We start from the raw sequence: 65,613 nt of genomic DNA, 5'->3' as shown, positions 1-65,613 counted from the left end.
CTAAGCCCAGAGCCATCCATGAGCCAGGGGAAGTTAGGCATTTTGTTGCCTACGTTGTATGCGGAGCCCAATTCACTAGCTGTGCTGCTTGCCCATGTTGACCCCATTCACAATTGTACTGCAGCAGGACGTGGTGTCCTCCTCAGATGTTTTAGCCCAGCGGTTAGAGCATTCACCTGGAATATGGGAGACCCAGGTTTCATTCCCCCTCTCTGCTGAGGGGAGAGAAAGGACGTGAACAGGGGTCTCTCATCTCTCAGAAGAATGCTTGAACCACTGAGCTAGGGGACATTCTGATGTTGGGCTTCCTCCTACTTTCCCATTCAAGCTGTTCTGTTGTGGATAAATGATGAAAGAGGGACCAGTCTCCAGTGCTTCCACCTCCCACTGGACTACAGCCGCATTCCTGGTCACATGCTCTCTCAGTCTGGCCCACCAAGTGTTCCACTGTGGATAAGTGTGAAAGTAAAATCTGTTCAAGGGGAAATTTGTGTCCTCTCTAATATCCGCATAACTCGTCAGATGAGTTCCAGAACTGGTGTTCTCCTTCCAGGGTTGGGGTGGAGTTTGCTGGGTTGAATTGTTTTCCCCAACGTGTACCCACATCTGCCCCCATATCTCCCCTCCCCAGAATGGTTTGTTTCTCAAAGCCAAGAGAGGGCCTGTCCTGGGGGGAGGATCCATGTGAAACTGAGATTCCTGGGATAGGGACTGTGACACTTCTCAGGGCAGCCAGGGCTGTGCAGCAACCTAGTTGCCACCAGCCTCCTGTATGAAGGAGCCTTGCCTGTGCCAGCTGGGTGTTAGCTCCCCAATGCAACCAGCCCATCAGCGCCTCAAGCATTCTTCTCTGGGATAGCCCAGCCCTGTGTTTTGCCTGGCAGGTTGACAATCAATGCGCCCCAGGCTTCAAGTCCCTTCAAAGTGGGATCCAGCCCTGATCACTGGAGATCCACAGAAATCCCAGACCTTCTGTTGCTAAAGGACAGGGCGTCCCCCTTTACCAGTTTGGCGTTAGCTCACCGCTCTTGTATCACACACAACGCTTCAGCCGAATTCTAGAGCAAAAGGAGATTTATTTAAGACAGAATAGTCACATAAAAATGGTGTGAGAGCTGGAAACAAACGGCTAGCTGTGAAACAAAATCATAACTCGCGTTCTGGAGCCTACGCTTAACTAACAAGTTATCCTCCAGTCTCGAAAAGTGTCTCTCACCGAAGTTCTCTCCAGCATTTTCAGCTAAGCCTGGCTGAGACTCCTTTTTCATGACACCAACTCGCTGTCAGTTTACTTCCTAGGCACCTGAGGTCGGGGTGTCTTTTTGCTCCTCAAATACACCAGAATGCACCTTTGATGTTTACCTCTAGCTAGGGTTCCCCCTCCAATGTTGACTTCATCCTGTTAGTTTCTTTCTGAAGTCTCTGCCAGCTCCTCATTAGCTGGCTGGAGGAGTTTGTCTCAAGATGCACTACCTTTGAGAGGCCTGCTTCATCTACAAGGCCTACAGATTGTAATTTTCAGTGCTCCTTGCATACTTCCCATACCTACATCTCACAAAGGTTATGATGACCTGTGTGACCCGGGGCTTCATTCGAGACCTTACATGACATTCTTTTGGTGAACCCAGGGGGTCTCTGTGCCCCGGTGTCTCCCAGTACCCTCTGTCAGTTGTTAGAGAGCTTATTCCTTCACTCTCCCACTTCCCTGGTTCTTCTCGCATGAACAGAGAGCAACAATACCCGAAGTCCGAAGGTGCAAACAATTCGATGTTTATTGGGGTGAACTTCCAGCAAGCTAAATACAAGTTCCTTTTTCCTTATTTTCGAATCCCAACTTACTTCCTGTTTGCCCCTAATTTATATAGTAATATTCTTAGCTATACCTTAACCAATCATTCTACTAAAATTTAACTAACCAATCCTGACATGGATTAGCTAACCAATTATATCCCACCACCTTAATTAGTTTACACCCAGCAAAATTAATTATACAGCAGACAGAAGCAATCACAGAACCAGACAGAGACCATGCCAATAAACAATAGCAAAGTGGGAACTATAATGACAAAACAATACAGAAGTGAGGATTTCACAACTACATCTGTAAAGACATAAGAGTTTCCCAGCTGTGTCTATTGATAAGTGAGTTCTTACCAGACAGAAAACTATCAACCTCAATTTCCTTTTACAGCTTCTAGGCACTTCCCTTTCTCTGGAGGTGATAGGCACTATAAGGACAGGATTAAATTCCTAACAGCCCAATAGCACCTTATTTCAATGTGACTAGTTTGGAATGTGAGGATGTGACCATTCACTTCCCAGCTTATGGCTGCCTCTGTCGCTTAGCCAAAGGCCTTAGCCTAAGAACAGGGCCTCAGACTGTCACAGTAAGAGAAGGCCCTTACACTGGCAGACAGTGATTTTGATTCTTTCTTTTATACCTCTAACTAGCCAAGTGATAGGAATACACCTAAATTCTTAGAGTATAGGCCTTTACAGACAGGCCTGAATATCTATATCCTAACATCAGTTGGCATCATGAGGTTCTTGGGGCAGAGGTACCCCTGTGGGAATCTAGTGGCCTGCACCAGGGGCAAGCTCCAAAAGCTAGTCCATATGAAGTTATTCAACTTTATCTCTGGTTTGATGGAGCAACGAATGGGACTGCTGCGAGCCCTGCATGGAATGACAGTGTGCCCAGAGGGAGACAGACACTTGTTCTCAACACCATACCTGTGGGGAGCCCATGGGATGGCATGCAACTGGTCCATTCTACTGACAGCTCTTAATACGTATTTGTTCCTGCAGCACTAATAACTGATTAAGGCTTCATTGCCCTATACTAGGGCAAGGCAGCTCTCATGCTCCGGCATCTTAGAAATAAGCTAACTGAGAGGTTACATCATGTTCCCCCTGGGTAAGCTAGAAATAAAACCCAGGTCTCTCCAGATGACCCCAGTCACAGCCGTGCATGAATGAATGAATGCATGGAGTGAATGTGGTCGGTTACCTTCCCTGTGCTAAGCACGAGACCACAGTCTCCTCCCACAGCTGGGTCGAGAACCCAGGAATCCTGATTCTCTGCCAAGCAGCTGTGAAGCTCACTGACAGAAAGGTTAGGTCAAGGGGCAGAGGACTGTGTCCAAACCAGGTGAGTCCTAGGGGTGTAATTTTGACTCCACATGATGGAATTGCTCTTTTCCCAGTTTAGTGAAGGTTGTAGCAAAATTTCTATTTAAAAATCAGATTTTGCATCCCCTCTTCAAGGCACCCGAGAAAGCCAGAAAACTGGCAGGTCAGGGCCTGACAGCTCTACCAGCTGCAGTACCTCCAGGCATTGAATCCACGCCCCTCATGCAGCACCAACTCCTCTTAGTTTGGGAGCTGGCCACTAATTTTGGCTTAGCAGCACTGAACCTTAGAGTCTCCTCTGTGAAATGAGGACAGGAATGATTCCTGCTGTTTGTCTAGATACAGCCAACAATATTTGGGAGGGAGAGAAACAAGCTGAGTGCAGAGAAAGGAGGGGGATTTGAAGGATGTCAGGGTCTTGGAGCTTCCCAACTAGAGGACCCATATTTTAGAGGAAGGGCTGGAGTTGTGTCAGAGGCAGGGGGAAATGTAGCTACGGCTTGAGGGCTGGATCTCAGCTAGTCAGAGGGGACAAGAACAGAGGGACTTTGGGAATATGGGCTGAAAAGCATTGAGAGAAATGGTCTGATGGTTGAGACACCAGCATGGCATGCAAGAGACCAAGGTTAAATTCCACATTGTGCCAAAGCCTTCCTGGGCAACCTCACTTAATAACCCTGTCTTTTCCCCCCTTGTATGAAAGGTGGTCAGCATTCCCCTACCTCCCAGGGCATTGGGGGAGTCATTGGACACTGTAGATGAGGTGCTCTGACCTTAGACAGTCCCTGTCAGGACCTTACTCGCTCAGAGTCCCTTCCACTTGCAGGTGCACAGCAAGCCTCCAAGGGCCACTGCTCAGAGAGCTGCATGTGTTGGAGGAAAGAGGCTGCTCCTGCCCCACTGCAGCATCACAGGGGAGAGGGTGAATAACCACTCTGGCAGAGAGCTTGCTCTGGGAAGCTTGTTCTGCCCCACACAGCTAAAGGGCAGATGTTGAAGAAGTGACATCCTGTCCTATAGCAGGGTTGGCTGTGTTGTCTCTACCACTGTAGAGAACTAGATAGAGCCCTTTACACTTGGGTTTGAGTAGAGGCTGCATGATCATTGTTGTACAGGCCTCACTACACTGCAGGTAAGTTTTTTTTAAGACACTTTCTGCCTAGGCCTGGTGGCAAGAGAACAGGGCTAGCCTGCAGAACTAACTAGCCTGAGCCTAAAGAGTTCACCCCAGCCATGATTTCAGTCCATGGTGAGAACAATTTGTCTAAAGTGCCCCGATCCTTCTCTCTAAGGTGAGTAGTTACCCTAGAGCAGCAGTTCTTAAACTGCAGGTTAGGATCCTAAAGTGGGTCACCACCCCATTTTAATGGGTTTGCCAAGGCTGTGGTAGACTGGCTCAAACTAAAGTTGCCGACTGAGCCCCAGTGCCCAGGGCCAAAGCACAAGGGCTTCAGCCCTGTTTGGCAGGTCAGTCTTTTGCCCTAGGCAGTGGGGCTCAGGTTACAGCCCCTGCTCCCCAGGGTAAGCCCTGGGGGTTTGACCCCCTGGACCAGGGCAGTAGTTGGAGAACGGGGATTGCAGTGCAATGAAGTTTAAGACCCCTGCCCTAGAGCATCACCTAAAGCCAGTCATGGAGTCAGTAGGAACTCCCTCATGGCATCTGTTTCACTCAGAGGGCCCAGTGGCTGGGGGATTTGTGTTCTCTCTACTGAGAGAGCCCTGTAATGGTTACAGGTGCCAGATGGACAGTTCAGATGGAGGGAAATCCCCCTGCCATTTGCCCCTGGGAACCTGAAGGCAGCAATCTCTGCTTTCTTCACCCTCACATGATCTCTCCCCATGCAGCCCCGTGGGTGTGTCCATAATGTGGTTGGTGCATCAACCACACCATTGCCTTCCCCACAGAAGGGAAGGCATCTCCCTTACCCATTAATACGTCACAGACCAGAATCAAGTCATTGGGGTTTATTTACATTGGACAGAAGGTAAAAGGCATGTGACTTCTCAGACACTGGAATGGCTGCATCTTCTGTATACGAGTATCCCCAGAGTAATAAAGGCCAGTGCCATGGCAGCTGCCACTGAGATCAGACCAGCTGTAGAAGAGAATCCTACAAGAGGAAGAACACAGGGTTTAAACTGCAGCTAGTTGCTTCTCCAGCAACCTCTCCTCTCCAAAAATCTACCAGGGACTCGCTGGGTACATGAGTGAAGGCCACAGTTAATAAAATGGGGGATTTTTTATTTGAGCTGTATTGTAGGGCTGTGTTTTTTGAAGTGTTTTATAGCCATACATATTGGAGTTTGTCTACTAGAAGTGGCTGGAGCAGGAGATCAGCACCTCTTTATAAATCCCACTGGATAATCAGTTGTGTGACCTGATACCTGCAACCTGTGTCCCAGCAGATAAGCCCAGGCTACAGTGGCTGACAGTCCTATGTGACTGGCTCTGGTTGGACCCTCTCAACAAGGAGCCCTTCTCGAGTCTTGTTGACTCATTATTAACACTCCCTCCTTGGACTAAGGGATTCTTACAACTGACTTTGTAAGACTCATTTCTTCCATCTTTTAGAGCATCTTTTCCCAGCAAACCTAATGTAGATTAGTAGTGACAATAGAGGCACCATGAGACTTGTTCATTAGAACTAGTTACCCTCTGATGCTGCCTTCTCTGCTTCCATTTGAGCAACTGAGAGATCCCTTGATCCTTGATCAGTATCCAAGATGATCATGGGTCCTACCACAACATCAGCCTCAGCTTCCCTCACCAAGGGCTCACCTGTATCGGGAGAGAAGCACTACTAGAAAACCAATCCATCCCATTTTGGGTGGAAGATCCCCCAGGAACAGTCTGTTGGAGTTAGCCAGACATCTTCCCAGGTGAAGTGGGCACAGAACCTACCATGCCTGGAGGCCACATCTCTCTGGAAGCGCCTCCCTGACCATCTGTCCAGAGGGCTGCCTCTCCCAGACTGTCCTCCAAGGACTGCGCAGTTCCCAGTCTCACAGCACCTGCAGATGTCTCGGATGCCTTCCACTGGAGACCAGCTGGAACAGAACAGGAACAGTCATCTACAGTGAAGAGTTCTGTTCTAGGCTGCCTGTCACTCCCCTGATGGGGTTCTAGGCTACTCACATGTTGCCTGCTTTGTTGAAGGAACAAGCCTTGTTCAAAGGATCTGGGGCTTGCTCAGCTGCAGTGACTTTCAGATGACAGGTGATGTAGATCTGGAAGGGAAGTGGGAAGAGGGGTTAGGACCATCCCAGGGGACCCTAACAGCTGCTTAGCCTGGGGAAATCAACTTGGAGCAGAAATGTGGGCACTCACTAAGTTCCTGGCATCTCCTGCAAACCTGAACACATCCACCATGAACTGCAGCGTGTCCTGCCTGGGCCTGGGGGATAGGAAGGCCGAGGTGGTGTCATCTGATCTCCCATCCACCAGGCACCTACACACAAGAATCAAGGGTCAGTAAGAGTCCCTGATCACTCTTGTTTTAGTCTAGAAAGGGCTCCCAGCTCTTACCCATTGAAGTCAATGACAGCATAGCGGGGAGAGGAGTCCCTGTCTGGGCTCAGGGTGGCCACACAGCTGTCCACAAAGAGCCTCAGAGCCACATGGTTCCCAGTGTGGACATCAGCTTGGATATGCATGACCTCCCCCAGCTGGAATCCATTGGAGGGTCTCTCAGCACTCCAGTCATCTGCAAGGCAAGTTCACAGTGAGCAGGACAGACAGGGCAGGGCTCAGTTCCCCTGAAGGCTCCCCACACCTACCATTCATCAGGTGCAGGGAGAAATCCAGCCTCTCCTCAGCAGACAGGGTGGAGCTGAAGGGAACCCATGTTGGCTTGATGGCTTTACTGCTCACATTGTCCTTCCTGGGAGGAGGAGCAAACCTCAGTCACTGAGCCAGATTCCAGAAGGAGGGACTGAAGGGGAGGGAGGGAGGAAGGGGATCTGAGCATCTCAGACTCTCACCTGGGGTAGTGACACTCAATGGGAATCACAGCTGGATTGGTTCTCAGGATCACTGGGTTGCTGGCAGGGGTGGGGTTATAGTTCAGGCTTGTGCTGTAAACCAGGGAGTCTGGGGTCATCTGGGAAGGAGCAGACATGAAAGGGTTAACACTAGTACACAGAGCATTTGTAAAGTCATTCAGATGAGCCCAAGAACAAGCCTCAGTCAGATGGAAAACTTGAGCTCAAGTTTTCCAACCAGTGCCCAGTCAACTGGCAACTGCCTTTGGAAGGACTGGACACTAGAAGCAGGGGATTTCAGAGCTCAGTCTGCTAGAGCAGCCATCGGAGGACAAGCACCACAGTTGTACCATTTTACACAACTCTGCTCACTGGTTTCCTCTGTGCAGGTTGTGAAGGAATCTCAGACAGTAAAACCCCCAGGGTTAACCTATTAAACACCAATCAGTTTATTCAGTTGCAGACTCCTGTCTGTGGAGTCTCCAGACAGTCTTTGGACAGGTGTGTCTAGAAGTAAAATCTGTCTGAGCCACCAGAGCACCCTCTTCAGATTCCACTTGTGAGCCTGCTCCAGGAGCTGAGCAAGGCAGAATTCTTTGCCTGGTGCATGAGATTGGAAGCTAAGAAGAAGCACCCAGGAAAAACCAGGGAGCTTATCAATAAGATGCACAAAAATCCCACCCACTGTTCTCTCCTGCTGCCCCATTTTTACCCCATCAGACAAGACGGGTAGTGATGCTAAGGATCAGTAGGGGCTCCTGGCTTGCATAAATCCTTACCTGCAAGGTGCTGCCACATTCATGGAGCCCAGCTGCAAAGATCACGGTGTTCTCTGCAGCATTAAGGGATGTGTACCTGCAGGCAGCTGGGCCAAGGCTCAGGTCAGCAGCTTTGATCAGTCTCCCCGTCCCAAACAGATCTCTGTGCACAGTGATCACCATCTGAGCCTCCTCACACTGCACCGTGACAGGCTGCAGCAGGGACACAGCCCTGAGCTGGGAAGCATCAACCCGAGCCCAGGGGGAGGGCTGGGCAAGAGAAGGCACATGGGCTTGTCGTTGAGGGGGGTCAGCTCTGGGGGTGGGTCTCCAGATGGCTGAGTCACTCCTAGAAAAATCCCAGGGATTGTAACAGGTCACCCTACTGACCACCCAGCACAGAAGAGCAAAGCCCAGGCTGTTTCTGTGACTCATCCTGCCTGCTTGCAGCAACCCCAGTATGGAGGGAAACTGCTGCTCTGGGGCTTTATACTGTGAGCCAGAGCCAGGTGACAGCTGTCCCAGGTAATTAACACCCTCCCCTAATCTGCAGGTAACCGGGGCCCAATCATACCCGGTGCCCACGCCCTGAACCAGGGAAATAGGAGGGCCAATGGGAATCAGCTCCACCTGTTGGTCAGTACATCAGCTGCAGTTTGGGAAATTCCTGCCCTGTTTCGTTCAATGGAAGGCTAAGGGTGGGCTACACCACAAAGGGACCCAGGCCCCTCAATCCCCAATTTAGGTCTGTAAATCCTGGGTTTGGCTCCACTGTGATCCTCAAATCACACAGCGGCAAAGAATCCTGAGGCACCTTATAGACTAACAGAGGTATTGGAGCATAAGCTTTCATGGGTGAATACCCACTTCATCGGATGCTACCCCTTTGATACAAACCATACAGTGAACTCTGTAGGTGCCCAAATTCACTCAGCAGCACCAAAGTTTTTACAGTATAAAGTTCCCTGGTGCCCGTGTCTCAGCCTCTGGGCACGTGCCCAGCTGCCTCCCTCTGGGAGTCTGGGCACCTGTCTCCCACCTAAGCCCAGAGCCATCCATGAGCCAGGGGAAGTTAGGCATTTTGTTGCCTACGTTGTATGCGGAGCCCAATTCACTAGCTGTGCTGCTTGCCCATGTTGACCCCATTCACAATTGTACTGCAGCAGGACGTGGTGTCCTCCTCAGATGTTTTAGCCCAGCGGTTAGAGCATTCACCTGGAATATGGGAGACCCAGGTTTCATTCCCCCTCTCTGCTGAGGGGAGAGAAAGGACGTGAACAGGGGTCTCTCATCTCTCAGAAGAATGCTTGAACCACTGAGCTAGGGGACATTCTGATGTTGGGCTTCCTCCTACTTTCCCATTCAAGCTGTTCTGTTGTGGATAAATGATGAAAGAGGGACCAGTCTCCAGTGCTTCCACCTCCCACTGGACTACAGCCGCATTCCTGGTCACATGCTCTCTCAGTCTGGCCCACCAAGTGTTCCACTGTGGATAAGTGTGAAAGTAAAATCTGTTCAAGGGGAAATTTGTGTCCTCTCTAATATCCGCATAACTCGTCAGATGAGTTCCAGAACTGGTGTTCTCCTTCCAGGGTTGGGGTGGAGTTTGCTGGGTTGAATTGTTTTCCCCAACGTGTACCCACATCTGCCCCCATATCTCCCCTCCCCAGAATGGTTTGTTTCTCAAAGCCAAGAGAGGGCCTGTCCTGGGGGGAGGATCCATGTGAAACTGAGATTCCTGGGATAGGGACTGTGACACTTCTCAGGGCAGCCAGGGCTGTGCAGCAACCTAGTTGCCACCAGCCTCCTGTATGAAGGAGCCTTGCCTGTGCCAGCTGGGTGTTAGCTCCCCAATGCAACCAGCCCATCAGCGCCTCAAGCATTCTTCTCTGGGATAGCCCAGCCCTGTGTTTTGCCTGGCAGGTTGACAATCAATGCGCCCCAGGCTTCAAGTCCCTTCAAAGTGGGATCCAGCCCTGATCACTGGAGATCCACAGAAATCCCAGACCTTCTGTTGCTAAAGGACAGGGCGTCCCCCTTTACCAGTTTGGCGTTAGCTCACCGCTCTTGTATCACACACAACGCTTCAGCCGAATTCTAGAGCAAAAGGAGATTTATTTAAGACAGAATAGTCACATAAAAATGGTGTGAGAGCTGGAAACAAACGGCTAGCTGTGAAACAAAATCATAACTCGCGTTCTGGAGCCTACGCTTAACTAACAAGTTATCCTCCAGTCTCGAAAAGTGTCTCTCACCGAAGTTCTCTCCAGCATTTTCAGCTAAGCCTGGCTGAGACTCCTTTTTCATGACACCAACTCGCTGTCAGTTTACTTCCTAGGCACCTGAGGTCGGGGTGTCTTTTTGCTCCTCAAATACACCAGAATGCACCTTTGATGTTTACCTCTAGCTAGGGTTCCCCCTCCAATGTTGACTTCATCCTGTTAGTTTCTTTCTGAAGTCTCTGCCAGCTCCTCATTAGCTGGCTGGAGGAGTTTGTCTCAAGATGCACTACCTTTGAGAGGCCTGCTTCATCTACAAGGCCTACAGATTGTAATTTTCAGTGCTCCTTGCATACTTCCCATACCTACATCTCACAAAGGTTATGATGACCTGTGTGACCCGGGGCTTCATTCGAGACCTTACATGACATTCTTTTGGTGAACCCAGGGGGTCTCTGTGCCCCGGTGTCTCCCAGTACCCTCTGTCAGTTGTTAGAGAGCTTATTCCTTCACTCTCCCACTTCCCTGGTTCTTCTCGCATGAACAGAGAGCAACAATACCCGAAGTCCGAAGGTGCAAACAATTCGATGTTTATTGGGGTGAACTTCCAGCAAGCTAAATACAAGTTCCTTTTTCCTTATTTTCGAATCCCAACTTACTTCCTGTTTGCCCCTAATTTATATAGTAATATTCTTAGCTATACCTTAACCAATCATTCTACTAAAATTTAACTAACCAATCCTGACATGGATTAGCTAACCAATTATATCCCACCACCTTAATTAGTTTACACCCAGCAAAATTAATTATACAGCAGACAGAAGCAATCACAGAACCAGACAGAGACCATGCCAATAAACAATAGCAAAGTGGGAACTATAATGACAAAACAATACAGAAGTGAGGATTTCACAACTACATCTGTAAAGACATAAGAGTTTCCCAGCTGTGTCTATTGATAAGTGAGTTCTTACCAGACAGAAAACTATCAACCTCAATTTCCTTTTACAGCTTCTAGGCACTTCCCTTTCTCTGGAGGTGATAGGCACTATAAGGACAGGATTAAATTCCTAACAGCCCAATAGCACCTTATTTCAATGTGACTAGTTTGGAATGTGAGGATGTGACCATTCACTTCCCAGCTTATGGCTGCCTCTGTCGCTTAGCCAAAGGCCTTAGCCTAAGAACAGGGCCTCAGACTGTCACAGTAAGAGAAGGCCCTTACACTGGCAGACAGTGATTTTGATTCTTTCTTTTATACCTCTAACTAGCCAAGTGATAGGAATACACCTAAATTCTTAGAGTATAGGCCTTTACAGACAGGCCTGAATATCTATATCCTAACATCAGTTGGCATCATGAGGTTCTTGGGGCAGAGGTACCCCTGTGGGAATCTAGTGGCCTGCACCAGGGGCAAGCTCCAAAAGCTAGTCCATATGAAGTTATTCAACTTTATCTCTGGTTTGATGGAGCAACGAATGGGACTGCTGCGAGCCCTGCATGGAATGACAGTGTGCCCAGAGGGAGACAGACACTTGTTCTCAACACCATACCTGTGGGGAGCCCATGGGATGGCATGCAACTGGTCCATTCTACTGACAGCTCTTAATACGTATTTGTTCCTGCAGCACTAATAACTGATTAAGGCTTCATTGCCCTATACTAGGGCAAGGCAGCTCTCATGCTCCGGCATCTTAGAAATAAGCTAACTGAGAGGTTACATCATGTTCCCCCTGGGTAAGCTAGAAATAAAACCCAGGTCTCTCCAGATGACCCCAGTCACAGCCGTGCATGAATGAATGAATGCATGGAGTGAATGTGGTCGGTTACCTTCCCTGTGCTAAGCACGAGACCACAGTCTCCTCCCACAGCTGGGTCGAGAACCCAGGAATCCTGATTCTCTGCCAAGCAGCTGTGAAGCTCACTGACAGAAAGGTTAGGTCAAGGGGCAGAGGACTGTGTCCAAACCAGGTGAGTCCTAGGGGTGTAATTTTGACTCCACATGATGGAATTGCTCTTTTCCCAGTTTAGTGAAGGTTGTAGCAAAATTTCTATTTAAAAATCAGATTTTGCATCCCCTCTTCAAGGCACCCGAGAAAGCCAGAAAACTGGCAGGTCAGGGCCTGACAGCTCTACCAGCTGCAGTACCTCCAGGCATTGAATCCACGCCCCTCATGCAGCACCAACTCCTCTTAGTTTGGGAGCTGGCCACTAATTTTGGCTTAGCAGCACTGAACCTTAGAGTCTCCTCTGTGAAATGAGGACAGGAATGATTCCTGCTGTTTGTCTAGATACAGCCAACAATATTTGGGAGGGAGAGAAACAAGCTGAGTGCAGAGAAAGGAGGGGGATTTGAAGGATGTCAGGGTCTTGGAGCTTCCCAACTAGAGGACCCATATTTTAGAGGAAGGGCTGGAGTTGTGTCAGAGGCAGGGGGAAATGTAGCTACGGCTTGAGGGCTGGATCTCAGCTAGTCAGAGGGGACAAGAACAGAGGGACTTTGGGAATATGGGCTGAAAAGCATTGAGAGAAATGGTCTGATGGTTGAGACACCAGCATGGCATGCAAGAGACCAAGGTTAAATTCCACATTGTGCCAAAGCCTTCCTGGGCAACCTCACTTAATAACCCTGTCTTTTCCCCCCTTGTATGAAAGGTGGTCAGCATTCCCCTACCTCCCAGGGCATTGGGGGAGTCATTGGACACTGTAGATGAGGTGCTCTGACCTTAGACAGTCCCTGTCAGGACCTTACTCGCTCAGAGTCCCTTCCACTTGCAGGTGCACAGCAAGCCTCCAAGGGCCACTGCTCAGAGAGCTGCATGTGTTGGAGGAAAGAGGCTGCTCCTGCCCCACTGCAGCATCACAGGGGAGAGGGTGAATAACCACTCTGGCAGAGAGCTTGCTCTGGGAAGCTTGTTCTGCCCCACACAGCTAAAGGGCAGATGTTGAAGAAGTGACATCCTGTCCTATAGCAGGGTTGGCTGTGTTGTCTCTACCACTGTAGAGAACTAGATAGAGCCCTTTACACTTGGGTTTGAGTAGAGGCTGCATGATCATTGTTGTACAGGCCTCACTACACTGCAGGTAAGTTTTTTTTAAGACACTTTCTGCCTAGGCCTGGTGGCAAGAGAACAGGGCTAGCCTGCAGAACTAACTAGCCTGAGCCTAAAGAGTTCACCCCAGCCATGATTTCAGTCCATGGTGAGAACAATTTGTCTAAAGTGCCCCGATCCTTCTCTCTAAGGTGAGTAGTTACCCTAGAGCAGCAGTTCTTAAACTGCAGGTTAGGATCCTAAAGTGGGTCACCACCCCATTTTAATGGGTTTGCCAAGGCTGTGGTAGACTGGCTCAAACTAAAGTTGCCGACTGAGCCCCAGTGCCCAGGGCCAAAGCACAAGGGCTTCAGCCCTGTTTGGCAGGTCAGTCTTTTGCCCTAGGCAGTGGGGCTCAGGTTACAGCCCCTGCTCCCCAGGGTAAGCCCTGGGGGTTTGACCCCCTGGACCAGGGCAGTAGTTGGAGAACGGGGATTGCAGTGCAATGAAGTTTAAGACCCCTGCCCTAGAGCATCACCTAAAGCCAGTCATGGAGTCAGTAGGAACTCCCTCATGGCATCTGTTTCACTCAGAGGGCCCAGTGGCTGGGGGATTTGTGTTCTCTCTACTGAGAGAGCCCTGTAATGGTTACAGGTGCCAGATGGACAGTTCAGATGGAGGGAAATCCCCCTGCCATTTGCCCCTGGGAACCTGAAGGCAGCAATCTCTGCTTTCTTCACCCTCACATGATCTCTCCCCATGCAGCCCCGTGGGTGTGTCCATAATGTGGTTGGTGCATCAACCACACCATTGCCTTCCCCACAGAAGGGAAGGCATCTCCCTTACCCATTAATACGTCACAGACCAGAATCAAGTCATTGGGGTTTATTTACATTGGACAGAAGGTAAAAGGCATGTGACTTCTCAGACACTGGAATGGCTGCATCTTCTGTATACGAGTATCCCCAGAGTAATAAAGGCCAGTGCCATGGCAGCTGCCACTGAGATCAGACCAGCTGTAGAAGAGAATCCTACAAGAGGAAGAACACAGGGTTTAAACTGCAGCTAGTTGCTTCTCCAGCAACCTCTCCTCTCCAAAAATCTACCAGGGACTCGCTGGGTACATGAGTGAAGGCCACAGTTAATAAAATGGGGGATTTTTTATTTGAGCTGTATTGTAGGGCTGTGTTTTTTGAAGTGTTTTATAGCCATACATATTGGAGTTTGTCTACTAGAAGTGGCTGGAGCAGGAGATCAGCACCTCTTTATAAATCCCACTGGATAATCAGTTGTGTGACCTGATACCTGCAACCTGTGTCCCAGCAGATAAGCCCAGGCTACAGTGGCTGACAGTCCTATGTGACTGGCTCTGGTTGGACCCTCTCAACAAGGAGCCCTTCTCGAGTCTTGTTGACTCATTATTAACACTCCCTCCTTGGACTAAGGGATTCTTACAACTGACTTTGTAAGACTCATTTCTTCCATCTTTTAGAGCATCTTTTCCCAGCAAACCTAATGTAGATTAGTAGTGACAATAGAGGCACCATGAGACTTGTTCATTAGAACTAGTTACCCTCTGATGCTGCCTTCTCTGCTTCCATTTGAGCAACTGAGAGATCCCTTGATCCTTGATCAGTATCCAAGATGATCATGGGTCCTACCACAACATCAGCCTCAGCTTCCCTCACCAAGGGCTCACCTGTATCGGGAGAGAAGCACTACTAGAAAACCAATCCATCCCATTTTGGGTGGAAGATCCCCCAGGAACAGTCTGTTGGAGTTAGCCAGACATCTTCCCAGGTGAAGTGGGCACAGAACCTACCATGCCTGGAGGCCACATCTCTCTGGAAGCGCCTCCCTGACCATCTGTCCAGAGGGCTGCCTCTCCCAGACTGTCCTCCAAGGACTGCGCAGTTCCCAGTCTCACAGCACCTGCAGATGTCTCGGATGCCTTCCACTGGAGACCAGCTGGAACAGAACAGGAACAGTCATCTACAGTGAAGAGTTCTGTTCTAGGCTGCCTGTCACTCCCCTGATGGGGTTCTAGGCTACTCACATGTTGCCTGCTTTGTTGAAGGAACAAGCCTTGTTCAAAGGATCTGGGGCTTGCTCAGCTGCAGTGACTTTCAGATGACAGGTGATGTAGATCTGGAAGGGAAGTGGGAAGAGGGGTTAGGACCATCCCAGGGGACCCTAACAGCTGCTTAGCCTGGGGAAATCAACTTGGAGCAGAAATGTGGGCACTCACTAAGTTCCTGGCATCTCCTGCAAACCTGAACACATCCACCATGAACTGCAGCGTGTCCTGCCTGGGCCTGGGGGATAGGAAGGCCGAGGTGGTGTCATCTGATCTCCCATCCACCAGGCACCTACACACAAGAATCAAGGGTCAGTAAGAGTCCCTGATCACTCTTGTTTTAGTCTAGAAAGGGCTCCCAGCTCTTACCCATTGAAGTCAATGACAGCATAGCGGGGAGAGGAGTCCCTGTCTGGGCTCAGGGTGGCCACACAGCTGTCCACAAAGAGCCTCAGAGCCACATGGTTCCCAGTGTGGACATCAGCTTGGATATGCATGACCTCCCCCAGCTGGAATCCATTGGAGGGTCTCTCAGCACTCCAGTCATCTGCAAGGCAAGTTCACAGTGAGCAGGACAGACAGGGCAGGGCTCAGTTCCCCTGAAGGCTCCCCACACCTACCATTCATCAGGTGCAGGGAGAAATCCAGCCTCTCCTCAGCAGACAGGGTGGAGCTGAAGGGAACCCATGTTGGCTTGATGGCTTTACTGCTCACATTGTCCTTCCTGGGAGGAGGAGCAAACCTCAGTCACTGAGCCAGATTCCAGAAGGAGGGACTGAAGGGGAGGGAGGGAGGAAGGGGATCTGAGCATCTCAGACTCTCACCTGGGGTAGTGACACTCAATGGGAATCACAGCTGGATTGGTTCTCAGGATCACTGGGTTGCTGGCAGGGGTGGGGTTATAGTTCAGGCTTGTGCTGTAAACCAGGGAGTCTGGGGTCATCTGGGAAGGAGCAGACATGAAAGGGTTAACACTAGTACACAGAGCATTTGTAAAGTCATTCAGATGAGCCCAAGAACAAGCCTCAGTCAGATGGAAAACTTGAGCTCAAGTTTTCCAACCAGTGCCCAGTCAACTGGCAACTGCCTTTGGAAGGACTGGACACTAGAAGCAGGGGATTTCAGAGCTCAGTCTGCTAGAGCAGCCATCGGAGGACAAGCACCACAGTTGTACCATTTTACACAACTCTGCTCACTGGTTTCCTCTGTGCAGGTTGTGAAGGAATCTCAGACAGTAAAACCCCCAGGGTTAACCTATTAAACACCAATCAGTTTATTCAGTTGCAGACTCCTGTCTGTGGAGTCTCCAGACAGTCTTTGGACAGGTGTGTCTAGAAGTAAAATCTGTCTGAGCCACCAGAGCACCCTCTTCAGATTCCACTTGTGAGCCTGCTCCAGGAGCTGAGCAAGGCAGAATTCTTTGCCTGGTGCATGAGATTGGAAGCTAAGAAGAAGCACCCAGGAAAAACCAGGGAGCTTATCAATAAGATGCACAAAAATCCCACCCACTGTTCTCTCCTGCTGCCCCATTTTTACCCCATCAGACAAGACGGGTAGTGATGCTAAGGATCAGTAGGGGCTCCTGGCTTGCATAAATCCTTACCTGCAAGGTGCTGCCACATTCATGGAGCCCAGCTGCAAAGATCACGGTGTTCTCTGCAGCATTAAGGGATGTGTACCTGCAGGCAGCTGGGCCAAGGCTCAGGTCAGCAGCTTTGATCAGTCTCCCCGTCCCAAACAGATCTCTGTGCACAGTGATCACCATCTGAGCCTCCTCACACTGCACCGTGACAGGCTGCAGCAGGGACACAGCCCTGAGCTGGGAAGCATCAACCCGAGCCCAGGGGGAGGGCTGGGCAAGAGAAGGCACATGGGCTTGTCGTTGAGGGGGGTCAGCTCTGGGGGTGGGTCTCCAGATGGCTGAGTCACTCCTAGAAAAATCCCAGGGATTGTAACAGGTCACCCTACTGACCACCCAGCACAGAAGAGCAAAGCCCAGGCTGTTTCTCAAAAAGAAAAGGAGTACTTGTGGCACCTTAGAGACTAACGAATTTATTTGAGCATGAGCTTTCGTGAGCTACAGCTCACTTCATCAGATGTTTACCGTGGAAACTGCAGCAGACTTTATATACACACAGAGAATATGAAACAATACCTCCTCCCACCCCACTGTCCTGCTGGTAATAGCTTATCTAAAGTGATCAACAGGTGGGCCATTTCCAGCACAAATCCAGGTTTTCTCACCCTCCACCCCCCACACAAATTCACTCTCCTGCTGGTGCTAGCCCATCCAAAGTGACAACTCTTTGCATAATCAAGTCGGGCTATTTCCTGCATAGATCAAGGTTTTCTCACATCCCCCCCACCCCCATACACACACAAACTCACTCTCCTGCTGGTAATAGCTCATCTAAACTGACCACTCTCCAAGTTTAAATCCAAGTTAAACCAGAACATCTGGGGGGGGGGGGGTAGGAAAAACAAGAAGAAACAGGCTACCTTGCATAATGACTTAGCCACTCCCAGTCTCTATTTAAGCCTAAATTAATAGTATCCAATTTGCAAATGAATTCCAATTCAGCAGTTTCTCGCTGGAGTCTGGATTTGAAGTTTTTTTGTTTTAAGATAGCGACCTTCATGTCTGTGATTGCGTGACCAGAGAGATTGAAGTGTTCTCCGACTGGTTTATGAATGTTATAATTCTTGACATCTGATTTGTGTCCATTTATTCTTTTACGTAGAGACTGTCCAGTTTGACCGATGTACATGGCAGAGGGGCATTGCTGGCACATGATGGCATATATCACATTGGTGGATGTGCAGGTGAACGAGCCTCTGATAGTGTGGCTGATGTTATTAGGCCCTGTGATGGTGTCCCCTGAATAGATATGTGGGCACAATTGGCAACGGGCTTTGTTGCAAGGATAAGTTCCTGGGTTAGTGGTTCTGTTGTGTGGTATGTGGTTGTTGGTGAGTATTTGCTTCAGATTGCGGGGCTGTCTGTAGGCAAGGACTGGCCTGTCTCCCAAGACTTGTGAGAGTGTTGGGTCATCCTTTAGGATAGGTTGTAGATCCTTAATAATGCGTTGGAGGGGTTTTAGTTGGGGGCTGAAGGTGACCGCTAGTGGCGTTCTGTTATTTTCTTTGTTAGGCCTGTCCTGTAGTAGGTAACTTCTGGGAACTCTTCTGGCTCTATCAATCTGTTTCTTTACTTCTGCAGGTGGGTATTGTAGTTGTAAGAAAGCTTGACAGAGATCTTGTAGGTGTTTGTCTCTGTCTGAGGGGTTGGAGCAAATGCGGTTGTATCGCAGAGCTTGGCTGTAGACGATGGATCGTGTGGTGTGGTCAGGGTGAAAGCTGGAGGCATGCAGGTAGGAATAGCGGTCAGTAGGTTTCCGGTATAGGGTGGTGTTTATGTGGCCATTGTTTATTAGCACTGTAGTGTCCAGGAAGTGGATCTCTTGTGTGGACTGGACCAGGCTGAGGTTGGTGGTGGGATGGAAATTGTTGAAATCGTGGTGGAATTCCTCAAGAGCTTCTTTTCCATGGGTCCAGATGATGAAGATGTCATCAATATAGCGCAAGTAGAGTAGGGGCTTTAGGGGACGAGAGCTGAGGAAGCGTTGTTCTAAATCAGCCATAAAAATGTTGGCATACTGTGGGGCCATGCGGGTACCCATAGCAGTGCCGCTGATCTGAAGGTATACATTGTCCCCAAATGTGAAATAGTTATGGGTAAGGACAAAGTCACAAAGTTCAGCCACCAGGTTAGCCGTGACATTATCGGGGATAGTGTTCTTGACGGCTTGTAGTCCATCTTTGTGTGGAATGTTGGTGTAGAGGGCTTCTACATCCATAGTAGCCAGGATGGTGTTTTCAGGAAGATCACCGATGGATTGAAGTTTCCTCAGGAAGTCAGTGGTGTCTCGAAGGTAGCTGGGAGTGCTGGTAGCGTAGGGCCTGAGGAGGGAGTCTACATAGCCAGACAATCCTGCTGTCAGGGTGCCAATGCCTGAGATGATGGGGCGCCCAGGATTTCCAGGTTTATGGATCTTGGGTAGTAGATAGAATATCCCAGGTCGGGGTTCCAGGGGTGTGTCTGTGCGGATTTGATCTTGTGCTTTTTCAGGAAGTTTCTTGAGCAAATGCTGTAGTTGCTTTTGGTAACTCTCAGTGGGATCATAGGGTAATGGCTTGTAGAAACTCGTGTTGGAGAGCTGCCGAGCAGCCTCTTGTTCATATTCCGACCTATTCATGATGACAACAGCACCTCCTTTGTCAGCCTTTTTGATTATGATGTCAGAGTTGTTTCTGAGGCTGTGGATGGCATTGCGTTCCGCATGGCTGAGGTTATGGGGCAAGTGATGCTGCTTTTCCACAATTTCAGCTCGTGCACGTCGGCGGAAGCACTCTATGTAGAAGTCCAGTCTGCTGTTTCGACCTTCAGGAGGAGTCCATCTAGAATCCCTCTTTCTGTAGTGTTGGCAGGGAGACCTCTGTGGATTAGTATGTTGTTCAGAGGTATTTTGGAAATATTCCTTGAGACGGAGACGTCGAAAATAGGATTCTAGGTCACCACAGAACTGTATCATGTTCGTGGGGGTGGAGGGGCAGAAGGAGAGGCCCCGAGATAGAACAGCTGCTTCTGCTGGGCTGAGAGCATAGTTGGATAGGCTGTTTCTGTGACTCATCCTGCCTGCTTGCAGCAACCCCAGTATGGAGGGAAACTGCTGCTCTGGGGCTTTATACTGTGAGCCAGAGCCAGGTGACAGCTGTCCCAGGTAATTAACACCCTCCCCTAATCTGCAGGTAACCGGGGCCCAATCATACCCGGTGCCCACGCCCTGAACCAGGGAAATAGGAGGGCCAATGGGAATCAGCTCCACCTGTTGGTCAGTACATCAGCTGCAGTTTGGGAAATTCCTGCCCTGTTTCGTTCAATGGAAGGCTAAGGGTGGGCTACACCACAAAGGGACCCAGGCCCCTCAATCCCCAATTTAGGTCTGTAAATCCTGGGTTTGGCTCCACTGTGATCCTCAAATCACACAGCGGCAAAGAATCCTGAGGCACCTTATAGACTAACAGAGGTATTGGAGCATAAGCTTTCATGGGTGAATACCCACTTCATCGGATGCTACCCCTTTGATACAAACCATACAGTGAACTCTGTAGGTGCCCAAATTCACTCAGCAGCACCAAAGTTTTTACAGTATAAAGTTCCCTGGTGCCCGTGTCTCAGCCTCTGGGCACGTGCCCAGCTGCCTCCCTCTGGGAGTCTGGGCACCTGTCTCCCACCTAAGCCCAGAGCCATCCATGAGCCAGGGGAAGTTAGGCATTTTGTTGCCTACGTTGTATGCGGAGCCCAATTCACTAGCTGTGCTGCTTGCCCATGTTGACCCCATTCACAATTGTACTGCAGCAGGACGTGGTGTCCTCCTCAGATGTTTTAGCCCAGCGGTTAGAGCATTCACCTGGAATATGGGAGACCCAGGTTTCATTCCCCCTCTCTGCTGAGGGGAGAGAAAGGACGTGAACAGGGGTCTCTCATCTCTCAGAAGAATGCTTGAACCACTGAGCTAGGGGACATTCTGATGTTGGGCTTCCTCCTACTTTCCCATTCAAGCTGTTCTGTTGTGGATAAATGATGAAAGAGGGACCAGTCTCCAGTGCTTCCACCTCCCACTGGACTACAGCCGCATTCCTGGTCACATGCTCTCTCAGTCTGGCCCACCAAGTGTTCCACTGTGGATAAGTGTGAAAGTAAAATCTGTTCAAGGGGAAATTTGTGTCCTCTCTAATATCCGCATAACTCGTCAGATGAGTTCCAGAACTGGTGTTCTCCTTCCAGGGTTGGGGTGGAGTTTGCTGGGTTGAATTGTTTTCCCCAACGTGTACCCACATCTGCCCCCATATCTCCCCTCCCCAGAATGGTTTGTTTCTCAAAGCCAAGAGAGGGCCTGTCCTGGGGGGAGGATCCATGTGAAACTGAGATTCCTGGGATAGGGACTGTGACACTTCTCAGGGCAGCCAGGGCTGTGCAGCAACCTAGTTGCCACCAGCCTCCTGTATGAAGGAGCCTTGCCTGTGCCAGCTGGGTGTTAGCTCCCCAATGCAACCAGCCCATCAGCGCCTCAAGCATTCTTCTCTGGGATAGCCCAGCCCTGTGTTTTGCCTGGCAGGTTGACAATCAATGCGCCCCAGGCTTCAAGTCCCTTCAAAGTGGGATCCAGCCCTGATCACTGGAGATCCACAGAAATCCCAGACCTTCTGTTGCTAAAGGACAGGGCGTCCCCCTTTACCAGTTTGGCGTTAGCTCACCGCTCTTGTATCACACACAACGCTTCAGCCGAATTCTAGAGCAAAAGGAGATTTATTTAAGACAGAATAGTCACATAAAAATGGTGTGAGAGCTGGAAACAAACGGCTAGCTGTGAAACAAAATCATAACTCGCGTTCTGGAGCCTACGCTTAACTAACAAGTTATCCTCCAGTCTCGAAAAGTGTCTCTCACCGAAGTTCTCTCCAGCATTTTCAGCTAAGCCTGGCTGAGACTCCTTTTTCATGACACCAACTCGCTGTCAGTTTACTTCCTAGGCACCTGAGGTCGGGGTGTCTTTTTGCTCCTCAAATACACCAGAATGCACCTTTGATGTTTACCTCTAGCTAGGGTTCCCCCTCCAATGTTGACTTCATCCTGTTAGTTTCTTTCTGAAGTCTCTGCCAGCTCCTCATTAGCTGGCTGGAGGAGTTTGTCTCAAGATGCACTACCTTTGAGAGGCCTGCTTCATCTACAAGGCCTACAGATTGTAATTTTCAGTGCTCCTTGCATACTTCCCATACCTACATCTCACAAAGGTTATGATGACCTGTGTGACCCGGGGCTTCATTCGAGACCTTACATGACATTCTTTTGGTGAACCCAGGGGGTCTCTGTGCCCCGGTGTCTCCCAGTACCCTCTGTCAGTTGTTAGAGAGCTTATTCCTTCACTCTCCCACTTCCCTGGTTCTTCTCGCATGAACAGAGAGCAACAATACCCGAAGTCCGAAGGTGCAAACAATTCGATGTTTATTGGGGTGAACTTCCAGCAAGCTAAATACAAGTTCCTTTTTCCTTATTTTCGAATCCCAACTTACTTCCTGTTTGCCCCTAATTTATATAGTAATATTCTTAGCTATACCTTAACCAATCATTCTACTAAAATTTAACTAACCAATCCTGACATGGATTAGCTAACCAATTATATCCCACCACCTTAATTAGTTTACACCCAGCAAAATTAATTATACAGCAGACAGAAGCAATCACAGAACCAGACAGAGACCATGCCAATAAACAATAGCAAAGTGGGAACTATAATGACAAAACAATACAGAAGTGAGGATTTCACAACTACATCTGTAAAGACATAAGAGTTTCCCAGCTGTGTCTATTGATAAGTGAGTTCTTACCAGACAGAAAACTATCAACCTCAATTTCCTTTTACAGCTTCTAGGCACTTCCCTTTCTCTGGAGGTGATAGGCACTATAAGGACAGGATTAAATTCCTAACAGCCCAATAGCACCTTATTTCAATGTGACTAGTTTGGAATGTGAGGATGTGACCATTCACTTCCCAGCTTATGGCTGCCTCTGTCGCTTAGCCAAAGGCCTTAGCCTAAGAACAGGGCCTCAGACTGTCACAGTAAGAGAAGGCCCTTACACTGGCAGACAGTGATTTTGATTCTTTCTTTTATACCTCTAACTAGCCAAGTGATAGGAATACACCTAAATTCTTAGAGTATAGGCCTTTACAGACAGGCCTGAATATCTATATCCTAACATCAGTTGGCATCATGAGGTTCTTGGGGCAGAGGTACCCCTGTGGGAATCTAGTGGCCTGCACCAGGGGCAAGCTCCAAAAGCTAGTCCATATGAAGTTATTCAACTTTATCTCTGGTTTGATGGAGCAACGAATGGGACTGCTGCGAGCCCTGCATGGAATGACAGTGTGCCCAGAGGGAGACAGACACTTGTTCTCAACACCATACCTGTGGGGAGCCCATGGGATGGCATGCAACTGGTCCATTCTACTGACAGCTCTTAATACGTATTTGTTCCTGCAGCACTAATAACTGATTAAGGCTTCATTGCCCTATACTAGGGCAAGGCAGCTCTCATGCTCCGGCATCTTAGAAATAAGCTAACTGAGAGGTTACATCATGTTCCCCCTGGGTAAGCTAGAAATAAAACCCAGGTCTCTCCAGATGACCCCAGTCACAGCCGTGCATGAATGAATGAATGCATGGAGTGAATGTGGTCGGTTACCTTCCCTGTGCTAAGCACGAGACCACAGTCTCCTCCCACAGCTGGGTCGAGAACCCAGGAATCCTGATTCTCTGCCAAGCAGCTGTGAAGCTCACTGACAGAAAGGTTAGGTCAAGGGGCAGAGGACTGTGTCCAAACCAGGTGAGTCCTAGGGGTGTAATTTTGACTCCACATGATGGAATTGCTCTTTTCCCAGTTTAGTGAAGGTTGTAGCAAAATTTCTATTTAAAAATCAGATTTTGCATCCCCTCTTCAAGGCACCCGAGAAAGCCAGAAAACTGGCAGGTCAGGGCCTGACAGCTCTACCAGCTGCAGTACCTCCAGGCATTGAATCCACGCCCCTCATGCAGCACCAACTCCTCTTAGTTTGGGAGCTGGCCACTAATTTTGGCTTAGCAGCACTGAACCTTAGAGTCTCCTCTGTGAAATGAGGACAGGAATGATTCCTGCTGTTTGTCTAGATACAGCCAACAATATTTGGGAGGGAGAGAAACAAGCTGAGTGCAGAGAAAGGAGGGGGATTTGAAGGATGTCAGGGTCTTGGAGCTTCCCAACTAGAGGACCCATATTTTAGAGGAAGGGCTGGAGTTGTGTCAGAGGCAGGGGGAAATGTAGCTACGGCTTGAGGGCTGGATCTCAGCTAGTCAGAGGGGACAAGAACAGAGGGACTTTGGGAATATGGGCTGAAAAGCATTGAGAGAAATGGTCTGATGGTTGAGACACCAGCATGGCATGCAAGAGACCAAGGTTAAATTCCACATTGTGCCAAAGCCTTCCTGGGCAACCTCACTTAATAACCCTGTCTTTTCCCCCCTTGTATGAAAGGTGGTCAGCATTCCCCTACCTCCCAGGGCATTGGGGGAGTCATTGGACACTGTAGATGAGGTGCTCTGACCTTAGACAGTCCCTGTCAGGACCTTACTCGCTCAGAGTCCCTTCCACTTGCAGGTGCACAGCAAGCCTCCAAGGGCCACTGCTCAGAGAGCTGCATGTGTTGGAGGAAAGAGGCTGCTCCTGCCCCACTGCAGCATCACAGGGGAGAGGGTGAATAACCACTCTGGCAGAGAGCTTGCTCTGGGAAGCTTGTTCTGCCCCACACAGCTAAAGGGCAGATGTTGAAGAAGTGACATCCTGTCCTATAGCAGGGTTGGCTGTGTTGTCTCTACCACTGTAGAGAACTAGATAGAGCCCTTTACACTTGGGTTTGAGTAGAGGCTGCATGATCATTGTTGTACAGGCCTCACTACACTGCAGGTAAGTTTTTTTTAAGACACTTTCTGCCTAGGCCTGGTGGCAAGAGAACAGGGCTAGCCTGCAGAACTAACTAGCCTGAGCCTAAAGAGTTCACCCCAGCCATGATTTCAGTCCATGGTGAGAACAATTTGTCTAAAGTGCCCCGATCCTTCTCTCTAAGGTGAGTAGTTACCCTAGAGCAGCAGTTCTTAAACTGCAGGTTAGGATCCTAAAGTGGGTCACCACCCCATTTTAATGGGTTTGCCAAGGCTGTGGTAGACTGGCTCAAACTAAAGTTGCCGACTGAGCCCCAGTGCCCAGGGCCAAAGCACAAGGGCTTCAGCCCTGTTTGGCAGGTCAGTCTTTTGCCCTAGGCAGTGGGGCTCAGGTTACAGCCCCTGCTCCCCAGGGTAAGCCCTGGGGGTTTGACCCCCTGGACCAGGGCAGTAGTTGGAGAACGGGGATTGCAGTGCAATGAAGTTTAAGACCCCTGCCCTAGAGCATCACCTAAAGCCAGTCATGGAGTCAGTAGGAACTCCCTCATGGCATCTGTTTCACTCAGAGGGCCCAGTGGCTGGGGGATTTGTGTTCTCTCTACTGAGAGAGCCCTGTAATGGTTACAGGTGCCAGATGGACAGTTCAGATGGAGGGAAATCCCCCTGCCATTTGCCCCTGGGAACCTGAAGGCAGCAATCTCTGCTTTCTTCACCCTCACATGATCTCTCCCCATGCAGCCCCGTGGGTGTGTCCATAATGTGGTTGGTGCATCAACCACACCATTGCCTTCCCCACAGAAGGGAAGGCATCTCCCTTACCCATTAATACGTCACAGACCAGAATCAAGTCATTGGGGTTTATTTACATTGGACAGAAGGTAAAAGGCATGTGACTTCTCAGACACTGGAATGGCTGCATCTTCTGTATACGAGTATCCCCAGAGTAATAAAGGCCAGTGCCATGGCAGCTGCCACTGAGATCAGACCAGCTGTAGAAGAGAATCCTACAAGAGGAAGAACACAGGGTTTAAACTGCAGCTAGTTGCTTCTCCAGCAACCTCTCCTCTCCAAAAATCTACCAGGGACTCGCTGGGTACATGAGTGAAGGCCACAGTTAATAAAATGGGGGATTTTTTATTTGAGCTGTATTGTAGGGCTGTGTTTTTTGAAGTGTTTTATAGCCATACATATTGGAGTTTGTCTACTAGAAGTGGCTGGAGCAGGAGATCAGCACCTCTTTATAAATCCCACTGGATAATCAGTTGTGTGACCTGATACCTGCAACCTGTGTCCCAGCAGATAAGCCCAGGCTACAGTGGCTGACAGTCCTATGTGACTGGCTCTGGTTGGACCCTCTCAACAAGGAGCCCTTCTCGAGTCTTGTTGACTCATTATTAACACTCCCTCCTTGGACTAAGGGATTCTTACAACTGACTTTGTAAGACTCATTTCTTCCATCTTTTAGAGCATCTTTTCCCAGCAAACCTAATGTAGATTAGTAGTGACAATAGAGGCACCATGAGACTTGTTCATTAGAACTAGTTACCCTCTGATGCTGCCTTCTCTGCTTCCATTTGAGCAACTGAGAGATCCCTTGATCCTTGATCAGTATCCAAGATGATCATGGGTCCTACCACAACATCAGCCTCAGCTTCCCTCACCAAGGGCTCACCTGTATCGGGAGAGAAGCACTACTAGAAAACCAATCCATCCCATTTTGGGTGGAAGATCCCCCAGGAACAGTCTGTTGGAGTTAGCCAGACATCTTCCCAGGTGAAGTGGGCACAGAACCTACCATGCCTGGAGGCCACATCTCTCTGGAAGCGCCTCCCTGACCATCTGTCCAGAGGGCTGCCTCTCCCAGACTGTCCTCCAAGGACTGCGCAGTTCCCAGTCTCACAGCACCTGCAGATGTCTCGGATGCCTTCCACTGGAGACCAGCTGGAACAGAACAGGAACAGTCATCTACAGTGAAGAGTTCTGTTCTAGGCTGCCTGTCACTCCCCTGATGGGGTTCTAGGCTACTCACATGTTGCCTGCTTTGTTGAAGGAACAAGCCTTGTTCAAAGGATCTGGGGCTTGCTCAGCTGCAGTGACTTTCAGATGACAGGTGATGTAGATCTGGAAGGGAAGTGGGAAGAGGGGTTAGGACCATCCCAGGGGACCCTAACAGCTGCTTAGCCTGGGGAAATCAACTTGGAGCAGAAATGTGGGCACTCACTAAGTTCCTGGCATCTCCTGCAAACCTGAACACATCCACCATGAACTGCAGCGTGTCCTGCCTGGGCCTGGGGGATAGGAAGGCCGAGGTGGTGTCATCTGATCTCCCATCCACCAGGCACCTACACACAAGAATCAAGGGTCAGTAAGAGTCCCTGATCACTCTTGTTTTAGTCTAGAAAGGGCTCCCAGCTCTTACCCATTGAAGTCAATGACAGCATAGCGGGGAGAGGAGTCCCTGTCTGGGCTCAGGGTGGCCACACAGCTGTCCACAAAGAGCCTCAGAGCCACATGGTTCCCAGTGTGGACATCAGCTTGGATATGCATGACCTCCCCCAGCTGGAATCCATTGGAGGGTCTCTCAGCACTCCAGTCATCTGCAAGGCAAGTTCACAGTGAGCAGGACAGACAGGGCAGGGCTCAGTTCCCCTGAAGGCTCCCCACACCTACCATTCATCAGGTGCAGGGAGAAATCCAGCCTCTCCTCAGCAGACAGGGTGGAGCTGAAGGGAACCCATGTTGGCTTGATGGCTTTACTGCTCACATTGTCCTTCCTGGGAGGAGGAGCAAACCTCAGTCACTGAGCCAGATTCCAGAAGGAGGGACTGAAGGGGAGGGAGGGAGGAAGGGGATCTGAGCATCTCAGACTCTCACCTGGGGTAGTGACACTCAATGGGAATCACAGCTGGATTGGTTCTCAGGATCACTGGGTTGCTGGCAGGGGTGGGGTTATAGTTCAGGCTTGTGCTGTAAACCAGGGAGTCTGGGGTCATCTGGGAAGGAGCAGACATGAAAGGGTTAACACTAGTACACAGAGCATTTGTAAAGTCATTCAGATGAGCCCAAGAACAAGCCTCAGTCAGATGGAAAACTTGAGCTCAAGTTTTCCAACCAGTGCCCAGTCAACTGGCAACTGCCTTTGGAAGGACTGGACACTAGAAGCAGGGGATTTCAGAGCTCAGTCTGCTAGAGCAGCCATCGGAGGACAAGCACCACAGTTGTACCATTTTACACAACTCTGCTCACTGGTTTCCTCTGTGCAGGTTGTGAAGGAATCTCAGACAGTAAAACCCCCAGGGTTAACCTATTAAACACCAATCAGTTTATTCAGTTGCAGACTCCTGTCTGTGGAGTCTCCAGACAGTCTTTGGACAGGTGTGTCTAGAAGTAAAATCTGTCTGAGCCACCAGAGCACCCTCTTCAGATTCCACTTGTGAGCCTGCTCCAGGAGCTGAGCAAGGCAGAATTCTTTGCCTGGTGCATGAGATTGGAAGCTAAGAAGAAGCACCCAGGAAAAACCAGGGAGCTTATCAATAAGATGCACAAAAATCCCACCCACTGTTCTCTCCTGCTGCCCCATTTTTACCCCATCAGACAAGACGGGTAGTGATGCTAAGGATCAGTAGGGGCTCCTGGCTTGCATAAATCCTTACCTGCAAGGTGCTGCCACATTCATGGAGCCCAGCTGCAAAGATCACGGTGTTCTCTGCAGCATTAAGGGATGTGTACCTGCAGGCAGCTGGGCCAAGGCTCAGGTCAGCAGCTTTGATCAGTCTCCCCGTCCCAAACAGATCTCTGTGCACAGTGATCACCATCTGAGCCTCCTCACACTGCACCGTGACAGGCTGCAGCAGGGACACAGCCCTGAGCTGGGAAGCATCAACCCGAGCCCAGGGGGAGGGCTGGGCAAGAGAAGGCACATGGGCTTGTCGTTGAGGGGGGTCAGCTCTGGGGGTGGGTCTCCAGATGGCTGAGTCACTCCTAGAAAAATCCCAGGGATTGTAACAGGTCACCCTACTGACCACCCAGCACAGAAGAGCAAAGCCCAGGCTGTTTCTGTGACTCATCCTGCCTGCTTGCAGCAACCCCAGTATGGAGGGAAACTGCTGCTCTGGGGCTTTATACTGTGAGCCAGAGCCAGGTGACAGCTGTCCCAGGTAATTAACACCCTCCCCTAATCTGCAGGTAACCGGGGCCCAATCATACCCGGTGCCCACGCCCTGAACCAGGGAAATAGGAGGGCCAATGGGAATCAGCTCCACCTGTTGGTCAGTACATCAGCTGCAGTTTGGGAAATTCCTGCCCTGTTTCGTTCAATGGAAGGCTAAGGGTGGGCTACACCACAAAGGGACCCAGGCCCCTCAATCCCCAATTTAGGTCTGTAAATCCTGGGTTTGGCTCCACTGTGATCCTCAAATCACACAGCGGCAAAGAATCCTGAGGCACCTTATAGACTAACAGAGGTATTGGAGCATAAGCTTTCATGGGTGAATACCCACTTCATCGGATGCTACCCCTTTGATACAAACCATACAGTGAACTCTGTAGGTGCCCAAATTCACTCAGCAGCACCAAAGTTTTTACAGTATAAAGTTCCCTGGTGCCCGTGTCTCAGCCTCTGGGCACGTGCCCAGCTGCCTCCCTCTGGGAGTCTGGGCACCTGTCTCCCACCTAAGCCCAGAGCCATCCATGAGCCAGGGGAAGTTAGGCATTTTGTTGCCTACGTTGTATGCGGAGCCCAATTCACTAGCTGTGCTGCTTGCCCATGTTGACCCCATTCACAATTGTACTGCAGCAGGACGTGGTGTCCTCCTCAGATGTTTTAGCCCAGCGGTTAGAGCATTCACCTGGAATATGGGAGACCCAGGTTTCATTCCCCCTCTCTGCTGAGGGGAGAGAAAGGACGTGAACAGGGGTCTCTCATCTCTCAGAAGAATGCTTGAACCACTGAGCTAGGGGACATTCTGATGTTGGGCTTCCTCCTACTTTCCCATTCAAGCTGTTCTGTTGTGGATAAATGATGAAAGAGGGACCAGTCTCCAGTGCTTCCACCTCCCACTGGACTACAGCCGCATTCCTGGTCACATGCTCTCTCAGTCTGGCCCACCAAGTGTTCCACTGTGGATAAGTGTGAAAGTAAAATCTGTTCAAGGGGAAATTTGTGTCCTCTCTAATATCCGCATAACTCGTCAGATGAGTTCCAGAACTGGTGTTCTCCTTCCAGGGTTGGGGTGGAGTTTGCTGGGTTGAATTGTTTTCCCCAACGTGTACCCACATCTGCCCCCATATCTCCCCTCCCCAGAATGGTTTGTTTCTCAAAGCCAAGAGAGGGCCTGTCCTGGGGGGAGGATCCATGTGAAACTGAGATTCCTGGGATAGGGACTGTGACACTTCTCAGGGCAGCCAGGGCTGTGCAGCAACCTAGTTGCCACCAGCCTCCTGTATGAAGGAGCCTTGCCTGTGCCAGCTGGGTGTTAGCTCCCCAATGCAACCAGCCCATCAGCGCCTCAAGCATTCTTCTCTGGGATAGCCCAGCCCTGTGTTTTGCCTGGCAGGTTGACAATCAATGCGCCCCAGGCTTCAAGTCCCTTCAAAGTGGGATCCAGCCCTGATCACTGGAGATCCACAGAAATCCCAGACCTTCTGTTGCTAAAGGACAGGGCGTCCCCCTTTACCAGTTTGGCGTTAGCTCACCGCTCTTGTATCACACACAACGCTTCAGCCGAATTCTAGAGCAAAAGGAGATTTATTTAAGACAGAATAGTCACATAAAAATGGTGTGAGAGCTGGAAACAAACGGCTAGCTGTGAAACAAAATCATAACTCGCGTTCTGGAGCCTACGCTTAACTAACAAGTTATCCTCCAGTCTCGAAAAGTGTCTCTCACCGAAGTTCTCTCCAGCATTTTCAGCTAAGCCTGGCTGAGACTCCTTTTTCATGACACCAACTCGCTGTCAGTTTACTTCCTAGGCACCTGAGGTCGGGGTGTCTTTTTGCTCCTCAAATACACCAGAATGCACCTTTGATGTTTACCTCTAGCTAGGGTTCCCCCTCCAATGTTGACTTCATCCTGTTAGTTTCTTTCTGAAGTCTCTGCCAGCTCCTCATTAGCTGGCTGGAGGAGTTTGTCTCAAGATGCACTACCTTTGAGAGGCCTGCTTCATCTACAAGGCCTACAGATTGTAATTTTCAGTGCTCCTTGCATACTTCCCATACCTACATCTCACAAAGGTTATGATGACCTGTGTGACCCGGGGCTTCATTCGAGACCTTACATGACATTCTTTTGGTGAACCCAGGGGGTCTCTGTGCCCCGGTGTCTCCCAGTACCCTCTGTCAGTTGTTAGAGAGCTTATTCCTTCACTCTCCCACTTCCCTGGTTCTTCTCGCATGAACAGAGAGCAACAATACCCGAAGTCCGAAGGTGCAAACAATTCGATGTTTATTGGGGTGAACTTCCAGCAAGCTAAATACAAGTTCCTTTTTCCTTATTTTCGAATCCCAACTTACTTCCTGTTTGCCCCTAATTTATATAGTAATATTCTTAGCTATACCTTAACCAATCATTCTACTAAAATTTAACTAACCAATCCTGACATGGATTAGCTAACCAATTATATCCCACCACCTTAATTAGTTTACACCCAGCAAAATTAATTATACAGCAGACAGAAGCAATCACAGAACCAGACAGAGACCATGCCAATAAACAATAGCAAAGTGGGAACTATAATGACAAAACAATACAGAAGTGAGGATTTCACAACTACATCTGTAAAGACATAAGAGTTTCCCAGCTGTGTCTATTGATAAGTGAGTTCTTACCAGACAGAAAACTATCAACCTCAATTTCCTTTTACAGCTTCTAGGCACTTCCCTTTCTCTGGAGGTGATAGGCACTATAAGGACAGGATTAAATTCCTAACAGCCCAATAGCACCTTATTTCAATGTGACTAGTTTGGAATGTGAGGATGTGACCATTCACTTCCCAGCTTATGGCTGCCTCTGTCGCTTAGCCAAAGGCCTTAGCCTAAGAACAGGGCCTCAGACTGTCACAGTAAGAGAAGGCCCTTACACTGGCAGACAGTGATTTTGATTCTTTCTTTTATACCTCTAACTAGCCAAGTGATAGGAATACACCTAAATTCTTAGAGTATAGGCCTTTACAGACAGGCCTGAATATCTATATCCTAACATCAGTTGGCATCATGAGGTTCTTGGGGCAGAGGTACCCCTGTGGGAATCTAGTGGCCTGCACCAGGGGCAAGCTCCAAAAGCTAGTCCATATGAAGTTATTCAACTTTATCTCTGGTTTGATGGAGCAACGAATGGGACTGCTGCGAGCCCTGCATGGAATGACAGTGTGCCCAGAGGGAGACAGACACTTGTTCTCAACACCATACCTGTGGGGAGCCCATGGGATGGCATGCAACTGGTCCATTCTACTGACAGCTCTTAATACGTATTTGTTCCTGCAGCACTAATAACTGATTAAGGCTTCATTGCCCTATACTAGGGCAAGGCAGCTCTCATGCTCCGGCATCTTAGAAATAAGCTAACTGAGAGGTTACATCATGTTCCCCCTGGGTAAGCTAGAAATAAAACCCAGGTCTCTCCAGATGACCCCAGTCACAGCCGTGCATGAATGAATGAATGCATGGAGTGAATGTGGTCGGTTACCTTCCCTGTGCTAAGCACGAGACCACAGTCTCCTCCCACAGCTGGGTCGAGAACCCAGGAATCCTGATTCTCTGCCAAGCAGCTGTGAAGCTCACTGACAGAAAGGTTAGGTCAAGGGGCAGAGGACTGTGTCCAAACCAGGTGAGTCCTAGGGGTGTAATTTTGACTCCACATGATGGAATTGCTCTTTTCCCAGTTTAGTGAAGGTTGTAGCAAAATTTCTATTTAAAAATCAGATTTTGCATCCCCTCTTCAAGGCACCCGAGAAAGCCAGAAAACTGGCAGGTCAGGGCCTGACAGCTCTACCAGCTGCAGTACCTCCAGGCATTGAATCCACGCCCCTCATGCAGCACCAACTCCTCTTAGTTTGGGAGCTGGCCACTAATTTTGGCTTAGCAGCACTGAACCTTAGAGTCTCCTCTGTGAAATGAGGACAGGAATGATTCCTGCTGTTTGTCTAGATACAGCCAACAATATTTGGGAGGGAGAGAAACAAGCTGAGTGCAGAGAAAGGAGGGGGATTTGAAGGATGTCAGGGTCTTGGAGCTTCCCAACTAGAGGACCCATATTTTAGAGGAAGGGCTGGAGTTGTGTCAGAGGCAGGGGGAAATGTAGCTACGGCTTGAGGGCTGGATCTCAGCTAGTCAGAGGGGACAAGAACAGAGGGACTTTGGGAATATGGGCTGAAAAGCATTGAGAGAAATGGTCTGATGGTTGAGACACCAGCATGGCATGCAAGAGACCAAGGTTAAATTCCACATTGTGCCAAAGCCTTCCTGGGCAACCTCACTTAATAACCCTGTCTTTTCCCCCCTTGTATGAAAGGTGGTCAGCATTCCCCTACCTCCCAGGGCATTGGGGGAGTCATTGGACACTGTAGATGAGGTGCTCTGACCTTAGACAGTCCCTGTCAGGACCTTACTCGCTCAGAGTCCCTTCCACTTGCAGGTGCACAGCAAGCCTCCAAGGGCCACTGCTCAGAGAGCTGCATGTGTTGGAGGAAAGAGGCTGCTCCTGCCCCACTGCAGCATCACAGGGGAGAGGGTGAATAACCACTCTGGCAGAGAGCTTGCTCTGGGAAGCTTGTTCTGCCCCACACAGCTAAAGGGCAGATGTTGAAGAAGTGACATCCTGTCCTATAGCAGGGTTGGCTGTGTTGTCTCTACCACTGTAGAGAACTAGATAGAGCCCTTTACACTTGGGTTTGAGTAGAGGCTGCATGATCATTGTTGTACAGGCCTCACTACACTGCAGGTAAGTTTTTTTTAAGACACTTTCTGCCTAGGCCTGGTGGCAAGAGAACAGGGCTAGCCTGCAGAACTAACTAGCCTGAGCCTAAAGAGTTCACCCCAGCCATGATTTCAGTCCATGGTGAGAACAATTTGTCTAAAGTGCCCCGATCCTTCTCTCTAAGGTGAGTAGTTACCCTAGAGCAGCAGTTCTTAAACTGCAGGTTAGGATCCTAAAGTGGGTCACCACCCCATTTTAATGGGTTTGCCAAGGCTGTGGTAGACTGGCTCAAACTAAAGTTGCCGACTGAGCCCCAGTGCCCAGGGCCAAAGCACAAGGGCTTCAGCCCTGTTTGGCAGGTCAGTCTTTTGCCCTAGGCAGTGGGGCTCAGGTTACAGCCCCTGCTCCCCAGGGTAAGCCCTGGGGGTTTGACCCCCTGGACCAGGGCAGTAGTTGGAGAACGGGGATTGCAGTGCAATGAAGTTTAAGACCCCTGCCCTAGAGCATCACCTAAAGCCAGTCATGGAGTCAGTAGGAACTCCCTCATGGCATCTGTTTCACTCAGAGGGCCCAGTGGCTGGGGGATTTGTGTTCTCTCTACTGAGAGAGCCCTGTAATGGTTACAGGTGCCAGATGGACAGTTCAGATGGAGGGAAATCCCCCTGCCATTTGCCCCTGGGAACCTGAAGGCAGCAATCTCTGCTTTCTTCACCCTCACATGATCTCTCCCCATGCAGCCCCGTGGGTGTGTCCATAATGTGGTTGGTGCATCAACCACACCATTGCCTTCCCCACAGAAGGGAAGGCATCTCCCTTACCCATTAATACGTCACAGACCAGAATCAAGTCATTGGGGTTTATTTACATTGGACAGAAGGTAAAAGGCATGTGACTTCTCAGACACTGGAATGGCTGCATCTTCTGTATACGAGTATCCCCAGAGTAATAAAGGCCAGTGCCATGGCAGCTGCCACTGAGATCAGACCAGCTGTAGAAGAGAATCCTACAAGAGGAAGAACACAGGGTTTAAACTGCAGCTAGTTGCTTCTCCAGCAACCTCTCCTCTCCAAAAATCTACCAGGGACTCGCTGGGTACATGAGTGAAGGCCACAGTTAATAAAATGGGGGATTTTTTATTTGAGCTGTATTGTAGGGCTGTGTTTTTTGAAGTGTTTTATAGCCATACATATTGGAGTTTGTCTACTAGAAGTGGCTGGAGCAGGAGATCAGCACCTCTTTATAAATCCCACTGGATAATCAGTTGTGTGACCTGATACCTGCAACCTGTGTCCCAGCAGATAAGCCCAGGCTACAGTGGCTGACAGTCCTATGTGACTGGCTCTGGTTGGACCCTCTCAACAAGGAGCCCTTCTCGAGTCTTGTTGACTCATTATTAACACTCCCTCCTTGGACTAAGGGATTCTTACAACTGACTTTGTAAGACTCATTTCTTCCATCTTTTAGAGCATCTTTTCCCAGCAAACCTAATGTAGATTAGTAGTGACAATAGAGGCACCATGAGACTTGTTCATTAGAACTAGTTACCCTCTGATGCTGCCTTCTCTGCTTCCATTTGAGCAACTGAGAGATCCCTTGATCCTTGATCAGTATCCAAGATGATCATGGGTCCTACCACAACATCAGCCTCAGCTTCCCTCACCAAGGGCTCACCTGTATCGGGAGAGAAGCACTACTAGAAAACCAATCCATCCCATTTTGGGTGGAAGATCCCCCAGGAACAGTCTGTTGGAGTTAGCCAGACATCTTCCCAGGTGAAGTGGGCACAGAACCTACCATGCCTGGAGGCCACATCTCTCTGGAAGCGCCTCCCTGACCATCTGTCCAGAGGGCTGCCTCTCCCAGACTGTCCTCCAAGGACTGCGCAGTTCCCAGTCTCACAGCACCTGCAGATGTCTCGGATGCCTTCCACTGGAGACCAGCTGGAACAGAACAGGAACAGTCATCTACAGTGAAGAGTTCTGTTCTAGGCTGCCTGTCACTCCCCTGATGGGGTTCTAGGCTACTCACATGTTGCCTGCTTTGTTGAAGGAACAAGCCTTGTTCAAAGGATCTGGGGCTTGCTCAGCTGCAGTGACTTTCAGATGACAGGTGATGTAGATCTGGAAGGGAAGTGGGAAGAGGGGTTAGGACCATCCCAGGGGACCCTAACAGCTGCTTAGCCTGGGGAAATCAACTTGGAGCAGAAATGTGGGCACTCACTAAGTTCCTGGCATCTCCTGCAAACCTGAACACATCCACCATGAACTGCAGCGTGTCCTGCCTGGGCCTGGGGGATAGGAAGGCCGAGGTGGTGTCATCTGATCTCCCATCCACCAGGCACCTACACACAAGAATCAAGGGTCAGTAAGAGTCCCTGATCACTCTTGTTTTAGTCTAGAAAGGGCTCCCAGCTCTTACCCATTGAAGTCAATGACAGCATAGCAGGGAGAGGAGTCCCTGTCTGGGCTCAGGGTGGCCACACAGCTGTCCACAAAGAGCCTCAGAGCCACATGGTTCCCAGTGTGGACATCAGCTTGGATATGCATGACCTCCCCCAGCTGGAATCCATTGGAGGGTCTCTCAGCACTCCAGTCATCTGCAAGGCAAGTTCACAGTGAGCAGGACAGACAGGGCAGGGCTGGGCTCCCCTGAAGGCTCCTCCCACCTACCATTCATCAGGTGCAGGGAGAAATCCAGCCTCTCCTCAGCAGACAGGGTGGAGCTGAAGGGAACCCATGTTGGCTTGATGGCTTTACTGCTCACATTGTCCTTCCTGGGAGGAGGAGCAAACCTCAGTCACTGAGCCAGATTCCAGAAGGAGGGAGGGGATCTGAGCATCTCAGACTCTCACCTGGGGTAGTGACACTCAATGGGAATCACAGCTGGATTGGTTCTCAGGATCACTGGGTTGCTGGCAGGGGTGGGGTTATAGTTCAGGCTTGTGCTGTAAACCAGAGAGTCTGGGGTCATCTGGAAGGAGGGGATATTGGACAGATTAAGGGCAAGTAGTTCAGCTGAGAATTTAAGACAGTTCTCCAGGAAGCGGGCATGTCTTCCAACAAGTAGTTCCTGTGCTCATTCTGCTGAGCAGCCATCGAAATACTGGAGCTATGGTAGTGCCCCCCTTCGCATGACTATTCACAAGTTTCCTCTGTGCCTATTCTGAGTGATGTGCCATACAGTAACTGCCCCCCCTCCCCCCCATGTAAAACACACTCACTCCACTTCTCAAGTTACTGAGCTAGCAGAGTACAGAAACACATTCAGCTGCCTCCTTCCCATCTACAGGGTTTGGAGAGCTCACAGAATTCAGTGAGCCAAAGTGGGCTTTACTGGCAGTAAAAGTCCCTGGCTTGGACTGAGCACAAGGGTCCACTGGTGAAATCTGACAGAGCCATCATGGCTCACTCCCCATGCATGCTCTTAAACCTCCTTTTGGAGCATAAAGACATGAAATAGTTCTCAACTGTAAGGAGACTGAAGACTAAGGGGGAAAAAAAGACACCCTCCCCGCCAAGAAATAGCTACTGGCTCAGTAACTGAGCCCAGACCCTGTGCTGCACTGTTATCCCTTTTTAATCCCACAAATAGGAAGCTCCTGGTTTCTATAAAGCTGCCTTACCTGCAAGGTGCTGCCACATTCATGGAGCCCAGCTGCAAAGATCACTGTGTTCTCTGCAGCATTAAGGGATGTGTACCTGCAGGTGGCCTGGCCAAGGCTCAGGTCAGCAGCTTTGATCAGTCTCCCCGTCCCAAACAGATCCCTGTGCACAGTGATCACCATCTGAGCCTCCTCACACTGCACCGTGACAGGCTGCAGCAGGGACACAGCCCTGAGCTGGGAAGCATCAACCCGAGCCCAGGGGGAGGGCTGGGCAAGAGAAGGCACATGGGCTTGGCCTTGAGGGGGCTCAGCTCTGGGGGTGGGTCTCCAGATGGCTGAGTCAATCCTAGAAAAATCCCAGGGATTGTAACAGGTCACCCCACTGACCACCCAGCACAGAAGAGCAAAGCCCAGGCTACCTCTGTACCCCATCCTGCCTACTAGTAGCAAACCCAGTATGGAGAGAATCTGCTGCTGTGGGCCTTTTATACCCTGCACCTAAAGCCAGTTCACAGCTGCTCCAGGTAATGAACACCCTCCCCTAGACTGCAAGCAGCTGGGGCCCAATCACATCCACTACCCATCCCTGGAGCAGGGAAATGGGAGGACCAATGGGAATCAGCTCCACCTGTTGGTCAGTTCATCAGTTGTATTCTGGGAGATTCCTGTGAGGTTTCATTCAATTAAATCTGACACATTTTGTCGTGGATGTGAAACATCAGCTGTGCAGAGTCTGCAATGCTGATACTCAATTCCAAAGGGGATTTTTATTATGGAGCAGTGATCGCTGCATCATGGTTACGTTTGAAACCCACTCTCTGTTTAAATTCCTGGTCTCTGAATTTTGCCTCTTATCTGAACTTGGCATCGATAGTCAGATCAGCTCCCAAACTGGCATTCTAGTTCAGCGGCTGAGGTGCATTTTGGGATGCCAACTTGAGTTCATTTGACCAAAGGGTTTGCCAGCCACAGCTCTCCCAAGTGGCCTGCTTTTAAATTTTGAGTATGCTGTTTGAACAATCTGATCATGATATTTTTGCACAGCTAAGAAATGATCAGGGAGGGATCCCCGTGAAACGGAGATCGTTGGGCTACCCCTGCTGAAGGCTAATGTCCAGTCCAAAGAACAAGTCCCAAAACTTAGCCTATCCAAAATCATTCTGTTTTATTTCTGGTCCTGGGGAAGAGCCCAGGGGTTTTCTGTGAGCCATGCATGCTGTGCCTGTATGCACAGATAAACACAGGATTCCTCTTTCAACCAGGGGACAGGGCACTGGGATAGGAACCATGACCCAGCTCCTCATAGGTAGTTATGCTCAATGGAAGTTAGGAACCTAAATACCTTGGAAGAACTGGGCCCAGGAGACTGTAAGTTCAAGATTTGTTGCTTCCAGCGATGGCTGTTCATATTTATGTGTATTTATACTTGACTAGCTTCCTCCGCATGCACTAGGGGAGACAGGTCTCATTCTCCCCTGTTTTATAGGTAACGTCACCAAGAGGCTGCACAATGGTCCTCTTGGGAAAGGTCACATTTATATCTAGGTCATTAATATGGCAGACCTGAGTGTCATCCACTGAGCCAGGCTGTCTATTGAAGCGAACATCCGAAGCATGTGGTTGGTTGTCCTGTCTGTAGCCACGGTTCTAACCACTAGAGAACACTTTCATTCCTGACACAAGCAGCCTGAATCTGCTGCTGTCTAACCAACCGTTGAACAGTCCACTTATACGGTGGATTAGCTGAATGGGCAGAGGGCCACGGGCTGGTTGTAAAGGGCCTGCGTTAAATTGGATGCCGATCATGGTTGGGCATTTTATGGTTCCACCTGATAGAAATTCTCTGTAGCCAGTTTAGTGAAGGACGCAGCTAAATTTCTCTTTAAAACCAAATTTTGCATTTTTTTTTCAAAATCACTTACTGGGAATTTAGATAGGTGGCCACTAATTCTGGCCCTTTGTCACCATGCCTCAGTTCCCCTGTGTGAGATGGGGATGATTACACGACCCCTCCCTAACTGCAGGTTTGGATAGATAAATGCAGTCATAGTGGAGGGATGTTAGGGGCAGGGAGCTGTCTAGAGTGGAACAAAGGGCTGGGTTGAAAGCTTAAGGAATGGTGGGAAGGTTAAAGTTGTCCTAGAGGCAGCTGAGCAGTCAGTATCTCTGCAGCACCAGGCGTGGGAAGGTTGGGAGAACAGAGGGACGGTCAGCGGCTAGAGCCAGCTCTGCTCTTTTGAGGGCAGTATGTGTGCAGAACCCTGCTGATGACCTTGAGGTGTGTTTTTGTGGTTGAAGCACTGGCTTTGGACTCCCCAGCTCAGGGTTCAACGTCTAGTTCTGCTGCCATATTCTTGGGTGACCATGACCATGTCACAGCCTCTCTATGCCTCAGTTTCCACAGGTGTAAAATAGGGATAAAATTCCTCCCTGCATCTTGTGTCATCACAGGTGCCGACTCCATGGGTGCTCTGGGGCTGGAGCACCCATGGGAAAAAAAATGGTGGGTGCTGAGCACCCACTGGCAACCCAGTGCCTCCTGCCTTCCAGGGGGCCTTGCCCATCAGCACCTCCCGCTCCCTGTGCCTCCCACCCACCACGAACAGTTCTTGCCTCTGTGCTCCCAGCCAGGAGGGCAGGTACCTGGGGCTTCTTGCTTCCAGCAGAGAGATCCACAGCTGGAGTCTAGCTGGCTGCTGTACTCCTGGCAGGGACTCTGGGGGGCAGTAGGGCTCCCAGTGGGGAGCCCAGGTAGCAGCCCAAGCCAGAATAGCAGCCAGACTGGGGAATTGGCTTTCTTGTTAATTACATGGCTCCCCTGGAGCCACAAAATTGACAAGAACAGCTGATGTATGGAACAGTATCTACCCAGACACTCCATCATCCTAACTACATGGAGAGAAGTGCTACACCACTCCCTGCGATGGTTTTATGATGTTGCCATTGCAGGGAAGTTACTTTTCAGCACAAGTGTTCACTGTAGACAAGGTCATAGTTTTCCCCACAGCAGCACAGCCCTATGAAGATGTTTAGGAGGCTCATGGGATTATTTCCTATTCCACATCTTGTCAGATAGGAACATGCATTTTAGCTGCTGGCATCCTCCACCCTAGCATTACTGGTGCCCTCAGTGGTCCTGCTCTCTATGCACCCCTCCCCCCCCAGGCCTGCTCTGTCCCCTGCATTTGCAGTTTTCCTTCCAAGGGAGTTTTTACTGTACCATGTTTCAGAGTAGCAGCTGTGTTAGTCTGTATTTGCAAAAGGAAAATGGGTACTAGTGGCACCTTAGAGACTAGCTAATTTGAGCATAAGCTTTCGTGAGCTACAGTTCACTTCCTCGGATGCATTCGATGCTTAAATAAACTGGTTAGTCTCTAAAGGTGCCACTAGTACGTCTTTTCTTTTTACTGTACCAGGACTTTTCTAGAGCAAGGCAGGTTGGATGGAGGATGCTGGCTACAGAGGTCATCAGAGCACAGCTGCAGCGTCCCTTCCCCACACTGTATGGGGTGTCATGCAGCAGAGTTTTCTGACCAAGATAGTGCAGGAAGTTGTTTAAGTGATGTTGGCTGGGCCACTGTATAAATAAGCCAAGCCCTACTGAAGCACCGCAGGGCCAGGACTATGACTTATGCCTGGCCACTGAAGTTATACCAGGGATGAGTTTGGTCCACTGGTAGCTTGTTCTCATAAGCAATAATGCTACCCTAGACTTGACCAGGTGTAAATTCCAGCTGGAGGAAGCTTATCTGCACTTGGCTGTTGAGCTTGCCAACTTTAAAATAAAATGGTTGAGTGGGGTATTGTGAGGGGCTAGTTGCCCTGACAGTGATACCCTGGTACATAGTGAGGCAGGGAGCCCCTCCCACTCCACAGCCACACTAGTTATAGCGTGGGTGTCTCCCCTCGAGGTGGAATTTATACCTTTCTATCTAGGATAGGCCTGCTGTTAGATCGGTTCTCAGCATTCTGGCTGCCTCTAGCTGTTGTCACCAGTGACTTCCAGCCGTGACTCCCCCTGCAAATGAAGGCAGACTGCTTTTGTTTGGAGAAGGACTACAGGTAGCAGGTGTTAGATCCCAAGCAGCTCAGGACAGCACTGCCAACATTTCACATTAACAGCTCAACTCTGTTGCCAGGAGAGAGGCTAACTCTGCACTCATCCCCCCACTGTGTGAATAGTAATCATTGCAGTGTCAGTTCATGAGAGGACCAGCTGGTTGAGGTACCCCCACAGCACAGAAAGCATCACTCCCACCCATTAAGAAGTCAGCACTGACCAGACTCAAGTCCATTTATGGGTTTATTTTACATGACACAGAAGGGCCAAGTCACATGGCAGCACCAGCCATTGCACGGCTGCGGTTTTTGTATATGAAGCAGATGGTCAGAGTCATGGAGGCCAAACCAATAGCAGCAGCCACCAAGCTCAGCCCAAGCACCAGCCCAGGAGTCTCTTCTGCACCTGTAGGAAAGATCTGTGGTTAGAATGGGAACCAGGCACTTTTCCAGCTTTAGTGAAATTGCTGGGTGTTTGCATCCTACATAAGCAAGCCAGTTATTCCCTCTTTTGTAGGCAGGCATCTGATTTTTCCCTTCTTAAGTGTAGTGCTTAGCACTTCATGGACTTTCATCTTGAAATCTCCAGTCAGTTTTGAATTCTTATCCTGTACTCGAGAGCACAAGCTGAGACGGGTTGCAAGGTGTCAGCCACCCTTTAAGTACACTCACCCCTCTTATCTAGAGATTAACAAAAATATTGACTAGTACCAGACCCAGGGACTGTCTGCTTAAATACACCCTCTCAGAGTCACAGCAGACCACTGAATTACTGAGTAATCTCTTTCAACCAGTTGCATCTACATGCATTTCCTTAGTTTGCTTATGAGACTCATTGGACTGATCCAAGGCTGACTAAAAAAGTCTATACACACACCTGACATCTGCTTCCCCCCACCTCCTGCACCACTAGGCCAGTAATTTCCTTTTTTGACAGTTATTGATCAAGAACAAATGTCAAACCAATTCATGCTGCCTACTCCCTATAACCCTATTGTCTTCTAGACGCCTACCTGTAAGATACGGCACAATCAGTTTGTAATAAAGTTAGGCTGACTAGTCCGATTTCCCAGGCCTTTGGTTCCCCTTCTTAAAGCTTGGTGCAAACGTAGTGCCTATCTAGTCCTCTGGGACCTCATCTCAGAGTGCATGGAGGACGAGTGATCACTAACGGTTCAGAGATGGTTTCAGCTAGTTCCGTAGGATAGATATCAGGCCCTGCCAACTAGAATACAGCTCAATACTTTCTATCCTGTTCTTTACCTACTTTGGCTTGTGTTCCTTCCACCTTGTTAATAGTGGTGTTGAGTATCTGGTCACTGTTAACCTTTTTAATGGTGACTGAAGCAAAATAGGCACTAGACACCTCAGCCTTCTTGATGTCATCCCTTATTAGATCCCCTTCCCACTAAGGAAAGGGCAGCCCCTTTCCTTAGTCTCTTGCTCCTAGTGTATTTTCAGAATGGCTTTTTGCCTTTTATGTCCCTTGGCAGGTGTAACTCATTTTGAGCCTTAGTCCGATTTTGTCCCTACATGCTTGTGCTAGTCTTTTGTACTCCTTAGCATTTTTAGGACATTAAAGAGCTCTTGATGGAGCCATAGTGACCTTACTCTACCTTTCCTTTAAATTGGGATAGTTTGCAGGTGTGCTTGTAATATTTCTCCTTGAGAAATTGCTTGCTCTTCTGAATTCCTTTTCCCCTTAAATTTTCTTCCCTTGGGACCTTTCCCTACCTGTCTGTTAATCGGCTATTTTTGAAGTCAATTATCTTGATTCTACTGCTCTTGCCTTAGGCTTGTAAGAGATCATTGCAGGATCTCTTCCACCCCAATTGCCTTCCACCTTCTGATTTGTTACCAATGCCTCCCTGTTGGTCAGGATCAAGTCTCAGATGGCTCTCCCCAGTTACTGCCTCTACTCTCCAAAACAGAAGAGTTGTCCACACTACATTCTAAGAACTTGTTGGAAGAATTAGTCTTTGCTGTATTGGACAACCCAGATGTCTTAGAAAAGGAAGTCCCCCATTACCACCAGGTCTCCTGTTTTGATATTTCTATTATGTCCTAGAAATTCTTCATCCACTTCTTCCTGATTTGGAATCTACAATGGACCTGCACTCCCCCCCCCCCCCCCCGATATATTCTTTAGGCAGAGACATTAAACTGATCTAAGATCCAGGAGAGGACACAGAACACATTTACATCAAGAATAGACAAGGTATCCTTTTTTTAAATCCTGTCCTTCCTGAAGGAGCTATATCCATCTATAGCTACATTCCAGTCATGAGATTTCTCCCACCAAGCTGTGACATAAGTTTAGCTTATGTACTTCTACCACCAGTTTATTCCCCATACTCCTTGGACGTTGATCCACAAATCCAAGACATGATCAGATTCCCACCTTGTTAGTCCTATGACCCTACTGTAATTTTCCATGTTCCCTCCTAAATCTAGCCCTCTGTTAAGGTCACTCTATTGGTTATGTGGTATGTGTTTTGTCATAACTTCCTGGAGCAGGAGTCAGGCACTTCCTGTTAAACAAGCCACCCAGATTATAAATTAGTCTCAGCCACTTTAGTGCTTCAGCCCAGCTGGGGGTGGAGTCAGGAGTGGAGGATGGAGAACTTCCCTGGATTCTAGTTTGCTTCTTTTGGGTCCTCCCCACTGGTCTGACAGCCCATAGGTTTGTCCTGGCAAAGCCATTTACTCAGTGTTCCCTTGGGTTGCAGGGCTGAGCCTGGTGGTTGGAGGGAGTTTTCACTTTTCATAAAAGGCCCAATGCCCTGAAGGTGCATGGATTACTACTATACAAGTTAAGTACCTGGTGATGCTGCCTTCCCTACTTCCATTTGTTCTTCCACAAGATTCCTGGATCCCCAATAGGCATCAGTGATGAATAGGGGTCCTACCACAACATCAGCCTCCCTCAGTGAGGAGTCACCTGTATTGAGGCAAGAGATGTTACGACATCGGTGTTGCTTCTTTTGTTATCCACATTGTGATAAAGGCAAGCTGAAGGTCCCTGGGTTGTCTAGCAGAACCCCCTTTTTTATTGAGGGGGGCCTAAACACCACACAGCCACCTATTAACTCTGATTATATAGATCCTACCATGCCTGGAGGCCACGTCTCTCTGGAAGCGCCTCCCTGACCATCTGTCCAGAGGGTTCACTCTCCTGGACTGTCCAGCCAGCCCACAGTTCCCAGTCTCACAGCACCTGCAGATGTCTCGGGTGCCTTCCACTGGAGACCAGCTGGAACAGAACAGGAACAGTCATCTACAGTGAAGAGTTCTGTTCTAGGCTGCCTGTCACTCCCCTGATGGGGTTCTAGGCTACTCACATGTTGCCTGCTTTGTTGAAGGAACAAGCCTTGTTCAAGGGATCTGGGGCTTGCTCAGCTGCAGTGACTTTCAGATGACAGGTGATGTAGATCTGGAAGGGAAGTGGGAAGAGGGGTTAGGACCATCCCAGGGGACACTAACAGCTGCTTAGCCTGGGGAAATCAACTTGGAGCAGAAATGTGGGCTCTCACCAAGTTCCTGGCATCTCCTGCAAACCTGAACACATCCACCGTGAACTGCAGTGTGTCCTGCCTGGGCCTGGGGGATATGAAGGCCGAGGTGGTGTCATCTGATCTCCCGTCCACCAGGCACCTACACACAAGAAACAAGGGTCAGTAAGAGTCCCTGATCACTCTTGTTTTAGTCTAGAAAGGGCTCCCAGCTCTTACCCATTAAAGTCAATGACAGCATAGCGGGGAGAGGAGTCTCTGTCTGGGCTCAGGGTGGCCACACAGCTGTCCACAAAGAGCCTCAGAGCCACATGGTTCCCAGTGTGGACATCAGCTTGGATATGCATGACCTCCCCCAGCTGGAATCCATTGGAGGGTCTCTCAGCACTCCAGTCATCTGCAAGGCAAGTTGACAGTGAGCAGGACAGACAGGCAGGCAGGGCTGGGCTGGGCTCCCCTGGAGGCTCCTCCCACCTACCATTCATCAGGTGCAGGGAGAAATCCAGCCTCTCCTCAGCAGACAGGGTAGAGCTGAAGGGAACCCACGTTGGCTTGATGGCTTTACTGCTCACGTTGTCCTTCCTGGGAGAGGAGCAAACCTCAGTCACTGAGCCAGATCCCAGATCAGGGACTGAAGGAGAGGGAGGGGATCTGAGCATGTCAGACTCTCACCTGGGGTAGTGACACTCAATGGGAATCACAGCTGGATTGGTTCTCAGGATCACTGGGTTGCTGGCAGGGGTGGGGTTATAGTTCAGGCTTGTGCTGTAAACCAGGGAGTCCGGGGTCATCTGGGAAGAACCAGACATGGAAGGGTTAACAGCACACAAGTGACATACAAAACTAGTAGGTTACAGCAAGACCTAGAGAAACATTTCTTATTAACGGAAAAGTCTTTCAACACGTGCACAACCATAGTTGTAAGGTAATAGGAACTCTGGTTTTAGGGCTCCTTCCAGAGAAGGCCAGCCAGGTAAATACTGGTGTGTACTGTAGGCTCTAGTGCTGTATAGCTCTAGTCATTGCTAGAAATAGATGCTGCACTTTCCTACAGGTAGTCATCTTATCCCCTACAGTGCAGATGAAGTCACTCTGGAAGTCAGTGAGAATCTAGCTCCCATTGGGCACTCCTTTATGCTGTTGGCCATCCTTCCCTGGGCAGGATGAATTAATCCAGCTGCCCTGGCCTATTGTTATAGGGACTCTCCCATGGCAAGAGAGATTGTGAAAGTGAGACAGGGGAAGTCCAACAGCTGGTTGCGACTATCTCTTAGCATTGCAAGCAGGGAAGCAGATCAGCATGGTGGTATCTCAAGATATGATCCAAAGAACTCTGTTTCCTTGCTGATAATACACTGGCCTACAGCCTCCCACAGCACTGGGCATCAAAGGCGCAGCAGAAAATTAAGTGGGACCCATGTGCTCTTGTCCACACCATGTACTTCTCTAAAGTTAGGGCTAAAACTACAAAAAAGCTGTGTTCTTAACTCAGGTGAGCTAACTGGGGTTCAAATAGCAGAGAAGACCTGGCACATCTTGTTTTAACCCAGGTTGCAGCTGAGATGCTACCCCAGGCTCCTCTACAAGTATTAGCCGAGCTGCTAACATAAGTTAGAAAGCCAAGCTGCTGTAACTTCACTGCTGTTTGACCCCCCAAGATAGCCAATGCCAAGTAAGAACAGCTTCTTTGAGTTTAGATACACACTAGATCAAACCCTCTAGAAGGGCACTATTGTGAGGCAAGTGTTAGACAAGGAAACCCCAAGCTAATCAAGTGACATGTGCCAGGTTCCTGCTCTCCAACTCAGATATGATATTGGGGGATCATTCACTCACTTACTCCCATTCCTTATGGGACTCCAAGGAGGGAGAGGTCACAACCCATCAGTGCATTTACTTGCATTTTCTTGTGTCTTATAGGACCAGGCCTATTCTGGCCTAAGCAAGATTTACAGCCTGTGTCCAGAGGGACATTCACACAGTGCTACCAAGCATCCCTCCCCACCCTATCTTTGGGCACTGCTTTAAAAGCACAGCTCAGGATTGTTTTGTGGGACAGGTGACATTAGGGATTCTGATGCAGCATCCACAAGGGAGGACCAGAGTTAATTCCACCCTTTGGTGCCTTTAACCCAACATTGCTTTTACACCTCATTTAGCCCCCCCAATAAAGCACAAATGGGACAAAGTGTATGAGGCTCATCTTACTCACAGGTGGTCTAGCTTGTATGAAGTTGCCTTACCTGCAAGGTGCTGCCACATTCATGGAGCCCAGCTTCAAAAGTCACCATGTTCTCTGCAGCATTAAGGGACGTGTACTGGCAGGCAGCCGGGCCAAGACTCAGGTCAGCAGCTTTGATCAGTCTCCCCATCCCAAACAGATCCCTGTGCACAGTGATCACCATCTGAGCCTCTTCACACTGCACCATGACAGGCTGCAGTGGGGACACAGCCCTGAGCTGGGAAGCATCAGGCCGAGCCCAGGGATAGGGCTGGGCAAGAGAAGGCACATGGGGCTGTCTCTGAGGGGGCTCAGCCCTGAGGTTGGGTCTCCAGATGGCTGAGTCACCCCTAGAGAAATCCCAGGGATTGTAACAGGTCACTCTACTGACTACCCAGCATAGAAGAGCAATGCCCAGACCACCCCTATACCCCATCCTTCCTGCCTGAAGCAAACCCAGTACAGAAAGAAACTGCTGCTCTGGGACCCTTTATACCCTGCACCTAAAGCTAGCTCACAGCTGCCCCAGATAATTAACACCCTCCCCCAGACTGCAGGCAGCTGGAGCCCAATCACACCCACTGCTCACACCCTGGAGCAGGGAAATGGGAGGAACAATGGGAATCAGTCCCACCTGTTGGTCAGTTCATCAGTTGTATTTTGGGAGATTCCTACCATGTTTTATTCAATTAAAGTTTAAAAGATTTTGATATGATGGAAGTGCCAGTTGTACAGTCTGCTTTGGGAATGATGGATTCCAGGGGGCTTTCCATCATGGGGCAGTGGTAGCTGCACCGGAGTTAAACTTGTAACATGGACTTGTTAAAGCCGAAGTTTGCATCCTCTCTGAAATCCACATACCCAGGCAGATCAGTTTCTGGGTCAATGGCTGGGGTGGAGATTGTGATGCAAAGTTGAGTTTATTTGACCAAAGGCATCTTCTCCAGATACAGCTCTGCCAAAGGGCATGTTTTTAAATGTGAACATTCTTATCATGAGAGTCATAGATTCCAAGGCCAGAAGAGAGAATCTCATCTGACGTTCTGACCAGCACAGGCCAGAGAACTTCCCCCAAACAATTCCTGGAGCTGATCTCTCAGAAAAACATCCAACCTGGATTTTAAAATTGCCAGTGATGGAGAATCCACCCCCCTCCCACCTTAGTAAGTTGATCCGATTGTTAATTACTCTCACTGTGAAAGATTTACATCTTATTTCCAGTCTGAATTTGTCTAGCTTCAACCTCCAGCCATTGGATGGTGTTAGACCTTTGTCTGCTAGATTGAAGAGCCAATTCATAAATATTTGTTCCCCAGGTAGATATTTATACACTGTAATCAAGTCATCCCTTAACCTTCTCTTTGTTAAGACAATAAATTGAGCTCTTTCAGACTTTCCCTATAAGACATATTTTCTAATCTGTTACTCCTTCTCGTGGCTCTTCTCTGAACCCGCTCCAATTTATCAATATCCTCCTTGAACTGGATGCAGGATTCCAGCAGCAGTCATACCAGTGCCAAATAGAGAGGCAAAGTCAAATCTGTGCTCCAATTCGAGATTTCCCTGTTTATACATCTCAGGGTCATATCTGGCTGCAGCATCACACTGGGAGCTCACCCCCAAATCTTTTTCAGAGTCACTGCTGCCCAGAATAGAGTCCCCCATTCTGTAATTATGGCTTACTCTCTTTGTTTCTAGATGTATATATTTACATTTAGACATATTCAAATGCATCTTGTTTGCTTGCGCCCAGTTTACCAAGAGATCCATATTGCTCTGTATCAGTGGCCTGTCCTCTTCATTATTTACCACTTCCCCAATTTCTGCAAAAGTTATCAGTGATGATTTGATATTTTCCTCCAGCTCATCGATGAAAATGTTAAATAGCATCTGGGACCCCACTGGAAACATGTCTGCTCAATGACAATTCCCCGTTTACGGTTTTATTTTGAGACCCCCACTCAATTAGCCAGTTTTTAATACAATGAACGTGTGATGTGCTCATTTTAAATCGTTCTAGTTTTTTAATCAATATGTCATGTGGGACCAAGTCAAACGCCTCACAGAAGTCCAAGTCTACTATGTCAGTACTGTTACCTTTCTCAACCAAACTCGCAATCTCATAAAAAAAAATCAAGTTAGTTTGACAGGATCTATTTTCCATAAGGCCATGTTGATTGGCATGATTTACATTACTCTCCTTTAGTTCTTTATTAATTGAGTCCCATATCAGCTGCTCCATTAGCTTTCTCAGAATCGCTGACAGGCCTATAATTAGCCAGGTCATCCCATTTACCCTTCATAAAAATTGGCACATTAGTTTACTTCTAGTCTTCTGAACCTTCCAGTACTCCAACACTTACTGAAAATCAAGATTAACGGTACAGCGAACTCCCCAGCCAGCGCTCTTATGTGCATAGAGATAGGTACTGCTTGGGGGGGGGTCCACCTGAAGCCAAGATCATTGGGATACCCCTGCTAAGGGCTAGTGTCCATTCCCAAAGTGCAAGTCCCTAAACTTGTCCCATCCATTCAACTTTATTGCTGGCCCTGGGGAGCAGTCCAGGGCTTGCTGGGAGCTCTGCGTGCCAGGCCAGCGTCCACAGATGAAGATAGACAGAAGGACCTGTAGTTTGGGGAAATTGCACTTGGCTGGGACCCAGAAAGACATAAATTCAAGAGTCCTCTTCTGCTGCTGCCTGTTAATATTGATGTGTATCACTCAGCTCTGATAATTGACCAGAGCTTCCTGTCCTACATTGTGAGGGACACATCTCTCATTCTACCCCATTTTACAGATCAGGTAACTTTGAGGCTGCACAAGGCTCCTTCTGGGAGAGCTCAGAATAAAATCCAGGCCATTAATATGACAGACCTCAGGGTCATCCATTGATCCATACTGGCATTTGAAATGCTCATACCAAATGCCTCTGGTCGGTTCTCCTGTCTGCAGCCATGGCTCTAACCTCTAGAGCACACTGGCAGACCAGATACAGGAGCAGAATCCAGGAAGCCTGCATCTGCTGCTGTCTAACAGCACTAGTTACAGAGCAAGTAACCTCCAGGGTAAGGGACCACCCGGTGGTTTTGAAGGGTCAAATCCTTCTGCTGAGCTACATTGTGAGTTCTGTGGTTCCAAATGAAGGAATTTCTCTTTGGGGGTCTTGGTGAAGGTTGCAGCAAAATTTCTCTTTAGTGCAACATTTGGTTTTTTCTTCAAAATCAGTCACACTAGAATTTTGTTAGGTGGCCATTCATTTTGGCTCTTTAGTTTCCCTGTGTGGAATGGGGATGATTGTATTCCCTTCAGCCACTGCAGTTTTGGGTAGATAAATTCAGGGGTGTTTGCAAAGAAGAGTGGAGAGATGTCAGGGGCTCAGAGCTTTCTCGGTCAGGACAGTCATGTGGGGAACATTAGTCTGTGTTAAAGGGTTGGAGTTGTGGCAGTAGCGTGGTTAACAGGGGAACCCCATCTGCTGTGTGGGGTGGAGGAGGGCTGGGAGAACAGAGGGACCAAGGGGCTGTTGGGAATGTAGCCAGGGGACCCCAGGGATGAAGGAGGGTCAGATACTTGTTCAGATCAGGCACTGGCTTCACATTCACCAGAGCAGGGTACAGCTCTGGTTCTGCCACTGTCTTCTTCTGTGACCGTGCCCAAGTCATTCTGTATCAGTTTCCACACATGTGAAATAGAGAGAATAGTTCCTCACTCCCACAACACTGTCAGGGTATCTTCACTAATATTAGCAAAGTGTTCATATAGTATGGTGATGGGGCTGTGTAAGCACCTTGCTGGAGGCATCAGTGGCTGCCCTCGGGCGCCACCTCCAGTGTTAGACTCATGGAGAGCCCGGACAACCCTTCTACCCCTTGAGAGGCTAGGTAAGGGGCACTAGTCTTAAACAGAAACAACGAGGAATCTTTATGGCACCTTAGTGACTAACGAATTTATCTGGGCCTAAGCTTTCGTGGGCTAGAACCCACTTCATCAGATGCAAGTGGGTTATAGCCCACGAAAGCTTATACCCAAATAAATTTGTTAGTCTCTAAGGTGCCATAAGGATTCCTCATTGTTTTTGCTGTTACAGACTAACATGGCTACCCCTCTGAAACCTGTCTTAAATAGCAAACACCTTGGTAGCTACCCTCAGGTCCAGGCCTAAGCAGTCAAAGGGTAGAGGTATGCGTTTGAATTTAAGGACTCCAAGTGCTAGCAAATCCTCCAGTGCTCCTGCTAAGCGGTACCGAGGGTTCATCATCCCCTCTTGTAAATATTGGCATCTTCTGTTCAGTTTCAATGTGGTTACTTCAGCTCCCAGATCTCTTACGTCTTCATCTGTTAAGAAGGCCCCTGTGTCTGCAGTCTCCTCCCCATGTAGGAGCTGCTGAGCCAACTCACTCACTGCTGATCTCTCTTACTCTCCCCACTCTCTGGAAGAACTCTGGGCCCTGGAGAACACACACACACAATTGATGCTAGAGCAGCATACCTCATTTTCCTTTCTTTTTGCGAAGACCAGGCCAAAAATGGCCCTGACCCATTGTTCCTAGTTTCAGAGCTGTACATCACAGCGAGTGACATTTCCCTCTCCTCCCCCATGCACTAGCTCTGCCAGGGCCGGCTCAGGTCGCTGAAGAACCTGTTAATGGAAACGGGTTGGCACTGTAACAAGAGTTTTCTAAAAAAAGCAAAAATCAGCCCCTGTAGAGGGCAAGTTTTAGTCAGCACAGAGTTCTTCTCTGGATGTGTGAGCAGTGCCTAGTTAAGCAGCTTGCTGACCTGGGACAGACCTCTTTCACCAATGGCATTTAAATCTAATCAGGCTTCAGCGCCGAAGGTGGTTTAAGCAGGTTACGCTAGACCAACACGCGGACAAGCCAAGGCGTTTCAGTGAGCACAGGGCCACATTCATCACGAATGCCTGCCTACAGCAGTCATACTAGGGATAGGCCTGGGCCATTATTAACCTGATGGCATTGCTGCCACAACTCAGAGTGCTGTGAATAGATACAGAGTGTTGTCAGTACTCAGCCCTGGGCCCTGTTTGAAAGGGGAGTAGTGGCTAGGAGCGGGAGGGTTTCCCCCAGTAGTCTGGGGAAAGGGCTCTAGGATCTTGCAGTTGACAGGGAGCAGCTCAGAGAGAGAGGAGGGAGTCTCCTTTAATATTTGTCCATTACATGGCATGACCAGCAGTTCAGCTGTTCATATAGAGGAGGATAATGCCACATACAGCCTCTGTGCTCCCTGGCGGGGGGGGGAAGAAATCTCATTGAAATACCCCAGAGGGACAAAGTCAGGCAAGCCCTGAGTTAAAACTGGCAAGAAATATTCGTGACAAGAAGGGGTTCTACAACTTTATCAGACAAAAGGAAGCCCAGGGCCTGCTGCTCATTGGAGGTGGTGAGCTGGTAATAGAAGATAAGAAGGTAGAACTGCTCAATGCTGCCTTTCTTCAGACCCAAAAATAACGTGACTAGATAACTAGCGAAGTTCCACTTTATTGTCTAGGGTAAGTAAAGAATACATGGGAGATTGAATTCATTCAAATTAGTCAAACAGGGTCTGAGGTCACTCAGCCCAGAGCCACAGGTGATATTTGTCCACTCAGGGAGGACAGGAGAGGTCCTGGCCACCTGAAGAGCTAACAGTGTTCCTCTTTAAAAAAGGAGGAGCTGGGGGAACCATACAGACCAGTCAGCCTGACCTTGATACCTGGGACGCTACTAGGCCAATGTATAAAACATTCCATTTGCATGTAGCTAGAGGATGAAGGGGTAAGACTAGCAGCCAGCATGGATTTACCAAGAACAAAATCACAAACCAACTGGATTTCCTTCTTTGACAAGGTAACTGGTTGGACGGAGGAGGGAAATGCAGTGGATAAAAATATACCTGGACTTAAGCAAATGTCAGGTGGGACTGTGGCTAAAGCAAGCTGGAGAAACGCAGGCTCAGTAGAACTACCATTAGATACATAATGGTCAAACAACTGCAAAACCATGACTATTTACGGAATGACATTGAAGTGTCAGGTCTTGCAGGGGGTTCCTTAGGACTCTGTTCTGGGGCTAGTGTTATTTAACATTAGGGAGCTGAACCTAGGAGTAGAGGTATGGCTCACGTTTGCAGATGAGACAAAGCTGGGTTGTCAACAGTGCTGAATCTGTAATGAAAGATGCCTTGTAATGAAAAGCTCAAGCTTTTTTTTTGAACTTCCATAACCAAATGCAGCAATCCCAGAGATATTGGGGCTCTGAACTGCCAAGCCTAGAAGTGCCAGGGCTCAGCCCTCAAACAAATTAAGCACTGGTTGTAAACACTCTGGAGGATAGAACTAAAATTTAGAGGGATCTTGATAAATTGGAGATGTAGGCAAGAGACAAAACAAAATTCACTAACGTTTAAGATGCTATACTTAGGGAAGACAAACCAAATGCACAAATACAGAGTGGGGGAATAACTGGCTTGTCAGCAGCACTGCTGAGAAGAACTGGGGAGTGTGGTGGATCACAACCACATCAGGAGTCAACCAGGCAATACTGTCCTCTCCCCTCCAAGAAAAACCCCATGCAATTTTAGGTTGCATAAACAGATAATATGCAAGTACCACTACTTACAGCTGGCTAGGCCTAAGCTGGAATACTATGTCCAATTTTGGACAGAGCTGCATAGAAAGGATGTGGAGAAACTGAAAAGGATCCAGAGGCAAGAAAAAAAAAGTCAAAGGGATAGAATATAAGCCATTGAGCAAAGGCTGAAGGAACTGGGTATGTTTTGTTTGGAAAAGAGGAGATTAAGGGGGGGGAAATATGACAGTAGTCTTCAAATACTTGAAAGGCTGCCATAAAAAAGGCTGGATAAAAATTCTCTTGTGCCAGAGGGCAGGAGAAGAGGCAATGGGTTCAAATTACAGCAAAGTAGAATTAAATCTCAAAAAAATTCTTAACAGAACGACAATGGAACAGACTGGGGAAGTCATGGAAACTTTCAGAGGTTTTCAAAAGAGGCTGGATAGCTATCCACAGGCTCCAACTCTGGGTGATCCAGCCCTGGAGCACCCATTGGAGGGAGAGAGGGGAGAAGAGTGAGCACCCACCAGCAGGCCCCTGATCAACTCTTGCCTCTCCCTCCAGCACCTCCTGCCTACCAATGGGCACCGCTGGTCAGCTCCTCCCCTTCTAGTGCCTCCCACCTGCTGTGGTCAGCTGTTCAGCAGCATGCAGGAGGTGCTGGGGAGCAGTGAGGGTGGGGCATGGAGGAGTGGAGCAGGGGTCAAGCACCCACCAGCAATTCAGAAAGCCAGCACCTCTGTAGCCATCTGTCTTGGCTGGAAAAGCACTGGTCTAAACCATCCTTCTCATTTGCAGACCCTTAAATTTTTAATGGAGGTGTGGATCCCTTTGGGGATCTGTCTGCAGACCCCCAGGGGTTCATGGACTATAGTTTTCAAACTCCTGCACCTTAGGAGCACCTAAGTGCATGGAGCAGCTTGTCTCTTTTCCCCCTTACCCACAGAACAGAAGACCCCTCCCGCACCCATTAGGAAATCAGCACTGACCAGATGAGACATTTTGTAGTTTTATTTTATGTTAGACAGAAGGTGCCAGTCACACAGTTCCAGCAGTGGTACAGCTGTGGTTTTTGTATATGAAGCAAATGGCAAGAACCATGGAGGCTAAAGCTATGGCAGCTGCCACCAAGGTCAGTCCCAGCTCCAGCCCAGGATTCTCCTCTGCACCTACAGGAAGAGGTCAGTGGTTAGAACTGGAATTGGAGCTTGTTGGTGCAGACACCCCACCACAGATTAGGAAGTGGTAAGTTCTTGTTTGTGCTGTTCAGCTATTGCTCAGCTTTGTGGACCTGATCCTTCATATTGATTTTGTTGACTAGTGTTTTAGTCAAGACCAGCTGGAGTCAACTGGAATCTGGATTCTAGAGTTGCGGGTTTTAGGACACCTTTTGGTGCAACTAATCAGCTGAGCTGCAGGGGGGCATTGCTACTAGTCTAGAGATTTCTCTGCAGTGTCTAAGAGGGCATGCCCCTGGATTTAGTTTGCTCTTTTGCTTTCCAGCTGCTGCCCACAGGCTGGATAGCACTAGATTTGTCCTTGAAAGGTCCATTATTCAAGGTTCTCTTGAGGTGGAAAGCATCCCCCAAAAGATTCATAACATATGCTCCCAGGGTACACGGCTGGTTCTTATAACCTAGATGATACCTGGTGCTGCCACCTTCCTGGTTTCCATTTGATCTTCTACAACATCCCTGGATTCTTGGTAGGCATCAAGGATGAATAGGGGTCCAACCACAACATCAGCCTCTCCTACCCTCACTGAGGAGTCACCTGTATTGACAAGAGGAATTACCAGAGAATTCATCGACATTACTGCTCTTTTCCTCCTAAAAAGAGGATGACAACCAAACAGTGGGTTTGGCTAAGAGAAACATTTGGGCTCAGCTCCCTATTAGCTATGTAGGATATACAGCCTACCATGTCTGGAGGCCACATCTCTCTGGAAGCGCCTCCTTGGCCATCTGTCCAGAGGGCTGCCTCTCCCAGACTGTCCAAGCAATGCACAGTTCCCAGTCTCACAGCACCTGCAGATGTCTCTGGTGCCTTCCACTGGAGCCCAGCTGGAACAGAAGGAGAAGGGGCAGGGTCACTTACAGTAAGACTTGTCCTCTCCAGGCTGCTGATCCCACCAGCCCCCAAACCACCTCCATGGGGTTCTACTCCAGCTACTCACATGTTGCCTGCTTTGTTGAAGGAACAGGCCTTGTTCAAGGGATCTGGGGCTTGCTCAGCTGCAGTGACTTTCAGATGACAGGTGATGTAGATCTGGAAGGGAAGTGGGAAGAGGGGTTAGGACCATCCTAGGGGACACTCACTAACACCAGTTTAGCCTGGGGAAAGCAACTTGGAGCAGAAATGTGGGCGCTCACCAAGTTCCTGGCATCTCCTGCAAACCTGAACACATCCACCATGAACTGCAGCGTGTCCTGCCTGGGCCTGGGGGATATGAAGGCCGAGGTGGTGTCATCTGATCTCCCATCCACCAGGCATCTACACACAAGAACTCTCGTTAGTAAGATCCCACAGACTTGAGGTAGATTCCAAACTAGAAAGGGTTGCCACCTCTTACCCATTGAAGTCAATGACAGCATAGCGGGGAGAGGAGTCCCTGTCTGGGCTCAGGGTGGCCACACAGCTGTCCACAAAGAGCCTCAGAGCCACATGGTTCCCAGTGCTGACATCAGCTTGGATATGCATGACTTCCCCCAGCTGGAATCCATTGGAGGGTCTCTCAGCACTCCAGTCATCTGGAAGGCAAGTTCACAGTGAGCAGGACAGACAGGCAGGGCTGGGCTCCCCTGAAGGGACCTCCCACCTACCATTCATCAGGTGCAGGGAGAAATCCAGCCTCTCCTCAGCAGACAGGGTGGAGCTGAAAGGAACCCATGTTGGCTTGATGGCTTTACTGCTCACATTGTCCTTCCTGGGAGGAGGAGCAAACCTCAGTCACTGAGCCAGATTCCAGAAGGGGAGGGAGGGGATCTGAGCATCTCAGACTCTCACCTGGGGTAGTGACACTCAATGGGAATCACAGCTGGATTGGTTCTCAGGATCACTGGGTTGCTGGCAGGGGTGGGGTTATAGTTCAGGCTTGTGCTGTAAACCAGGGAGTCTGGGGTCATCTGGGAAGGAGCAGACATAGAAGGGTTAACAGCACACAACTGACATAGAAAACTACAGTACTAGGTTCAGCAAGACCTAGAGAGATTTTTTCCTATTAACAGGATGTCTTTCAGCACATGCCCAACTCATGCAATAACCATTGCTGGAAGGTAACAGAATCATTAGAGCTTTTTGAGCTCACTCCCCCAGAATGGCTGCCTGGGGACTCCTGATGGGCACTGTCGGGCCTAATTCTGCACAGCTGTGGTCACCACAGCTACTGCTTCTAGCAGCGTTCAGCCATCATGTAGGATATGCTGTTTTCCCTTACAGGAAGGAAGCATTCTGGAAGACAGTCAACATCTAGCATCCTTTGGCCACTCCAGTTCTGCTGTCTGTCATCTCTCTCTGGGAGGAGTGCAGCTGTTGTGGCTTCTTGAAATAGGGACTCTTAGTGGAGGAGATTATTGCAAGGGCATGACTCAGCTCACTGTTCTCTCAGTGGAGAGGACGTTACTCAAAGGGGAAGCTCTGACAGCTAGTAGCTGCCGCTGAGCACTGCAAGCGGGGGAAACCAGTAACAGAAGCTATGGACTCAAGTCATTAAGCATCCTAGATGTTAATATCAGACTGGCATAGAGTCACCCATCACCCACACTACTGTGCATTACAGAAAGTTAGCTGGGGCCTGCATGATGAGGGGGATCAGGATACTTATCTGAACCATTGGAGTTCCAGGCTTCTATGAAGCTGCCTTACCTGCAAGGTGCTGCCACATTCATGGAGCCCAGCTATAAAGGTCACGGTGTTCTCCACAGCATTAAGGGACGTGTACTGGCAGGCAGCCAGGCCAAGACTCAGGTCAGCAGCTTTGATCAGTCTCCCCGTCCCAAACAGATCCCTGTGCACAGTGATCACCATCTGAGCCTCCTCACACTGCACCATGACAGGCTGCAGCACGGACACAGCCCTGAGCTGGGAAGTATCAACCTGAGCCCAGGGGTAGGGCTGGGCAAGAGAGGACACATGGGTTTCTCTGCGAGGGGGCTCAGCCCTGGGGGTGGGTCTCCAGATGGCTGAGTCACTCCTAGAGAAATCCCAGGGATTGTAACAGGTCACCCCACTGACCACCCAGCACAGGAGAACAAAGCCCAGATTGCTTCTGTACCCCATTCTGCCTCCTACAGCAAACCCAGCATGAAGAGAAACTGCTGCTCTGGGCCCTTTATACCCTGACCTAAAGCCAGCTCACAGCTGCCTCAGGTAATTAATTCCCCAGACTCACCCTGGGAGCAGGGAAATAATGAATGGGAATTAATGCCAACTGGGAGTTGTTATCATTTGTGTTTTAGGAAACCGCCTACGTGGTTTCAGCCAATTAATAGCTAACAGACTTTGATGCTGATGGGAACTATCAGTTATGTAGCGTGTGATACTGATGACGGATTCCAGATGGAATTTTTGTATGTTATGAATCTTGTGCTGTGAGTGGGAAGCATTTAGTCCAACTGATTTGCTGATGAAATAGCTTAAATCACAGTCTTAAAGATTTATTAGCTTTAGTCTTCACCTCGTGCTCATAAAAGACAGTGCAACTGAGCAAATATGACTCTGTGCTGTTTGGAAAGCTGCCTCAGGGTGAGAAATGCTCCTTACTGCATAGACACCACAAATGGCCCAGGACAGGAATAGCGAGGAAGTGATGCACATCAGATCTGCGGAGCCCTGGTGAAGCTGAGATGGAGCCCCACAACTGAAACAAGAGCAGCTCAGGAAGGAAGTGTTTTGGCAGATCCCTGAGGAATCCAGGAGCGGGATCTCAAGGACGTCTTGCTGGGAACAGCGGTTGTGCGTCGTCTGGGAAGCACTGGCAATCAAAATGCCTCTGAATGCACTGTGTGCTCATGTGAGCATTCGTAAATTAGGACTTGGATGGGCAGATGGATCAAGGAACATCAGCAAAAAAAAACAAACCAACCCAGACTGTTTAGGAGAGTGCTGTGTTCCTGGAAGCAGCCTATCTCATAATGCTCCTTGGCCCACACATCCTCAGAGGAATCCTAAATCACTTTGAGGACCTGGGCCTGAAATTTTCCAGAGTAAGTGAGACGCATGAGGCATGGAACCCGGAGCTCAGTGCCTGCAAGCCAGAGCAGCCCAGGCCCAGAACTCCACCCAGCTCCCTGCCTGCCAGACAGTGGAGTTTCCTTTAACAGCAGGATTTCTCCTTTAACAGCAGGATTTCTGTCCGTCTCTCTCACATCCTCCCGAGCAAATAGGATGTGCCTTGGGGCATGAGGCAGATAACGGAACCAAAACAGCCATTGTAGCGAGTCCAGTGTTGCAGCTGGGTGTGGAGAAGTGCCCCACCCGTCACCCCTCCCTGTTGGGTGGTGAGATACCCCATGTTCTCCATTGGATGGGAGACAGTTTGACATCCCTGTTGGTTGGTCTGACCCTAGTCCGCCATACCCCATACTTGGTCCATCCTCTCTGGGCTCAGGCATTATCCTGGTGCTCATTTCTTGGGGGCATAGCTGTGCCCCACCCATGAGGTCCTGAAGTGTGGAGATCAAACTCAGGGCTCTCATTCAGCAGTAAAGACAAGGGCACGGACTCTTGAAGGTATCTGGACATCTACCTCCCAGCTAGATGCCTAAATACCTTTGAGGATCTGGGCACAGAGCAGGATCTGGGCCTACTTCTCCTCTGCCTGGCACCTTATCAGAACAGTAGCATTTTCCACCCACTTGGCATGGGCATAAGCGACTACACAAGGGGACAGTCAGGCCCTGATTCTTGTTGCCTGATTCTAATCCTGAGATTCCCCTGTGTGTAGCATAAAGAGTTTTTAAAGGGGAAGGCAATGACCCCCTGACAATACCTGCCATAGAGGGGGCATCCCTGGCTGCTACAGAGCTGGGGTAATGGCTGTACGCTAGCCCTGCTCCCGGTCCCAACGACAGGGGCCATCCTGGTGGCAGGAAAGGGTAAGCCAAGGGTAGGGAGGGGGTATGGCTGAACTGTACCCTGCTATGGCTATTTTTCCGCTTGCTGGGGTCCCAGGAAATACAGTGTAACTTAGCACAGGCTGCTCAGACTTTCATCAGCGCCTGGCCAGCCCCCAAATACGGCAGGCCAGCTGTGGCTGAAAGCCAACTTTGCCTTCCCCTCTGTTTCTGGCCCAAGTGGAGCTGCGAATCAGGACCTTGGCCTCTTGTGTAGTAATGACAAGAGCCCGCTGCCCCTGCAGTGCTGATGTATTGCCAAAGTACAGAAAAGGGGCACCCATGAACCTTTCCTCCATTAGCCTGGACTTCCCCCAACCTACTGACTGCTATTCCTACCTACATGCCTCCAGCTTTCACCCTGACCACACCACACGATCCATCGTCTACAGCCAAGCTCTGCGATACAACCGCATTTGCTCCAACCCCTCAGACAGAGACAAACACCTACAAGATCTCTATCAAGCATTCTTACAACTACAATACCCACCTGCGGAAGTGAAGAAACAGATTGATAGAGCCAGAAGAGTTCCCAGAAGTCACCTACTACAGGACAGGTCTAACAAAGAAAATAACAGAACGCCACTAGCCGTGACCTTCAGCCCCCAACTAAAACCCCTCCAACGCATTATTAAGGATCTACAACCTATGCTGAAGGATGACCCAACACTCTCACAAATCTTGGGAGACAGGCCAGTCCTTGCCTACAGACAGCCCCCCAACCTGAAGCAAATACTCACCAACAACCACATACCACACAACAGAACCACTAACCCAGGAACCTATCCTTGCAACAAAGCCCGTTGCCAATTGTGCACACATATCTATTCAGGGGACACCATCACAGGGCCTAATCACATCAGCCACACTATCAGAGGCTCGTTCACCTGCACATCCACCAATGTGATATATGCCATCATGTGCCAGCAATGCCCCTCTGCCATGTACATTGGTCAAACTGGACAGTCTCTACGTAAAAGAATAAATGGACACAAATCAGATGTCAAGAATTATAACATTCATAAACCAGTCGGAGAACACTTCAATCTCTCTGGTCACGCAATTACAGACATGAAGGTCGCTATCTTAAAACAAAAAAACTTCAAATCCAGACTCCAGCGAGAAACTGCTGAATTGGAATTCATTTGCAAATTGGATACTATTAATTTAGGCTTAAATAGAGAGTGGGAGTGGCTAAGTCATTATGCAAGGTAGCCTATTTCCCCTTGTTTTTTCCTCCCCCCCCCCCCCGACGTTCTGGTTAAACTTGGATTTATGCTGGAAATGGCCCACCTTGATTATCATACACATTGTAAGGAGAGTGGTCAGTTTGGATGAGCTATTGCCAGCAGGAGAGTGAGTTTGTGTGTGTATGGGGGTGGGGGGATGTGAGAAAACCTGGATTTGTGCTGGAAATGGTCCACCTTGATTATCATGCACATTGTAGGGAGAGTGGTCACTTTGGATAAACTATTACCAGCAGGAGAGTGAGTTTGTGTGTGTGTGTTTTGGGGGGTGTGTGAGAAAATCTGGATTTGTGCTGGAAATGGCCCACCTTGATTTTCATACACATTGTAAGGAGAGTGGTCACTTTGGATAAGCTATTACCAGCAGGAGAGTGAGTTTGTGTATGTGGTTTTTGGAAAAAAGGGGGGGGTGAGAAAACCTGGATTTGTGCTGGAAATGGCCCACCTTGATTATCATACACATTGTAAAGAGAGTGGTCACTTTGGATGGGCTATTACCAGCAGGAGAGTGAGTTGGGGGGGGGGGGGGCGGAGGGTGAGAAAACCTGGATTTGTGCTGGAAATGGCCCAACTTGATTATCATACACATTGTAAGGAGAGTGATCACTTTAGATAAGCTATTACCAGCAGGAGAGTGGGGTGGGAGGAGGTATTGTTTCATGGTCTCTGTGTATATAATGTCTTCTGCAATTTCCACAGTATGCATCCGATGAAGTGAGCTGTAGCTCACGAAAGCTTATGCTCAAATAAATTGGTTAGTCTCTAAGGTGCCACAAGTACTCCTTTTCTTTTTGCGAATACAGATTAACACGGCTGTTACTCTGAAACCATTCATATTCTTGTTATTCATGACTATTTAAATAGTACCAGGATATACACGGGGCTCTGTAAGACTCAGAACAAGAGACAATTTCTGCTTTGAAGCCTTACAGAGAGCGGGGGCCAGATCCTCAGCTGGTGTCAATGGGCTGCTCACTTTAATAGAGCTATGTACATTGACACGAACCCAGGGTCTGGTCCATTGTCACAACCTGTCACCTGGCTTCGCTCTCCTCTCTCTTTTCAATCTCCCCAACAAGTTGTGTCCTGTTGGGGCTCATTCCAGTCTGTGATCCACTGCTCTCACCTGTTCTGGATGAGTGGGGATGGCCCAGAGCTTGCAGCTCAAACTGCCTTTCAATCCATCTATGAAGTGTTTGTTTGGGTTCTCATGCTATCATGCCAGGAAATCCACTGCAGAGCTTTACAGGAAGAGACTGGAATTGATGTGCTGATAACAAGGAGCACTGAACGGAGTCACAAAAGTCAAATCCCATCTGTAACACCCGTTCAAAAATAAAAAGGTTACAGGGCCCAGATCCAGTGGCCACTGTAACCAATTAAAAGACACCCATTGACGTCTATGGCTCTGGTATCTGGCTCTTAGAGAGGGATCTGATACAGAGGTGAACTTCCCAAGACGTCTGTTGTATTAATTTAGATGGAAAACATGGGCCTAAGGTGTTAACACAACCCAGTCACTATACAATCTGAAACAGCATTAAACAAGGTCTAGGGGTTGGTATCTAGAGACCTCTTAATCCCATGGCAAACACACCATTAAAGATCCTTTTAACCTTTCATTAAAGATACAGAAAAGAAGAGAAAACAGTCAAAGCATCTGAAATGTAAAGTGATGCTTTCTTTTGTCCAACATCCCTTGTTCTCTTTCCCTGGAGAGAGTTTTTAGAAGGAAAGCCAGTCTAACCCAGTCAAGGATCTCTTAACTCCAAACCATCCCATCCCAGTTTCTTTTGGGTCAGATTGAGACTGACCCAGGTGCCAGGGAAGTTCTGGCATCTAGCAGTCTCAGGATAGCCTCCGCTGGGCCTTCCCGTAGGCAGCCTGTGGTCCTAGCCAGGCCTTCTTTTAAGAGACAAGCAAAAAAGAGCCATCGCTCAGGTGGGTTTTTTCCTCTTTTAATGTCTCCCCCCACCCCACTGGCCTGACACCTATCAGGTATAAAGGGGCAGGGCTGATTGAGCCCATGAGCTCTCATTAACCCCTTCACAGCCAGGATAGGGTCTGGATCTCCCATCTCAAGGAAGAATAAAATATGGTATAGAAGGGTACAGCTTGCTTAGGAAGGACAGGCAGTAAAAAAAGGGAGGAGGTGTTGCCTTATATATTAAAAATGTATACACTTGGACTGAGGTTGAGATGGAAACAGGAGACAGATTTGCTGAACGTCTCTGGGTAAGGATAAAAAGGGGAAAAAAAACTAACAAAATCATCCAAAGCACAGGACTTGGTGGTGATGGGACTTCAGCTACCCAGATATTTGTTGGGGAAATAACACAGCAGGGCACAGATTATCCAACAAGTTCTTGGAATGTATTGGAGACAATTTTTTATTTCAGAAGGTGGAGAAAGCTACTAGGGGAGAGGCTGTTCTAGATTTGATTTTCACAAATAGGGAGGAACTGGTTGAGAATTTGAAAGTAGAAGGCAGCTTGGGTGAAAGTGATCGTGAAATGGTAGAGTTCATGATTTTAAGGAATGGTAGGAAAGCGAACGGCAAAATAAAGACAATGGATTTCAAGAAGGCAGACTAGCAAACTCAGGGAGTTGGTAGGTAAGATCCCATGGGAAGCAAGTCTAAGGAGAAAAGCAATTGAAGACAGTTGGCAGTTTTTCAACAAGACATTATTAAGGGCACAAGCGTCAACTATCCAACTGCATAAGAAAGAAGGAGCTGACTGAGGAGATATCTGAGCCATTAGTGATTATCTTTGAAAAGTCATGGAAGATGGGAGAGATTCCAGAAGCCTGGAAAAGGGCAAATATAGTGCCAATCTATAAAAAGAGAAATAAGGACAACCCGGGGAATTACAGACCAGTCAGCTTAACTTCTGTACCCGGAAAGATAATGGAGCAAATAATTAAGCAATCAATTTGCAAACATCTAGAAGATAATTTGGTGATAAGTAACAGTCAGCATGGATTTGTCAAAAACAAATTGTGTCAAACCAATCTGATAGCTTTCTTTGACCGGGTAATAAGCCTTGTGGATATGGGGGAAGCGCTAGGCATGGTATATCTTGACTTTAGTAAAGCTTTTGATACTGTCTTGCATGACCGTCTCATAAACAAACTAGGGAAATGCAACCTAGATGGAGCTACTGTAAGGTGGGTGCAAAACTGGTTGGAAAACTGTTCCCGGAGAGTAGTTTTCAGTGGTTCACTGTCATGCTGGAAGGGCATAACAAGTGAGGTCCCACAGGGATCAGTTTGGGTCTGGTTCTGTTCAATGTCTTCATCAATGATCTAGATAATGGCATAGAGAGTATACTTATAAAGTTTGCGGAATATACCAACTGGGAGGGGTTGCCAATGCTTTGGAGGATAGGATTAAAATTCAAAATGATCTGGACAAACTGGAGAAATGGTCTGAAGTAAATAGGATGAAATTCAATAAGGACAAATGCAAAGTACTCCACTTAGGAAGGAACAATCAGTTGTGTGAAGGGGCTTATTCCTTCACCCACTTACTTCCCTGGTCCTTCTCGCATGAACAGAGAGCAACAATACCCAAAGTCCAAAGGTGCAAACAATTCGATGTTTATTGGGGTGAACTTCCAGCAAGCATGATTCCAGTTTCCTTCCTTAATATCCTCCTTCCCAGCTCTGACACCACAGAGCCTTACACCTGTGTCCCTGTTCCCATTCCTACCCTTAGCTAAACATGATTCCAACTTCCTTACTCCCATTCCCTGTTCCCATTTCCCCCTTTAGCAAAACATGATTCCAATTTTCTTACCCCCATTCCCTGTTCCCATCTCCCCCACACACCCTCCCACCCACACCCACCCACTTCCTCATTGACTACAGATTATATAGTAAAACTTGAGTTCTGCTTAGCTATACCTTAACCAATCATTTTCCGAAAACCTGGATTTGTGCAGGAAATAGCCCAACTTGATTATCATGCACATTGTGTAAAGAGTTGTCATTTTGGATGGGCTATCACCAGCAGGAGAGTGAATTTGTGGGGGGGGGGGGGGGTGGAGGGTGAGAAAACCTGGATTTGTGCTGGAAATGGCCCAACCTGATGATCACTTTAGATAAGCTATTACCAGCAGGACAGTGGGGTGGGAGGAGGTATTGTTTCATATTCTCTGTGTATATATAAAGTCTGCTGCAGTTTCCACGGTATGCATCCGATGAAGTGAGCTGTAGCTCACGAAAGCTCATGCTCAAATAAATTGGTTAGTCTCTAAGGTGCCACAAGTACTCCTTTTCTTTTTGCGAATACAGACTAACACGGCTGTTACTCTGAAACCAATCATTTTCCTGAAATTTAACTAACCAATCCTAACATATTGTAACATGATTATGTAACCAATTATATCCCACCACCTTAATTAGTTTACACCCAGCAAAATTAATTATACAGCAGACAGGAACAATCACAGAACCAGACAGAGATTATACAGACAAACAATAGCAAAGTGGGAACTATAATGACAAGACAATACAGAAGTGAGGATTTCACATCCCAGCTATTGATAAGTGAGTTCTTGCCAGACAGGATGCTATCAAACTAAGTTTCCTTTTACATTTTCTAGGCACTTCCCTTTCTCTGGAGGTGATAGGAATACAAT

The 65,613-nt window shown here is 48.8% G+C and overlaps 6 protein-coding genes across 6 annotated transcripts; all 6 read right to left on the bottom strand.

The window, feature by feature from the left end:
- Positions 1-5,082: 5,082 nt before the first annotated feature.
- On the bottom strand, positions 5,083-8,306 carry LOC142073484 (zona pellucida sperm-binding protein 3-like). The gene is made up of 9 exons (XM_075133328.1): positions 7,893-8,306; positions 7,114-7,232; positions 6,910-7,013; positions 6,659-6,836; positions 6,461-6,581; positions 6,269-6,360; positions 6,035-6,180; positions 5,786-5,911; positions 5,083-5,243 (listed from the first exon to the last, which is right to left on the bottom strand). Exons 1-9 carry the CDS (start codon positions 8,304-8,306, stop codon positions 5,137-5,139), a joined length of 1,407 nt encoding a protein of 468 aa, XP_074989429.1. The 3' UTR covers positions 5,083-5,136.
- A 5,686-nt stretch (positions 8,307-13,992) lies between these two features.
- LOC142073483 (zona pellucida sperm-binding protein 3-like) lies at positions 13,993-17,125 on the bottom strand. Its single transcript, XM_075133327.1, has 9 exons — positions 16,803-17,125; positions 16,024-16,142; positions 15,820-15,923; positions 15,569-15,746; positions 15,371-15,491; positions 15,179-15,270; positions 14,945-15,090; positions 14,696-14,821; positions 13,993-14,153 (listed from the first exon to the last, which is right to left on the bottom strand). The coding sequence occupies exons 1-9, from the start codon at positions 16,962-16,964 to the stop codon at positions 14,047-14,049; spliced, it is 1,155 nt and encodes a 384-aa protein (XP_074989428.1). The 5' UTR covers positions 16,965-17,125; the 3' UTR covers positions 13,993-14,046.
- Positions 17,126-25,576: 8,451 nt separating this feature from the next.
- On the bottom strand, positions 25,577-28,800 carry LOC142073482 (zona pellucida sperm-binding protein 3-like). Its single transcript, XM_075133326.1, has 9 exons — positions 28,387-28,800; positions 27,608-27,726; positions 27,404-27,507; positions 27,153-27,330; positions 26,955-27,075; positions 26,763-26,854; positions 26,529-26,674; positions 26,280-26,405; positions 25,577-25,737 (listed from the first exon to the last, which is right to left on the bottom strand). Exons 1-9 carry the CDS (start codon positions 28,798-28,800, stop codon positions 25,631-25,633), a joined length of 1,407 nt encoding a protein of 468 aa, XP_074989427.1. The 3' UTR covers positions 25,577-25,630.
- Positions 28,801-34,486: 5,686 nt separating this feature from the next.
- LOC125644152 (zona pellucida sperm-binding protein 3-like) lies at positions 34,487-37,701 on the bottom strand. Its single transcript, XM_075133325.1, has 9 exons — positions 37,267-37,701; positions 36,496-36,614; positions 36,314-36,417; positions 36,063-36,240; positions 35,865-35,985; positions 35,673-35,764; positions 35,439-35,584; positions 35,190-35,315; positions 34,487-34,647 (listed from the first exon to the last, which is right to left on the bottom strand). Exons 1-9 carry the CDS (start codon positions 37,678-37,680, stop codon positions 34,541-34,543), a joined length of 1,407 nt encoding a protein of 468 aa, XP_074989426.1. The 5' UTR covers positions 37,681-37,701; the 3' UTR covers positions 34,487-34,540.
- A 3,832-nt stretch (positions 37,702-41,533) lies between these two features.
- On the bottom strand, positions 41,534-47,476 carry LOC142073481 (zona pellucida sperm-binding protein 3-like). Its single transcript, XM_075133324.1, has 9 exons — positions 47,063-47,476; positions 45,492-45,610; positions 45,298-45,401; positions 45,039-45,216; positions 44,841-44,961; positions 44,649-44,740; positions 44,418-44,560; positions 44,129-44,248; positions 41,534-41,713 (listed from the first exon to the last, which is right to left on the bottom strand). The coding sequence occupies exons 1-9, from the start codon at positions 47,474-47,476 to the stop codon at positions 41,580-41,582; spliced, it is 1,425 nt and encodes a 474-aa protein (XP_074989425.1). The 3' UTR covers positions 41,534-41,579.
- A 7,130-nt stretch (positions 47,477-54,606) lies between these two features.
- Positions 54,607-57,928, bottom strand: LOC125644151 (zona pellucida sperm-binding protein 3-like). The gene is made up of 9 exons (XM_048867672.2): positions 57,475-57,928; positions 56,617-56,735; positions 56,433-56,536; positions 56,183-56,360; positions 55,983-56,103; positions 55,787-55,878; positions 55,531-55,673; positions 55,258-55,383; positions 54,607-54,779 (listed from the first exon to the last, which is right to left on the bottom strand). The coding sequence occupies exons 1-9, from the start codon at positions 57,886-57,888 to the stop codon at positions 54,649-54,651; spliced, it is 1,428 nt and encodes a 475-aa protein (XP_048723629.2). The 5' UTR covers positions 57,889-57,928; the 3' UTR covers positions 54,607-54,648.
- Between the last annotated feature and the right edge of the window lie 7,685 nt (positions 57,929-65,613).

Source organism: Caretta caretta, chromosome 10, assembly GCF_965140235.1.
Source record: "Caretta caretta isolate rCarCar2 chromosome 10, rCarCar1.hap1, whole genome shotgun sequence".
Lineage (NCBI taxonomy): Eukaryota > Metazoa > Chordata > Testudines > Cheloniidae > Caretta > Caretta caretta.
The sequence above is the reverse complement of the archived record's forward strand: the minus strand, read 5'-3'. Positions and strand labels throughout refer to the sequence as shown.

Excerpts from the sequence above, each read along its gene's own strand:
- LOC142073484 (XM_075133328.1), bottom strand. The coding sequence starts at position 8,306 with ATGAGTCACAGAAACAGCCTGGGCTTTGCTCTTCTGTGCTGGGTGGTC. Across the intron at positions 7,233-7,892 it reads AATGTGGCAGCACCTTGCAG|ATGACCCCAGACTCCCTGGT; the intron begins GTAAGGATTTAT and ends GCTCCTTCCCAG. Across the intron at positions 6,837-6,909 it reads CTCCCTGCACCTGATGAATG|ATGACTGGAGTGCTGAGAGA; the intron begins GTAGGTGTGGGG and ends CTTGCCTTGCAG.
- LOC125644152 (XM_075133325.1), bottom strand. The coding sequence starts at position 37,680 with ATGGGGTACAGAGGTAGCCTGGGCTTTGCTCTTCTGTGCTGGGTGGTC. Across the intron at positions 35,986-36,062 it reads GCTGTCATTGACTTCAATGG|GTGCCTGGTGGATGGGAGAT; the intron begins GTAAGAGCTGGG and ends TCTTGTGTGTAG. Across the intron at positions 34,648-35,189 it reads AGAGAAGGCAGCATCAGAGG|GATTCTCTTCTACAGCTGGT; the intron begins GTAACTAGTTCT and ends TTCCTCTTGTAG.
- LOC142073481 (XM_075133324.1), bottom strand. The coding sequence starts at position 47,476 with ATGGGGTATAGGGGTGGTCTGGGCATTGCTCTTCTATGCTGGGTAGTC. Across the intron at positions 45,611-47,062 it reads AATGTGGCAGCACCTTGCAG|ATGACCCCGGACTCCCTGGT; the intron begins GTAAGGCAACTT and ends GGTTCTTCCCAG. Across the intron at positions 45,217-45,297 it reads CTCCCTGCACCTGATGAATG|ATGACTGGAGTGCTGAGAGA; the intron begins GTAGGTGGGAGG and ends CTTGCCTTGCAG.
- LOC125644151 (XM_048867672.2), bottom strand. The coding sequence starts at position 57,888 with ATGGGGTACAGAAGCAATCTGGGCTTTGTTCTCCTGTGCTGGGTGGTC. Across the intron at positions 56,736-57,474 it reads AATGTGGCAGCACCTTGCAG|ATGACCCCAGACTCCCTGGT; the intron begins GTAAGGCAGCTT and ends GCTCCTTCCCAG. Across the intron at positions 56,104-56,182 it reads GCTGTCATTGACTTCAATGG|ATGCCTGGTGGATGGGAGAT; the intron begins GTAAGAGGTGGC and ends TCTTGTGTGTAG.
- LOC142073482 (XM_075133326.1), bottom strand. The coding sequence starts at position 28,800 with ATGAGTCACAGAAACAGCCTGGGCTTTGCTCTTCTGTGCTGGGTGGTC. Across the intron at positions 26,855-26,954 it reads CAGGAGATGCCAGGAACTTA|ATCTACATCACCTGTCATCT; the intron begins GTGAGTGCCCAC and ends CTTCCCTTCCAG. Across the intron at positions 26,675-26,762 it reads TTCAACAAAGCAGGCAACAT|CTGGTCTCCAGTGGAAGGCA; the intron begins GTGAGTAGCCTA and ends GTTCTGTTCCAG.
- LOC142073483 (XM_075133327.1), bottom strand. The coding sequence starts at position 16,964 with ATGGTGATCACTGTGCACAGAGATCTGTTTGGGACGGGGAGACTGATC. Across the intron at positions 15,492-15,568 it reads GCTGTCATTGACTTCAATGG|GTGCCTGGTGGATGGGAGAT; the intron begins GTAAGAGCTGGG and ends TCTTGTGTGTAG. Across the intron at positions 15,091-15,178 it reads TTCAACAAAGCAGGCAACAT|CTGGTCTCCAGTGGAAGGCA; the intron begins GTGAGTAGCCTA and ends GTTCTGTTCCAG.